The 71,019-nt window shown below is 46.3% G+C and overlaps 1 protein-coding gene and 1 long non-coding RNA gene across 4 annotated transcripts in view; one reads left to right on the top strand and one right to left on the bottom strand.

Moving 5' to 3' along the window:
* The first annotated feature begins 10,652 nt into the window (after positions 1 to 10,652).
* TMEM275 (transmembrane protein 275) lies at positions 10,653 to 40,307 on the top strand. 3 transcript variants are annotated; one of them, XR_015773397.1, is made up of 3 exons: positions 36,223 to 36,309; positions 37,043 to 37,176; positions 37,264 to 40,307. XR_015773397.1 is itself a non-coding variant. In XM_088060730.1 (2 exons), exon 2 carries the CDS (start codon positions 14,793 to 14,795, stop codon positions 15,339 to 15,341), a length of 549 nt encoding a protein of 182 aa, XP_087916856.1. In that variant the 5' UTR covers positions 10,653 to 10,954; positions 14,703 to 14,792; the 3' UTR covers positions 15,342 to 16,635. The 3 variants fall into 3 exon arrangements, 1 of the variants encoding a protein (XP_087916856.1); XR_015773398.1 differs by lacking the exon at positions 36,223 to 36,309 and adding an exon at positions 36,374 to 36,386; XM_088060730.1 differs by lacking the exons at positions 36,223 to 36,309; positions 37,043 to 37,176; positions 37,264 to 40,307 and adding exons at positions 10,653 to 10,954; positions 14,703 to 16,635.
* A 28,543-nt stretch (positions 40,308 to 68,850) lies between these two features.
* The window catches only part of LOC148183710 (uncharacterized), a 9,597-nt gene continuing 7,428 nt past the window's right edge, over positions 68,851 to 71,019 (bottom strand). Inside the window, exons 2-3 of the long non-coding RNA XR_015773401.1 lie at positions 70,218 to 70,403; positions 68,851 to 69,072 (exon numbers count right to left, since the gene is read on the bottom strand). This is a non-coding gene — a long non-coding RNA (uncharacterized LOC148183710). The remainder of the gene's footprint in view (positions 69,073 to 70,217; positions 70,404 to 71,019) is intronic.

Below are 71,019 nucleotides of genomic sequence, written 5' to 3'. Positions count from 1 at the left end.
GCCTGTTGTGGGGTCCAGCTGGCAAGGGTATGAACAGGTCTTAATTCGTTTTTTGGCCAGGTTTCCCTCAGAACTGAGTGCTGCTCGTGTGTCTTTGTGTGTCTCCCTGCTTTGCTTTTGTTTCTCTCTCTGTTCATCTCTGCTCTGTGCTGAGGGTGCCCTGCTCTTGCCTTTCCTGCCTCCTGCTCTCACAGGCACTGGGGGTACTGTTGGGAGGGGTCAACTAAAACACTCATTTGACTTCTGCTCTGGCAGGGAAAAAAGCCACATCAAAAGCTGATTCAACGTGTGGGGCAATTCTGCCTGCCCTGCAGGGACCAGCAATCAATCCAAATGCTCTGGTACCTAACTGGCATAATGCTAAATCCCACAGAAATTCCTGCCACCCCAAGAGGGGCTTCTCTCCCTTTATTTTTCTCCTCCTGCCTGGAGAGCTGAGAGAGCTTCAAGCCCACCCAAGAGCATTTCTCTCTTCTGGAAATGAGCCTCAGTACTGAGAATATAAAACTTTGCAGCAAGCCTATAAATTCCCATGTAATGTTTCCTATGAATCCTCCTGGATTATACTGCAAGTTTTATTAATGCTTGCTTACAAACCCTCCATTTGTGGTACAAGAAGTCAGCCATACGCTGTCTGGGAAAGTGCATTGCATCAATTTTTAAAATTTCTTTATTTCTCCTGCAGTCAATCTTTCTGCTCCTCCCTCCCCTCACAGACACTTCTGCCACTAAAGGGTATCAGAATCAGCTTTATGTTGTCTATAAAACCAGGTCATTGTCAGTTCAGTCCCTCTGCAGCTGTTTCTCTTCCTCTGGTCATGCTGCAGACTTGGAGCAAGATGCAGAGCAGCAGAGTTTACTGCTGGACAGATGAGCCAGGGAGGTTGAGAGGCTCAAAATATAATTATCCATGTGTTGCAGAAGGGGTGAGCAAGGTGCAGAGAGATCATGCCATTCCAAAGGTGTGGGATTCAGGGCAGAGGCAGGAAGAAAAGGTCACATCCCCTCACTCCCTAAGTCCCAACAACCTTTTCTCAGTCCCTGTCTGGTGCAGGAATTGCTGCTCTGTGCTGCGGGTGGTGTGGAAATCAACAGGAGCTGAGGAAAATCTCCTGACCAGGAAAAACAACCAGAACTCTGTTGTATGATGAGCACAGGGAGGGCTGAGGTTTGCAAATGCCTGTTGGTCCCTGGGCTGCTCCAGAGCCCCTTGAGAGTTTTCCTGCTGGGAGCTGTGGTCATCAGGAGCCCTGGTCCTTGGCTCCCTGTCAGGAGTGGGCTGAGGCTGTACAGGAGCAGATTTGGAGGAAGCACAGCAGTGAGTTAGGTGAGAAAAGCAGCTCTGTGTGTGCTACACCCCTTGGATGACCTGCTGGATGATAACTGGAGGGAGCAAATGAGTGAACTGAACCCAAAATGCCAGAAAACAGCACTCTGGCTGAGTCAAGGGCTGAACTGTTTCCTTAGCAGCGAGGATGTTGCTGTGTTATGGGGGATAAATAGTTACACCTGAAATAATGCTCATAGATTTCCAGGCATTGATCTAGCTTGGCCTGCAGGTCTCAGGCCTGGAAAAAATAGGCTTGAATGATTATAAAAGGTATAAATTTCTTTAAATTAATCATTGATTTAATCTGCCTCTCCAGAACCTGGGATCACCATGCTGTTGAATCAGGAATAAGCTGCAGTTGCATAAAGAACTATTTGAAAAATGCACACACTCAGTACTCTGGCTTTCTGCTCTTTCTGTGAAGCACACACCAGTTCCCACTGAGATGAGCAGGTGCTGTACAAGCCCCAGCAGCAAGCAGAAAATCTCACAGGGCAGTGCTGGTGCACTTTCAATCCACCCAGCACCAAATTGCACCCGTTTGAACAGGCAGGGGAGCCAGCAGAAGATTCCTCCCAGGTGAGTTAGGGATGGGGAGAGAATTTGCCTCTAATTTTACAAAGTGGGGTTAAATGTGACAAACACCCAGGTGAGCCAGTGATCCTTCTGTGCCTGGGGATGCCCTGACCATCCTCGTGGGTGATATGGTGGTAAAAGCCTGGAGACAGAGAAGATGGGGGGGCCCTTGTTAAGGTGGTAAGGTGGTATTGTCAGGATGCTGGAGGCCTTGGAGAAGATGCTGGAGACCATCTGATGAGCTTCTTCCCTGCCAAAGCAGTGCTGACTGCTCTTGTGGGCAGCCTGGGAGCTGAGGGAGCAGAGGGGGAAGGCTGGGGACACACAATGAGTCTCCCTGAATAATTCCACTGGGGGAAAGATGACAGCAAGGTGGTGGCTAGGCTAGAACACTTGCTAAAGGAGCAGAAAGAAGCAATAAGGGAAATGCTAAATAATTTACAGATTTTTGTAAAGATGTGGCAGGTCACTGAGCTACTGCACTTAATGAGGTAGCAGTCATGAGCAGGCTCCTTTCAGCACTCCCTGAGAATGCTCCAGGCCTCTGCCTTGGGTGCAAAGGGAAATACATCAGCTGAAAGCTCTCCCTGAGGCACCTAATGAGGTGCCCCCTTGTTAGCTGAGTCTCCAGAGCTGCCTCTGTGTGTGCTCCCAGCCTCTGCCATGCACAGTGGAACTGACGGATGGTGCTGCTAACACAGCTCAGCCCCTAATTGGGAAGGGATGGGAGTGTGCAGAGTCAGATCCTGAGAAGGGATGAGAAGCAAGTCTGCAGGGAAACCAACAGCAGTCATTAAGAAGGGGGTTTCTTCAGTGGAGAAAAACTCAGCACTGGCTGGGCAGGGGCCACAGGTCAGAACTGCAAATGAACTCTAAGGAAAAAATCAGATCCCCATCCCTGTTTCTGTGGAGGCAGGGAACATTCTGTCCTCATCTTACCACAAAGCCAGAGGAATGCTTCCATACCCCCTGTACTCTTTTAGAGCAGTGCATCAACTAAAGAGCACAGGTGAAAGATGGAAGGGGAACCTCATGTTCAGAGGAGACCTTTTCACTCTTTCTATATAGTCACAGAAACGGTCTTCCAGTGTCTTTTCATCTGTTTGGTTTATTCATTTTTCTTTCTCTTCTTTAATCATGTTTGCAGCATCTCAGGTTTTTCAGAAAATGGCTGGCAAGTTCATCCTGTGTCCAAACACGTTGCAGTATTTTTAGGGCAATCTCTCACTTGCTGTGTGTGAGAAATGGTTGCAGTTCCACCCTGGCTTCATTAGGTCCTGCAGATCTTTCCCCAGCAGTTTGCTTTAGCACCTCCCTCAGTCAAACCAGTGCCAGCCAGGCTTTCTCTCCCAGCCCCAGTTTCTTACCCTCAGCTTGAGCTGCTGTTTTTTTTCTTTTATGTTGCACAGTTTGATCTTCCAGATGTTGGATACACGGACTGCTCTTTTCCAATTTGCTTAAAATGGTGGTGAATAAATTCTAGGCTGCTTCTACTGCCCAAGGAATAGATGAACAGTGACTCCTCACACAGACGTGTCCTTACTTTCTTTTTACAAATGATTTAGTGTGAAAAAGTGTGCAACCCTTTATCTTCTGCCAACCTTAGAGAGTGCTCAGCTGGTGGCTGCCAGTCCCCCTGGCAGTGGGATGGGGTGGGGTGTTCACAGTATCTTTGCAGTTCTGCTGTGTTTCTGGATGATGCACAAACTCTGGGAAGCCTCTGGCCCTCTCTTTCCTCCTGTGCCAGATGTGTGTATCACCATTCCCCTGTGCTCTTCGAGACAGAAATCCCTTACATCCATGTGTTTATGTAGCACTTGGCACACAAACACACATTTGGTCCCTGAGGTGGACCAAAGGTGCTGAGGGAAGGGCAGTGTGGCTGTGATCACATCTGTGCTGCTGGAAAAGTGCTCCTGGTAAACCAACATCTGCTTTCAGTAGCACTTTATGATTTCTCAGCTCTACACATCTTGCTAAAGTGTATGCCAGATTTAATCAGAATTTCACATTATGCTGGAAGTGATGATAGCTGAGCACCCTGTGTTTGATTCTCACCTGGTTTGAATCGGTCTGCAGGGTGAGGAGTTAGCAGAGTCTCACTGATGCTCAAGGCAGCTTTCCCCTGCCTGCACTGTCTGTGTGTGGGATGGGAGAGGAAAATAGTGCAATTTACAAAATTAGATAGCACTAAACAGTGTCTGCAGAAAGGTGTCTCTGTTCTGCCCCATCAGTATTCTCTCAGCACTTCCTTGTATCAGCTGGCAGAGTTACAGGCTGGTGGTGCTCATCCAGATCCCTCTGCTCCAAACCCACCTCCTGACATGTCTCTGAAATGGTGTCACGGGAGAGAGCTGCATTTCCTACCTCACTGCTTTATGGACCCCATCACTCTGTAAGTGGTGTGGTGAAACAGGAACCTCTGCTGTGTTGTTTAAAAGAAGAGGTGACTGCTCTTTCCAGGATCTGGGACTTGTTTGACTTGGGGTACCTCACCTGTCTCTTCAGCTACTGTAGATAAAACTCTGCAAGAGTTATCGGATCACAGTGCTGCTTTCTGCCGAGGATCTGATGCCAAAGCCTGCTGAGTTAATCATGTATGAGCTGCCATCATCTTCATAGCACATAATTATTATGGGATTTCTTTTCCTTCTCTGGATCCTGCCCTTGAAGGCTCCAGCTGCACGTCTACCACACACAGCAAATCCCAAACCTGTGGGAAGCAGTTGTTCCCTAAGGACCAGTGGGTGGTTATTGGGTGGTTATGGGGACTTGAGGGGGCTGCTCTTCTCTGTGTCTGCTACAGACAAAAACAGGACTTCTGGCCCGTGGTGTCTGAGGCCTGAATCCCCCCTGACAGCAGGTGCTTGAAGAGAGAGGAGAAGCTGCTCACTGTGTCCGCTGATGACGCTGGGAGGGCGATGTAGGAACTGAGAGGCAGAAAAATTAAGTGTATTAGGGGAGAGGCTTTGTGGCAGAGCTAATGAGTTGGAGTCAAGTGCTTTAAATAGATGCTTCCCTGGGCTCTGTGTAAAATAAAACTTGTGCAGGCACAATGGTGCTAGGCAGGGTTTGACGTGATGACCTTATAACCACTTCACTGAAGGATGTGATTAATGACCTGTGCTTTGTCACGGTATAACTTGATAGCCCATATTGAGGTGGCAGACATCTGCTCTCTACCAGAGGGTAAATATTCACAGGACAGCATCCTACAGACCTTGCTCACAGCCTGCTGAAATCACTGCAACCACCTCCATGAAGTTCTGTGGGATCTGGATAAGCCCCAGAAGGATGTGAACAGTCTGGTTCTTTATGCACCCCGCAGCTGAGGAGATAAGATACTCACTGAAAAGCTTTTCAGTCGTTCACATAAGGACTTCTAATTCTGATCTTTAATTTTTGCATAATTCTTGCCTATTTTTCTGCGTTGAAGAGTCAAGGACTCACCTTGGGAAGTGTTCTCCTGTTGTACTGCAGATCAAGCCATGGGGGCCCGAGAGTTTTTGCAAGCCAAACTTAAAAGAGACCACACCTGTGTCCAAGCTGTTAGATATTTTGAAGAGACACAGACTCTATCACCCTGACATTGCTTTTCTGCCTGTATTTCCAGGTCCTGTTCATCCTTGCAGACTGTGGGCTGCCTTGTAAAGCCTCAGCCCTCTGGTGAAGACTGTTGGGTGAGAAACAAAAACGTCAGTGCCCTAAGCAGTGACAGACTGATCAAGGACATGTCTCTTCTTCAGACAGAAACACCATCTGTTCATGATGTTGAGTCTGACATCCCTCAAAGCGAGATTTTCCAGGAATCCAAACTGGAGAGAGTAATGTGATTTGTGCTGCTGGTAATTAGGATCTCTTGTGGTCTGGCATGCTACAAGTTGACCATCAGGTGGATATAACAGGCAGAAATTCAGGGATTTTTTTTTGTTGGCTCACAAAGCAGCAGCAGATCTGTTCCAAATGGGGTTTGGTCTCCAGGGACAGGTTGAATGTGGAAAGTGATAATCCCTCATTTTACTCATAGTATCTTAGCCTGCTTCCACTGGGAAATCAAGTCTGTTGGTCTAAATCACCGTGTGGCTGCTTTTCCCCACGGGGATGAGGAATGAATGTGTTTTCATCTAAGGTACCTGAGAGCACGTTTGCAGTCAGGCTCTGATGTTGTCCATGGCTCAACTGGGCAGCAGTGCCTTGCTCAAAGGAGTGCTGGAGTGCCTGGATGGACAGGAAATCTCTGTGGGCAGGACCATGGATCCCTGGGTGGATTTGGTTCCCATGTGGATGATGGACTCAGGTGGTCCATCATCCACAGGCAGAAAGTGGCACAGCTGGCTGGCTCTCCCTGTGTGTAGGGCTCAGCCCCGAGAATGGTTATTGCTTTCCCTCAGATTCCATCATCTTTGTTTTTCTTCATCATCAAAATTCCAGCGCTGGTTTGTGATGCCGCCTGAATCCCATCCTCAGGAATATCTTCAGACTCACCTAAGGCATACTCCCAATAGCAGAGCATAAATCCTCTTGGAAGAGCAGGTCCTTGCTCACGTGATGCCTCATGTTTGGGGCCTGACTCTGCTCCCACATACAGCAGTGGTTCTTGTGGTGATACCCAAATGCAGATCAGATGTGTTGGTGTATTCTTCCTGGAGAAGCAGGGGAAAATAAGGAAAACTGTTCTAATATGTAACGTGTAACATCCAATGTGTAATCTCTAAGATGGGAAGCACATTCTGATTTCAGTTTACGAGGAACGAACTGTCCTTCAACTAAAATCTCTACCAGCACTTCTTTTAAAGAAGATGTAACACTGAAGTGCCTGATGAACAGCATTTGAAATGATGAAGTAGAGCTACTGGTGGGCACAGTGTGTGGTTTTGTCTCTTCCAGATCAACTGCACTTCGGTGTGATCTGCCTGGCAGAGATGATGTGACAGAGGAGGATGAATTGGGTGTTTGCCTCCTGGGTGAATAAAACCACGTAACTTCAGGCCTTCTCTTCCAGTGATGCTGCTTGCTAATTACTGTCAGTGGGAACCTTTGAGAACTAAACAGAATAGACCCAATCCTCCCTGCAAGGTAATTAAAAATATTTGCCCCTGGCTGATAACTGACCCACTGATTTCCTCCTGTTTGAGAAAGCTTTATGAAAAATTACTAAGCTGTTTGTGTAACAGGACAGCCACTTGCACAGATGTTTCCTGTCCACTAACCTTTCAGTGTCATGAGAAGATGTTATAGGAAGGAGAAACTTGTTTGAAATTCTGGAAGCTTGTTTAGTTAGTTAGTTTGTTTGTCTGACAGGGGAAAAAAACGATCTCCAGATTATTTAAAAACCCGTAACAAACCACAGAAGTGTTGTGGTAGACCAGCAGATCATAGGGTAGAGACAAAGCTTTAGTGATGCTGAGTGTCAGACTGGTGGTACCTATTATTCTGCCTCAATAGCTGTCAGTATCACAGATTAGGAGGACAGTGGCAAACCTAGAGCAGGCTCTTTTCCCCAGGTCATTCCCAGTGATAACATTGTGTGCCTGGAGCTGCAGCTGCAGGTCCAGCTGTGTCTGTGTTCTGGGTCTGAGCACATTAATCCTGATGTTGTCCACAGTAGAGTTCTGTGATTTTAATTACACAATGTACAAGGAGGTGTGTCCTTCATGGGTTTAGATCTTCTGCATAGTAATTTCACAGCTGCCTCTAGGAATGACAAATACTAATTTTTTTGCCTCCTTTTTGAGGCTATAGACACACAAACATTGCAGAAATTGGCCTTTGCCTCTTCTGAATTCCCAGAGGCAGCACAGAGCACAGAACCACGAGCCAGTGAGGATCCTGACGCAGTGCAAACTTTCACACAGGCATGGTGGCATTTAGAGCTGGCTTGGAGCAACAGCAGGTTCAGCCTGGCATTTCCTCCCCTTAAGAGGCAATTAAACTGTAAACTCACAGAGAGGTGCCAGATCTGGAGACCTCATGGAAATCTGCAGGGGGAGGTTGCAACAGTGACCTTTGTCTAATGATCTTGTTAAGGGACACAAACTCCCTGATGCTGTGTGTCTGTGATGGGCATGGTTCAGCAGGCAGCAGCATGGGCTGTGCATCCTCTTGTGATGAGGGATTGGGCTGCTGGCCTGCTGCTGTTCTCATGGATGCTGCTTGCGTGCTTTCCCTCAGGCATCAAGGCCCAACCAAAATCCTTTGAAACCTCTGTGGAACACTCTCACTCTTCCCACCTTTTTTCAGTCACTCTCACGTGGAGAAAAACCCCTCATAAGCGGTGTAATGTCTAAAGGCTTCATGCTGTGGCACTCACCATGCTGACCTGGTGGCACCACTCAGGTGGGTGCCTGAGACAGATCTCTTAGGGCTGAAACCAGGGTCAGGGACTGACAGTGGGAAAGATCAAGAAGGCAAGGTTCCCTCACATTCAGGAATTTCTGACTTCAGCTAGTTCCTGAATCCAGCAAAAGCTGGGAACAGTTTCTCCCAGAGGAATATTATTTCTAGTCCGCACAGGGTTGGGATCTTTCCTCTAAAGAAGGCAGGGCTTCCCAGTTCCTGGCAAGTTTGAAGCTAGAAACCATCAGTCTGGCAGAAACCCCCTGGCAAATCATGAATGCTCATGAGCTATCAAAGCTCTGGAAGGAAATGAATCTGCTCTGATTTATACCGGTGGGAAATCTAGCCTTTAATTTTAGTTCTTGAATTAGCAGTTGTTTTAATCACATGGATGCAGTCTGCCAGTTGTCAGGGCCACATATGCCAAGCACAGAATTACTGCTTCAGTGGAGCCCGAAATATGTAACGTTTCAGTAAAGCCTTTTTTTGGGGTTTATGGACCATTAAGAAGAAAAGTGTGATGGAGAGTCATGCCACAGCCAAAAGGAAGCAGGAGCAGCCTTCTTCATGGCTGCTTTGTGCAATTAGGGAACAACTGACAGGTCATTCAGTATTAATTGGCCCCCTTGGAGCCTGAGCTTTGTGAATGCTATTACACAGTGTGAGAGCAGAGGGCTCAAATCAATGACCCTGATGGTCTCTTCCCCTCTGACAGACACTGTTCCAACATAAACATGGCTTATTGGACTGTTCCTGCCGGACTCTGGGGTGTTACACCGGGAATGAGTTCAGCCGCTCTGGTTTTCTACCCAGCAACAGTCAGCAAACACTGAATACCAGTTCTGCCACACGTGGAACTGTCTCACTCAGAGGTGCCAGGGGGGGATTTTCTCCACAAAATCTTTCATTGTACACTCTCTCATCACTTTTCTGGTAGGGCTGAATACACTGAGCCATTTTGGACTTCATGTTACAGGTCCAGGGAATCCCTAGAAGAAATGCTGTATCCCTGGAAATTGAGATTTCCCAATCATTTCTTTCTATAAGCACAGGCAGTCAACACATCTGATCAGTGCTGCTTTTCTGATATTCTCCTGCCCTCTTGCTTAAGCCATTCAGTGTGCTCTTGGCAGTGTTCAAGCTAAGGAGAAAACAGAGTTGTCTTCCTCAGCAGTGATTGAACTCCTTTCTGTGAAGTTTGTTTTTACCTGAATTTCTAGGATGACCTGTAAGGTGAAATGCAATATGGTGCAGTAGACGATGCTGCTGTTTTAAGAATCCTCAGGCTGAAATGGTGCCTGGAGAACCGAGAGAAGTGTTCATTCCTCCTCAGTGATTTCTCTTTTTGACCTTTGTTTTTCACTGCCTCTGTTACCTTTCTCCTCTCTCTCTCATGAAAGCAACAATCTGAAAGAGAGGGGAGCATGATTGATGTTCAATGAGCTCCAGCCTAGTTTGAAGAGGATTCTTCAGCAATAAACTGGAGAAGAGCCTGTGCCCAGCTGTCACTGGCAGCAGCCAGGCTGGTTACAGCGGTGTGGCCATGGAGAGCAGACGAGGACAGCCGAGTGTCAGCATGTCCTGAGCTCTGGGAGAATGATCTATACTCCATCCAGTGCACAGCTCACAGTTTGCCATGTTTCCTGTGCTCACCAGCTCTGCAAACAGACAGAGCTTGGCCTCTTAATATGGGAGTTAAGATTTGGCCGTGCTTGCAACAGGGTCTAGCATGAGGCGTGGCTTTAGACCAACTACCTCTAAGTGTGCCATAGATCTGATTGCTTCTTTGAAACATTAGTTTTATATCTGGGAACGTTTTTGGGGTTTTTTAAATTTATTTTTTAGCACCTCCCCGCACTCTGGACGTTGCACCTCCGGAGGTCCTGTCTCAGCACCTCTCACTGCCGGCCGCCCAGCAAAGCCACCCCGCACGCATCCCTCCGGCATCCCCCCACCATCCACAGCACCGCACACCGCTTGGATTTGTGGCATTTTTTATTCATTACGGGCGTTTCAAACCTCTGAGAGATCCGTGCCTGGCTGCAGCATCGGCGAGCATCGCTGCATCCCATTCCTCGGCGTTTGGCGCTGTGTCCGTGTCTGCCCCGCTCCCTTCCCCGCCCCGGGGCCGCCGGAGCGCGGCTGGCGCTCACCCTCGGCCGAGATGCGCTCCCGGGATTTTCCTCTCCCTGGGGGAAAAAGGGGCTGTTCTGCTCCGGGCACCTCTGTCAGCTGAAGGGGGCGGGAGCTGCAGCCTTGAAGTAGAAAAGGAAGAAGGAAAAGCAGCGGGTGAGCGGTGCCGGACAGCGGTGGGCGGTGGGCTGAGCCTCCCGGGCACCGCGGGCTCGGGGGGCAGAGCGGGAGGCAGGAGAGGATGCGGCGGGGCAGGGATGCTGCGGCTGAGCACCCATCTGCCTGAGGAGAGCAGCATCGTCCTCCGAGGGGAGGGAAGAAAGTGGGGGGAAAGCGGCGGAGCTCGCACAGAGCCCGCTGAGCTCTGCCGAGGACTGCCCGCCTGACACCCCAGCAAAGTTTCCTGAGCTCGGTGGCAAGAGGGGAGGAGGGATGTGAGATCCTTCTCCCCGCAGAGCACTGCTGGGCTTCCAGCCCCCGTTCTAGACGTGGCTTTGTCATCCCCGACTGAGGGGTGAAGGTGAGACCTGGGTCAGCCACTCTCTCCATCGCCTTCCCTGGCTCCACGCTCCAGCCCAGGTAAGCATCCTCCCCTTCCAGACACCGAGGCTTTCTCTGGCCCTGCCAGAGAGTTTCCCAGCAGTTTGCCCAGGAAAAAAAAAAAGTCTTGTGCTTCTCCTGGTAGCTAGGTGTTACGTGTCTGTGTGTTTGTGAGCCTGCCTGTGTGTGGGGTGGTTGTAGCTGTCTGACTGCAATTTCAGTTTGCTGATCACTGTCATTATTTTTCTGTGCCATCACACCTCTGGAAAGGAGACTCATCTGTGGTCTGTCAAATATTTTCATTGTGCTGCTTCACTGAGACGGTGTGGAAGGATGACAGCTCAATTTCTCTCCACTACAACTAAGAGGGAAGCGTGCTTAGCTGTACATGCTGCCGGTGCTGCTGCTGTGGCTTTAAACAATGCTCCTAAAACGCTGGCTGAATATGTCAGTATGCCCTTTGAGCTGTAGGAACTCTCAGAGATATGTATGAAAGTCTGTCTCCCTGAGATTATAAGGGGGGCTGGCTATTCCCCTGGAAGGAATCATTATAGTCACTGGATTTCCATCATGCCAGCTTGAGTGTGCAGCTTTTATTTTCACGTAGCAGTGCTTGCAGTAGTGCATTTCAAGCTGAAATATTGTTTGGAGAAGAAACCTACACTCTAACTGGTAAGAAAAGAACCTGTTTCAAACAAAGAGCCCAAAGAGAACTTTTTCCACTCCTGATGGAACAGAAGTTGGTAATTTTGAACAGAATCATTTGGTTGAAAAGTTGATAAATTTTTTAGCCATTGATTTCACTGTAGTGAAGAGTAAAAACTGCCAGATATCCTCAGGCAGGTCAGCAGTGGGAGCTGACCCACATCAGCCCACCCTTGTGGCTAAGAAGAGGATGGAGAAGCATCAGCCTGTGCTTTAGGAGATGACAGAAGAGCAAAGATGCTTCTGTTGTACATATCAGAATAAACATGGACTTTATGTTGTCACGGGGCCTTGTTAGGTAGAGGATAGCGTAAGGCATTCTGTGGCTTTGGTTTGTTTCTTGCTTTATCCTCCACTGCTCTGCTGGCTTTCTCATCCCCATGTCATCTCATCCCTGTCTAACAGGGATCTCTTGTGTATAATCCCTGATGTTTCATATGGAGATCAAGACAAAAGCAAGCACTGATCTACTTTCTAAGTGTTCCCAGTCCAAACATTCCTGTGTGCTGTGAGCTACCCTGTGGTGCTGTGGTGTGTGTGCAGATCACATTCTAGCCCTGCAATCTTGACTTCCAAGACTTTCTGCTCCCAGGCTGATGGGAGAGGTTCCGGGCAGGAATCTCCAGTGAGCCCATTGCTTTTTGCAGGGAAAGGGCCATTACCCCCTGTAGGTGCTCCAAGCCAAGAGGATTGGAAAGTTTTGCCATGGCCAGAACACTCCTGGTGCAGCTGTAGAGAGAGGGTGTGACAAGCTTAAGCCCCTGTGCTCAGGGATCTGTAATGATGAACAAAGATTGCCAGGCAGAGAAAATGAGCTGTGAGGGATCATGTTGGGTGATATCACTGCAGCCTTGAAAGCAGCCAGAAACCAGCAGGCTCTCCTTGGAGAGCCTACAGGTGCCCACTGACAGATGGGATGGGCAACGTTGCAGTTCCTCTTGAAAACCTCAGTGGCAGCCAGACCTCTGGTGATGCCTTGCCTAAGAGCAGAAGCAGCTGGAATGTTTAGTGTCCTGCTGGAGCCCAGCTGCCTGACTCTACCAGGAGGGAGAATTCCTTCAGACTGTAAGCAGATGAGTGCTGGGAAGCCAGGAGGAAGAAAGCTGATGGAGTGAATCTGTGATGTTTTTAACCACGAGAAGCCACACAGTTCCCTGGTGGGCACTTTGCAGTGGGAGAATGTGGGGCAAACCAAGGCAAAGAGCCACACTGGGGTGTCTGCAGCCTCTGTGTGCTAAAGGTTTGGACTGGCATCTGCAGGAGCTGGTCTGCAGACACTGATGCATGTGTGTCTTTATCCTTTAATCTTGCTGCTGGTCCAGGGCTGGTGAAGGAGGCAGAATGAGGGCTCCAGCTCCCATCAGCATGCCGGGGTTCCCAGGCAGAATAAAAGGACACTGCCAGGGAAACATGCATATGTGTCAGCCTGGCTAATGGAGGAAATGCCCTTTCTCTCTCACAGGCTCTCAGTATCCTGAAAAATCTTTGCCTGCTGAGAGACCCCTCCCCAGCCAGGCATCCCCAGATGAGGAAGGATTTAATCCTTTGATGCACCTGTTCCTGTTGGCTCCAGCTGATGTCTCACTGATCAGAAACTCTGCTGAAAGTTGACTGCTGCACACATTCAGGTCAGCCTAAGCTAAGGAAATGAGATATGACACCCAACAGAGCAGCAGAGAGCTTTGCCTTAGCTGGAGGTGCCAGAAAATTTTATAACCTAGGAAACATGGTGAAAATACCCAGCTGATCCCACTGGCGTGTTTCAGTGTGATGGGTGATGGCTTATTATTTGTTGCTTGGGTTTATTTGGTTTTGTTGTTTTTTTTTTTAATTTAGTGGCTACAGAGTGTTGATAGCACAACAGATTCTTGGCTCTTGCCATAGAAACTGAGTGGTGTCAGTTTTTTGCTGACAACACTTTTGAAAGGGATTTTACAGGAGAGGAGGGAAGAAGCTACAGAGCTAGGCAGGGGAGGGAAGGAAGAGCAGACTGCTATTGTTTGCAATCAGGCTGGGAAGAGAAATGCTCTCCTGCCTGTAAAATCAAAGACATCACCAGCAAACTGCTGACAAATTGGCTTCTGGCAATTTGACTTCCCGGCAAGTATGGCAAACACAAACCCGGCTCTCATCACATCCAATAATCTCCTCCATGGAGAAGCTGCTACTGTCAGTCAGGGCTGAGTGTTACTGCCTTGGGTCCTAGACAGATCCCCACACAGGCTGTTTTTCAACTTCAGTGTCTCAGTTTCCATGAGCCTCCATCCTGGAGCTGACACTGCTCATGCTCCAACCTTGCAGAAGTTTGTCTTCATGGTTGCCAAGATTCCCAGTCCCCTTCTGTGGGGTCTCCTGTGATCACACCAAAGATGGTGACAAAGCATGGTCTAGCTGACAAAACAGACACATTTGCTCTATTTTATTGTAGACTTGTGTGACTGACAGGGTGTCATTCAGTGTCTGTGGATGGCATTTGTATCACTGAGCATCCAAGTGTTCCCTTCTCAATTGATCTCCAGGGTTACCTCTGTAGTCAGCTCCCAGTGTAGACACCTTTTGGGGATGTTCTGGGTCATCTTCTGGGACCTTTTATTCTTTACTGGCTGTAAAGGCAACCTGGATGGCTCATTTCAATTATTGGGAAACCGAGACATGGTGGAGCAAAGCATCCCCCCATCTGTCAAAAGTGTGGGCCACTACCTATTCAAAAATACATCATCCTCAGATTGCAGCAAGGGATGTTCAGGGCAGCAGTGGACTCTGTTACTTTGGGCAGGTGGTGTGTGGGTGGTGACAAACACTGTGACACCAGCTCAGGCACGGGCTCTGGCTATTGCACGCTCGGATTCACTTGGGCATCATCCACATGGATAGCAAAGGACACGGAGCACAGGGCTCCACCCTGAGGGTGACCACATGTGACCACCACAGTCAGGGGGAGTTCAGCCTTGAAAGCAGCTTTGGATTTGTGCTTGGCAATCAGCAAACCCCTGGTGCTGAAAAAGATGCTGGTCACCAGGAATGGTGGGGGAAAGGTGCTTTGGTTCATTACTCTAACAGCTGCTTCTTCATTCCTCTCCAGGATTTCAAGGCAACAGGAGACTGGATACAGCCTTCTCGACACAGCATTCACCCTGTGAGCACTGAGGTGAACTCCAAGACTCTTCCCAGCATGTTCAGTGAAAAGAGCAGCGCCTCTTTGTCCCAAAAACCCACCCAGAAAAAGACCCGACCCCAGGGCCTCCCCTCCCCTGCTCTCTGCTGCGCCTGTGGACTCTGCATCATGCTTGCAGGGATCAACATCACCTTAGTGGGAGCATTTGCCTTTGGGACCTTCCTCCCTGTGAACAACCCTCCCATCATCATCGGACCCATCTTGTTGGTGGTGGCCTTCACATTCTTCGGTGCCTGCTGCATCTGCAGCCGGAGGCCCCCAGCCCACGGGGCCCGGAAATCCAAACCAGGTTCTAACATTGGGCTCATCAAACCTGGCAACACAGCCTTTGAAATCGAAACCAGCGAGCACACGGTGCAGGACACCACTGCTGTCCAGCTGAGCCCCACAAATTCCCCCATCTCCTCCAAAAAGTCCACACCGGTTCACGAGAACGCCAAGGCGTGCAAACTCTTCACCATGGAAGGCAACGGGCCAGTGGCCAAATACACCACAGGAGGAGAGGCCATACAGCTCAACCTGCCCAGGGACATGGCCACATCCTAAACCCGGGCAAAGCTTTTGTCAGCAGCCAGCCAAACGCTGCAGTGGGTGGGCTGGAAATGTACCATCAGTCAGAGGTGTGGGGAAGGTGCTTGTGAAAAGCCAGCAGACAGTCAGGTCTCTCTGAACCGCTCTAAGGGAGATGGATGCAACAGCAGAACAAAAAATAATCCAGATTTTTGCTGAGACATGCCTATTATACAGTTTTAAAAAGAAAACTGGTAATGATGCTGCTGTGAAAAGATGATCTCAGTTCCTAGAAACACGCTGCCATTTTTGGGGAGCAGATAGGAAGAGGGGAATGAATTAATTTGTCTGCTATAATGTGGAAATGTGTCAGTTGGAAGGAGAAGCTACATGGGACTGACAAATGACAGCTCTTTCTTCTCACAAGTGAAGCAATTCTTGGACATAAAAGAAGCAGGAATGCAGTAAATTACAGCTTGCTGCCACTCGGTCACAAGAAGATTTCAGCATTTTCAGTGCCAGACTTTTTGGCAGTAGGGACAAAGCCGTGTCTTTGCTATTGAAAAAGCAGTAAAGGATTGCAAAGGATTTGTGTGCTTCTCTGGGTGACTCTGGCTGGGAACACGGTGCTGTGTTGATGGGCTTTGCTCTGACTCCTGTTCACATGTGGGACCTGGGACCAGTGTGGGGAAGGACAGCACTGCTAGGCAGGACATGTGTGTGGGGAGGCAGCAGCAAGAGAGTGGATTTTGAGTAGGAATGGCTGCAAAAGTCCTCAGTTTATGGTTACTCTGTATTTGAAAATGAGGTTTTTGGGACTTTGAATGACAAGGAAATCATCTGGACCATACCACATCACTACAATGGCCCAGCTAGCCCAGAATCCAGTTTCTGACAAGGCTGAGAGCAAGGTCTGGAGAGGAACATAAAGACAGGATGCTGCTTGCCCAAAGTGCTTTCCCAGCTTCCAATGTGCTATTGCTTAGGAGCTTCCCGAGCTGGAAGTGGTGCCTGTATGTAGTAGCCCTGGATGGATTTCTTCTCCATGAAACAATCCATTTGCTCCTTGACTGTCTGTCAGTTCTCATCATTTGTGATCCTGCAGCAGGGTGTTGCACACTTTGGCTCATTTTCATCCTGCATCCTACTACCTCCCTTTGATGGCCCAAATTTCCCAGGTTAGAAGGGTCAGCAAGCAGTCCATGCCCTCACCACCACTTGGGCTTTCTGAGCTGTTTTCCATGTCATGTTCCCCCCGGTCACCTCTTTCTTACACTACTTTACATCACTTGTTGCCAGAGGGAGGTAACACTTCCCACCTAGCCCAGCATCAGCTGCTTGCTTGACTGAGGACAACACAGCCCTGAGGCTTTATCCATCAGAAATCTGTGTAGAGAGAGGTGGGAGGGCTGAAGGGGAAGTGCTGGAGGAGAGGGGGGGGTTGTGGCATGGCCAAGGCTCCCCTGGGCCACCAGGTACCTCTGTGTGGCCAGGCTGTGAGAGCCGCATGGATGCTGTGCTGTGAGCCACGTGTGGCCATGTGGCAGCTGGAGAGAAAAGCCATGGTGCTGTACAGGAGGTGTCCTGGTTGCTCTGGGGGGACACTGGGCAGCTGATGGTCCCTGATAAGCTTAGGGTGAGGTTGAATTGAAATAATTCCTTGACAAGAGGTTAACCAAAGAGTGAGTTCTTGGGTCCTCCTGCAGTTTGCTGTCTTCAACAGCTCCTTCTCCACCGAGGAATTGCATCTTGATTTTAGCAGGGCTGGTCTATACTGGTTAGGAGGAGAAGAGGCAGGTTTGGGAGAAGGGTGTTTGTGGAGGGCTGGGTAGATGGGGGTTCAAGTCTTTGGTGCAGCCTGCAGGTCCTGGGCAGTCATTGACTTGTGCTGTGAGAGGGCAAACAGCTGCTCCCAGCTCCACAGAAAGCTGCTTTAGGGATGAGCATGGCCAGGGAGCAGGGCTGGTGTTGGCACAGCTGAGAGATTGCTCCGAGGTGGATGGGTCTGTACATCCTGATCCCTCTGTGATTTCCCTTGGAGCTCATTTTCTTGGGGAGCTCTGCCCCCAGCACTGCCTGCCCTTTGGAATGCAGGAACTGCTGTGCTGAGAAAAAGGCTCCCACAAGTCTTGCCTGCCCATGAGTGCAGTAGCAATTAAGCAGAACAGCTTGCTGATGTAGGTTTGATTCCCAGCTTGCTGGCCTCACTAGCATACAACAGTTTGGAAGTCTTTTAGAGGCATTTCCCATGTGAATATGATTACTGCAAGACTTTTCTTTGAGCACTTGGAGCCAAAAAATTAGTAAATTCAAGTGGTAACCATACAATTCCTTTCTTTGTTCACTGAAGTCTTGAAAGCCAAGTCTGGAGAGCATCCTGGAATCACTCCTTATCACAGCTGCCCTGTGAAATGCTACCAGAGATGGATAATACAATGCCTGACCAAGAGATGACAACAGAGATGGCATCAGGGCAGGCAGAGAGGTAGGACCAGTGAGATGCTGATCCCCTGGTGTGGTGGGTGTGCCACCAAGCTGTGACCCCAGCTGCCTGCCCAGCAAGGTGACCATGAGAACTTCCACTGCCCTCCTGCTCTTGCCTTTTTCTGTCTTTTGTAATTTCCATGTCTGTCTGTCTGTCTGTTCACCCCCATGACCAGCTGTGCCTGATGTTGTTGTGAATCTTGTGCCTCCTTGTGTAGTGGGAGATAAAGAGTTCCTGGTACTCCAAGTCAGCATTTCTGGTGTGAGTCTTTTTGTTTTTTTAAATTGCTATTTCCGTGTGTGCAATGTGGAATTTGGAAAAGACAGACATATTAAAATAATTGCACTCAGAAAGCATTTGGCCTGCCTGTTTCTTCCTTCTAACAACTACCTTTTCCTTTATCCCAGACTGTGTGTGCCCCAATCCTGTCTGTGTTCATTTTGACTTGTGCTCCTCACTCTCCTGCTTGTTTTCCCAGGCACTGCAAGCAGTTGTAAGGAAAAGGTGTCCTTAAGAATTCACACTGCCTCTCAAATGCCACTTTTCCTTGAAGTCCTGGTTGCCTAAATCCTCCTCCCACTGTATACTCCCACTGTGATTGCTTTGACTAACGCAGGAATAACCAAATTCAGCCTCTTCTGCCTGCATGTGTGTGTTTAACCCCCAGCTGGGTGCCTGAACAGGCCAGATGTGAATTGTGGGTTCTCAGGGACATGGGAGGAGCAGGGCTGTGGGCTGGGGTGGGTGAGGACTGTGGGCCTGATTCAGTGTCTGTGGTGATGGAGGACTGGAGTGGATTATTTCAGCTGATCCTCCCCAGTCCTGGGTGGAAATGATAATTAATTTGTGGTGCAGGGGAGGGCTGGGAGCTGTATCTGTGTGTCTGGGATTGGTGCTGTCACCTTTCCGTGCTCGTTCTGGGCTTAGCCCAACATGGTCTCTTGGAGATGAGTCAAGGAGGGATAGCACAGCGAGAATAAAGAGGATTTAAGAGCCTTGCAAATTCACCTCGTCAAAGGGCTTCTCTCCCATGTGCAGCCAAGTGATTTGAGATGAGAGGAAATCTCTCCATTCCAGGCAGCCTGGCTGGTTAAAGACCTGAGAAATGAGCTGGCTAAGAAGGCTCCAGTGACAATGTGTGTAAAATGAAAACCTTTTCCCTCCTGAAAGGATTTTTTTTGGCCATTAGGAAAAACTCCCAGGAAAGGTTTCTCTTTTTTAAAAGTGAGACCAGAGAGAAAAGCACAGAGGAGGTTTTGCTGAGCATCCACTGCCACCCTCCCAGACTTGCAGCCTGTAGCATTCCTGCCACAGCAGCTGCTCTGCACTAACCTGGGCTCCTCTTTCCATCTAGAAGAATAAACCAGAAACATTATATGAAATGTAATTAGCTTTTTCTAATTTCCAGCCCAAATTTATCTGTGGCTGGTTTATTTCCTTTTATCCTTGTACCAACAATGTTTTTTAACCAAGGTACCTTTTAACTTCCTGGAAATTTTTATCCCTGAAACATTTCAGGTTTACTGCAGATCTCCTAGAGCTTTTCTTTTGTTAGGCTGAGTTGGCTGACTCCTTCCATTCTTCCCTCCCATGAAATGCTCACCTTTGCCCAGGAGCCCTACTCTGCTTTATTCCTCTGATTTTGGCTCAGCAGCTCCAGGAATGCTCCTGAACACCCATTCTTTTGCAGGACTCTCAGATCCACAGCAAAGCACAAACCTCCCAGGTCTGTCTTGTGCAAGAAATTGGGCATTTTCCTTGGATAAGGAAACGAAGAGGAAAAAATATCCCTGAAAGAGCAAAAATACCCATGAAAATGTGAAATTTCCATTTGCAGAGTCCCTCTGCTAAAAAAAAAAAAGAAAAAAAAAGAAAAAAAAAAGAGAGCTTTTATGTCATTAGTCTCCATTGAATCCATGGCAAATGTGCTCAATTTAAAGGCTGAAAGGCTGTTTTGCTCCAGCTGTCAGATGCTGTCAGCTCAGCTGAGCCTCCAGCAGCCGTGGGAGAGACCCTCAGACTCCGCCAGCAGCCCCACTACAACATGCTCTAGGAGAGGTTTGAATATTTGTTTAAAACTCCTGGGTTTCAGCCTGATGAGCTCCTCGTTTGGGGTGGCCTCAGAGCGATGTGCAGCCACAGCAGATGTCCATCCTCTCCAGCAGCACAGCCCTCTGAATGCATCAAGGACATGGGGCATCTCCCTGCTGTTGTCTTGCACAGTTTGCTCTCACACTCTTCCTAAGGAAGCCAGGAGCTTGGCTTCTTTAATTTTAAATCACATTTGAAGGTCTAGGTAATTGATCCCATGCAGTGGAGGCCAGTCTAGAGGTTGGTGCTGTCCCAGCTGCCCCCAGTGCTGCCCCAGAGAGCTCCAGCAAGGAGGAGCGCCCAGCTGACCCAGTGAACAGAAGGCAGCTGAGCCATCAGGGCTGGGCAGCAAGGATTGCTCCGTACAGGCTCCTTCCCACAGCTCTGTTCCATCTCATTTACAATGCCTGGGCAGAGGAGATCGTGCTGTTTCCACCAGCAGATCTCCTGCTACTCCTCATCACCCTCAGCCTGTCTCTGCAGGACCTGCACACACGGACAGCGTCAGGCCTGGGAGGACAGATGATGTTTGTCAAGGCATCCATGAGCACAGAGTCCCCAGGAGTTTTTCCAGGGAGCCCAAAGTCATCTGGAAATTTTAATTTCTTGAAATTGGCCTGTCCTGAGAATACCCTGGTTCTCATGATGCTTTTGCCAGGAAATAAACTTCCCAGGTTCCCAATGAAATTTCCGATCCAAACACGTGAGTGTTGCTCTATTACTCAATCCTCCAGGCACCCCTAAAAAAAGATCTTGCTGAACTCTGTCTCCACATAGGGACCAAGCTTCAAAGGCAGCTTTGGGACTGCAGCTCCTTATCAATCAAATCAAAAAAAACAGGTTTCTCCACAACAGTGATTTTAATGAGCCATGCCTCTGAAGATCTGTGTACCCTCCCCAAACTATCACAGTAGGTCCTTCCTGCTGAAATCTTCGCTGGAGTTTCCTCACATCCATCTGCTGTGACAGTGAATACAACTCCATACATAGTGCTCTGGCCTGGTGCCAGATGGATATTTGATGAAGTTATAAAGTCAGACAGAAAAATGATTTCTTTTGCTGGCACGCAGGCAGAAAAGATGCTTCTTTTGGAGACAAATCCCTCTCTGTTGTTACCTCGGCATGAGAAATCAGTATGATCTGTAGTTCATCTTTTTATCTCCAGCTGAGCCAGGCAAACATGATGCTATCATTAGGAGCTGATCTGCCTTCTCCCATGGCAAGCAGCTGGTGCTTTATCCCATTTGCTTTCTTTTTTTCCACGTGGGAATGACGTGCTGCTGGCAAACCCAGGGGTTCTGGCTTCTGCAGCTCGCTTAGGGGTGGGCACCTCACTGCTGTCTGCACCCCACGGCTGTTTGTGAAAATCAGTAGCCAAATTTGTTTTCTGGGAACCTTTCACAGGGCCATGGAGTTCACTGGATAAAAAGAACCTTTACCTGGCAGCTACAGCTGCACCTGGGAGTGGCAGAGCTGTTTGCTCCAGAGAGGTAAACCCAGAAAGCTCCCTGGGGCTTCCTTTCCAGATTCATCCCTCATGGTGGTCTACAAATGGCTTTGCCTTCTTATCCTTTGTCTGAAAACACCAACCTGCCCCCAAACTTTTTCTGCATCCTTGCTGGATAAATGGATTTTCATGGCCATAAATCTCTGGCAGTCTCTGAGTGTGGTCTGACACCACAGTCTGGTAGATGACCAGCAGCCCTCTCCATGCCCCTGGTGTTTCGTTGTGTGGGTGCAAGTAGAGCAGTCCCTGCTCTGGGTAAAGAGAAAGACAACAGGCAAGAAAGGAAATTGAGACACAGAGCTGAAAATGGGGAGCTCAGCTTTTCCCAGGGAAAGAATAAAGCAACAATTCTCGACATCTGTAACATTCCAGGGCAAGCACTTCCATGCCTTAATCCTGTGTTGGGTGGGGATCCACCTGCTCATGTGTGCTGGCTTCCTCTGAAGGAGAGGGAGGAAACACCATCTCTTTTCCTGATTAAACCCCAAAATACACCTTTTGGGTGGGCCAGATTCAGACACTCAATAAATGCAGATTCTCTTGTTCAGGGCAGCAGTTTCTGAGGGTCAGAAACACAGAAGTGGGTTTTCTCTGCAGGGAAATGAGGGATGAAGTGACTGAATGATCCTACTGGATGTTGTTTTCCTGACTTGATGCATTTCTCTGGCATAAGGCTGAATTTCCCAGCAGCTCTGGGCTACATATGTTTTCATAGAGCCTCATTAAATACATAGCTTCAGTTCTGAAAATCACATTTGTTCTAAATAAGAGCTGTCTGCTGGGAGAATTAATTCCTCTGACTTAAGTCACCTCCCTGGAAGTGATGCTGTTGTCTTCGATTTCATGGCTTGGATGATTACACTTTTCCAACATGCAAGAATAACGAGATTAGGGAATTTGTGGCAATGAAGGCAAAGAGGAGGGACTGGCTAAGGGAAAGGGAAGAGAAATTGAATTTTCCTGTTAAAAGAAAAGGAAATGCCTACTTCACAGAAACTGTTTTACTTTGGGGCATAACAGTGGGGAAAACTCCTTTTGAACCAAAGTCTCCTATTGAACCTATCAGGTTTGTTGCTACATTCAAAAAGCTTTGTGATAATTACCAGCTACCCATCAGCAAGGCTGTGGGTAACCCTCTGTCCCTGTGAAACAGGGAGGAAAATCCAGGAGTGTGTTTTCCCTGAGGATTTAGGCAGGCTAGCAGTGAGCCTGTGGGCTTCTGGCAGGGTGTGGTTGGTGGAGAGGCATTCCAGGATGTAGGGGCACTAGGGGGCTGCCAGACCACACTTAAACTGAACTTGTCAGAGTTTGCTGGTTGGGAGCAAAGGTGTTTGTCAGAGTCACTTTTTACACAGGCAGATAGCGATAGAACAGGGTGGAAGTGGTTTTAAAAGTCCTTTTAAAACTGAAAGAGGAGAGATTTACATATTATTTATTTCTTCTTCTTCTTCTTCTTCTTCTTCTTCTTCTTCTTCTTCTTCTTCTTCTTCTTCTTCTTCTTCTTCTTCTTCTTCTTCTTCTTCTTCTTCTTCTTCTTCTTCTTCTTCTTCTTCTTCTTCTTCTTCTTCTTCTTCTTCTTCTTCTTCTTCTTCTTCTTCTTCTTCTTCTTCTTCTTCTTCTTCTTCTTCTTCTTCTTCTTCTTCTTCTTCTTCTTCTTCTTCTTCTTCTTCTTCTTCTTCTTCCTCCTATTATTATTATTACTATTACTGGTACTGTTACTGTTGCTGTTGCTGTTGCTGTTATTAATTCTACATTATTATTAAGAAATTCCTGACTCAGAGGGTGATGAGGAACAAGTTGCTGAGGGAAGCTGTAGATGCCCCATCCCTGGAAGTGCTTGAGGCCAGGTTGGATGGAAGATGGAACCCTGAGCAACCCTGAGTTTTTCAGGTGGCATCCCTGCCCATGGCAGCAAGGTTGGACCTGGATGGTGTTTAATGTCCCCTCCAGCCCTGGAATTCCAGCCCCACAGATTCTATGACTCTATTCTGAAATGGGGATGATCTCTGCCTGTGCACACGTGGGCACCCCACACTCCTATTGCCAAAACTCAAAGGACCAGCCAGCTGACGTTCCTCTGTGACGCCAGCAACGGGAAGAAAACAGCCCCTTGGGAGGGACAACTGCTAAAGGGAAAGGCTCTTCTTTGGTGACACTGGGAACACTTTAACACTCGCAAAATCATTAGGTTTAATGTTTCTGTTATTTTGCTGTCAATTCTCCTAATGGCGCTCCAGCAGCATGGAGTTGAGTGAGTCATAGAAGTAATTATTAACTAGGCAATGGCACTGAAAAGGCATTCAAAGTTCAATTCAGCACCAGCCCCAGTCGATGTGCAGGGTGTACATTCATTAATGAGCAGGTGCTAAGTGCGTTTGCTGAAGAGAGAAAAGGAGAGAGCCCATTCCATGTGAAATATTTTACCTCATTATTCCCCACAGGGAGGAAAAGGTAGCAGCAGGTGGAGGGAGTCAATAGGAGTAAGGGCATACATCTTGTTCCTCACATTTTTAAGGGCATTTGAAAGACAAGCACTCTGGGTTTTACTACATCAGTGCTCAGATTGATGCAGGGACCCAGAGGTGTTAGGATCCGTAGGAGCAAAGCACGGCAGGAAGCTGTTCCAACAAAACTTGTGAGTCTGAGTGGAAGTAAACAGGCAAAAGGGATGTTTTGGAGCTTGGGAACTGGATGTACCAGGAGATGAAATGATGTGACTAAGGTCACATAAGGATTTGGAGGCAGAGGAGAAAACACTGCTTAGAGTTAGTGCATCTTGTGACTCACCCACCAGACTTCCCCTTTTCCTAGATGTGCTTTCTGCTGCAGGCACACGGCCACCCTTCCAGACAGACTTGTAGCTGGGGTGACAGAGGTACATCAGCTCCCTCCCAGTCATCTGTCCTTCCTCTGCCCAAGGCTCAGTACCAGCGGGAAAAAGGCAGAGCAAAAGTTCACAGCAACAGTGCCACAGTCTAGCCTGGGAGGCTGGGCTTGTGTAGGACTTCTTCATTCTGGTTTTTTTTTCCGAGTTCTGGGGAAAAGGTTTTGTTTCAGTTTGGAGAGCAGGAGTGATAAAACACATTTCTAAAGGCAGGAAGATGATATCTGCTGAGATGAGCAGCAGCTGCCTGGAACAGCAATTACAGACCCTGCAGGTGTGTCATGGGTCTGGGCAGGGCAGGCTCCAGGTTTGCATTTCATGAGCGTGGATCTGCGTGAACAAGAGTGGAGTCACCCAGAGGAGGTGATGGGCTGTCTAGAGTGAGATCAGCAGTGATCTGTGTTCTTTCATGAAGTGTGAAGCAGGGTGATGGTGATGGGATGGATCTTATCTGTATCAAGCCACCAGCAGTTGGACTGAGTCCATCCCCACGCCACAGCAGGGAGGTGACCAGCTCATGTGTCCACGGGAGCAGAGCTGTGGCAGACAGCTGTGGCTAGGGCTGGACAGCCTTCTCCAGGGCCTTGGGGATGCTGTGCATTCTACCACAGGGCTCTTGCACATCACCTGGCAGCCAGAGAGGACCTAAGAGCCTTCTTGCTCTGCCCCTGCAGCAGGTCAGCTTTTGCACTGGAGGTGTCATAACACAGGTGGGCTCATGGTGAACCCAGCTCACATTCACAGATCCCTGATGCTCTCTGGTGCTGTCATGGGGTGAGGGAGCCCTGGGGGAAGGGGATTCACCAAAAGGATGGATTGAAGGGTTGAACTGACTTTTTTTTGTTTTTGTTTTTCACATGAGTGAGCCACAAAATACCTCAAGCTCAATTGACTGTCACAGTTTCTTCATAATCTTCTAACCTTGCCTTTCCCCTCTGTGTCCAATATCCCAGACCAATGATAGTCTTGAAGAAAAAATGTAGTGGAAACCAAGGAGTCTCACCAAATATGTAAGTCTCAGAGAGTCAACATATTCTAATGAAACCTGCCTTGGTGATGGGCTCTAGACAAGCTCTGAGCAAGGTTTCACATTTTAGCTTCATGGGTTATTTGGACTGCTGTGATAACTCTGCTTTTAATTGAAAGCAAGCCTGTGTGGGCTCCTCAGATTGTTTCCATTCAGACTGACACCTCCAGTCACCCCTAAAAGCCGAGTTCCAAGGCAGCAAAAAGAGCTTTATAGCCTTGGCTTTAATTAACTCCCTACAGCAAGAGACACTTCGGCTGTAACGCGCCAGTGGCTTTCAGATACGCCATTTATCAGCTCCCTAAATGCAATCAGAGCCAGTTTGATCCAATTAGGCAGTGGCAGTACAGGATAGCACCCTGCAGCCTGTGTGCAGCGGCACTCAGCACAAGGAAATGCAATGCACTGCAACCTCCCCATCTAGGACACAGTGTCATCATCCTTCCATGTGATCCCATCAATCCCTTTCTATGATTAAGGTCAAAGGCCTCAAAAAGCACTTCAGTGTCTGCAAAAGGCTGAGCATGTAACTCTTGCATGTCATGTAGACAAGCCCATTTGTCTCTTCCAACCTGCAAGGAGGGTTATGGTGCCAAGAAATTTCAAGGATCATCCAGATTCAACCCCTTGCCATGAGCAGGGACATTTTCCACTACACCAGGTTGCTCAAAGCCCAATCCAACCTGGTCTTGAGCATTTTCAGGGATGGGGCAGCCACAGCTTCTCTGAGCAACCAGTGCCAGTGCAACCAGTAGCCTTTTCCCATCACTGTCTGCCCATGTTAAGGTCTCTCTTGCTCTGTTTTATAAGCTCTCTTCAAATACTGGAAGGCTGCAGTGAGGTCTCCCCAGAGCCTTCCCTTCTCCAGGCTGAGCCACCCCAACCCTCAGTCTCTCTTCCTACTCTGAGCATCTCCATGGCCTCCTCCAGATTCACTCCAGCAGGTCCCTACACCTGCCCCTTCTGACCTTGAGGACTTACCTGGGGGACATTCTGCGAGCTGGGGAGGGTTTTCTCCTCATCAGCTGAGGCTGCAGTGGGCACACAAGAGGTGTTGGAAAGGTCTCGTTGGTGCATGGATTCTCCCTGTTGTGTTTTTAATGGTGCTCATGGAGGGACCAGTGAAGCTGCTGTTCCCCCATTTTCTGTGTGCTTTTGTCTGCACAGCTCTTTGCTGGTCTCAGTCTGGGTTCTGTCCTTTTGCCAGAGTCCAATCTCTACCATCTTAGGCCAAACTTATAGGGCCAAATTGCACCCAGAAACACCCAGCACCACCTCAAATGATGGTGTCACCTCTGAGCATCTGTGGTCACCAAAACTGTCAAACCAAAATTTCCTGCAGCTATTCAAATATAGAAAGCCTTGCACTACCTTAGATAAAGTTGTGCAATTTCCCCTCTTCTTACAAGAAGGAAATCAGCCACCACAGATCAGATATCTTGCTTCTCTTTTTGGTTTTGGCCCTGGGGAGCTGACTCCATCCTACATCATTCTGATGGGCCACTTGCAAGTCCATCCTCTTTAATGCTGAATTAATTTGCATTTCTTTTAAGTGCTTGTGTTTGCTTCAGCAGACAGGCTGTGAGTTATTGCCTGATCTGCTTTTCTGTTCAGGAGGTTACAAGGGCCTCATTAAACAGGACAGGATATGCAAAATGAAAGGTGACTTACCCACTGAGTAATGCTGAAGTTTAGAAGCACCAGGCACCAAGACAAGAGCTCTTGCATCACTGCCTGCAAAGCTTTTTGCCCTGAGTTCAGGGTTTAGATAAAATTATCATTAAGCCATGAATTTACCTGGAAACTGACAGCCTGAATGACTGACACCCCAGCAGTCAGCACATGAAATAGATCCCACTCAGGTGAGCACCAGCTGTGCAGAAAGTGGGTTTTATCCAGACTGATTGATGAGGAGGTACCAATACCAGGAGCTGTCTTTGATTTGATTGAGGGATGAGGCTCCTTAAAGCAGTGGCTTGGTTTTGATGGATGCCAGAGATCAGATTGTGAGGAGCAGAGCAGATCAGGTGGGATCTGGGCAAGGAGAACCTCGATGCTGCAGGAGATGCACTGGCAGAAGAGCTGAGAGCCAGCAGGCACAGCCGAGGGGCTGGAATTGGGGCTGGGGATTAGACCAGAAGGGTTTTCTGCTGCCTCTGATACTTCAGGTGGGGAGTGTATCCAAGAGGACCATTTAGGCTGGGTGGTGCCAAGGTCTGCTCTGAGCAGCTTCACCAGAGGTTAAAATCAGATGCACTGAGCACCAGGGGGGCTGGAGTCATTTTGGAACTGGGTGCAGTGGTTCTTGCAGCAGCAAGTGCAGCTACCAGTGCCTGAGAGATGCTGTGAAGGCCCTGGGGCAGTGAAGGCAAACCAGCACAGTGCTGGCATTTGGCAGGAAGAGACAACATTGATTATGAGTCTCTTTTCCCACTGAGTCGCTGCTTCCCACCAGATGAAACCAGATTTAGCACCCTTGGAACTCCTGGGCTATTGGTCTGCTGTCCTGTCAGCCTGGCGAAGCCTGTGCCAGGTCTGTCCCTTCTCTGATGCCCAGAACAAATCCCCAAGTGTCACCTCCTTCTCCTCTGTCCCTGCTTTGTTCCCCTCTGCCCACAGCTCAGGGGACAGGGCAATGAGCTTGTGAACCAGGGAGCTGCTCTCCCACCCCCCCCACACACACCTTTTTTTTCTTTTCTTTCTCTTTTATATTCCTCTTTTAGCTTTATCAGGCAGTCTAATAAAATATATTGTCTCTCCCTATAAACCTTGCCTCCAGAGACTTAGCCGCGCTGAGGTTGCTATAACAACAACCGAGCTCTCTGCCAGCAAGAATTGAAGGGAAAAGGTACTGGGAAAACCAAGGGGGAGTTCAGCAGAGAGACCCCCCTGCATGTGTCACTTTACCCCTGCGAGGGGCAGGATGAAGCAGAGGAGCAGGAAGGAGAAGCAGCACCTCTAGGGGAAGGAGGGATTAGAGCCCCAAATCTGCTGGGGATGTGCTGCAGGAGCCTCCCCACCGAGCGCACAGAGCAGATCTCCCGAGTGAATGTTTGCCCTGCTCAGGTGGAAATCCAGGCTCAGGAACACCCTGACATTGGCAGTGCAGGTCCCCGGCCACTGGGCTGCTCCCAGCATCATTCCCAGAGCAAAATCCCCATTCCAGCCAGGAAGGAGGTGGGTGTCAAGGACTCTGATGGGCAAACCAGGCACTCTCAGAGGATAAACGGATGCCACATCCTCCTGCGACTGCAGCTGGCCAGGAAAGGTTTCCCCTGTCCCTGAGCAGGGATGCTGAAGCAGCAGGAGAGGGGCTGCCGTGGTTCCTTGGGCTGAGAAGAGCCAGGGAGGGCTCAGGTGAGGGAGAGGGCGTGGAAGTGGCTGGCAAGGGCATGCAAATGTTTGTGGAGGATGCTTGTCCTAGAAAGTAGTAACTTAAAAGAATGAAAAAAATTGTAGGAAAGCTTATCTGGAGTAGCTACAGATGCCTAAAGGCAGGGACACTCTTCTCCATCATTCTCTGTTATTTTTAGCTGATTGCAAATGCCACAGTGAAGCTCCTCTAACTCCATCAGCCAGGGATTTATTCTAACCAAATCTTAATTTTTCCCTCCCAAGTTATGGATTAGGGGCTCTGAATTGTTAAACATCTGAGGATTGCCAAGAATAGTGAGTTTGTTAAGCGCCCTGAGAGCTGGGCATTAAAGAAAGTTAAGTTATTGTTCTCGGATCCACTGCAGAGATGAATATTTATGGATCAATCTAGTTTCCCAGAGTCTCATCATTTCTTATGTCAACTGTATTTTATAGAGATGTCCACAGGGAAGGAATTGACTTTTGTCCTGGGCCCAAACCAAACAAGCTAAAGCAGCGATTATTTGGGTTTTGAAACAGTGGGATAATTTAATCTCAACATCTATCGATCTCCTTCTGCACTGGAATCCTATGGTTAAACATCTGCAAGGCAATTAATAGCCTAGAGCACAAATTCATTACAGAGTTATCAATAGATACTGAGTTTTAGACTGAGAAAAAAAAATCAATCTGCTTACTTTGGAGTAAAAGAAAATAAAATGCAACTTCACTCAGCTAAAGATACATCTAAGGCCATGAGGGAGCTGCTCCCTGTTGTTAGCAAGGTTTGAAAAGCAGATCCATTTCAAGCCACATGGTTCCCAGCTTGGGACAGACATGGGTAAATCTTTCAGGAAAATAGCTGGTGTTTCCCCCAAAAATCAGATCTTGAAATAATAAATTTAAAAAAATAGTTAAAACTTGGGGGAAACAGTGGCAAAGCCTGGTGTGGCTGACCCTGATCCCTTTAGCTGGGGATGAGTTTTGTGAGTCCTTCCCTGGCTGAGCTCCCTCCTGGAGGCAGCTGCCTTGGGTGGTGAGCAAAGTGATTCCCATATTAGTTAATTAATTGGTGCAATCTGTTAATGAGCTTTATAATGTACTTTGTGGGCCATCTGGACAAAAGATGATTTTGAGGATGGCTGCAGCATGTCCCTGCCTTTTATTAGCTGTAATGGTTAAATATGGACTAATTAGGGGGGACACAAAAACCAGCTGGAAAGGGCTGGGGCTCTCACTGGTGGATCAATCATTGATGAGTGGGAACTGCAGCTAACAGGGAAATCTGTGCCTTTCTGAGCAGGATGGGGGAATTAATCCATGCTGAGCAGCGTGGCAGAACAGACCATGCAGTGGACCAAGGGCAAAGCCCAGGGTGCAGGAGATGCAGGGCAGCAGCAGGACTGCTCCTCCTGGATTCAGGCACAGTGGATGCTTCACAATCCTGCCCCTCAGCAGCTTCTTGGGATCCTCCTGCCAAAATCTGGCCCATACTTCACTGTTGTGGTTGGAAATCTAAAGGCAGAGGGCTGTCAGTTGTTTAGAGCATTACAGTGCAGTAATACAATAATCACCAGGTGCCTGGAATATTATTTAAATGTACAAAACAAATATTACAGAGTGGGGATGTGAAAAAAAACAAGTGAGAAGAGATAGACCCAGGCAAACCCAGAGAAATTTCTTCTCTCTGGCCCCTGCCCTTGTCTCAGCCCCGAATAAAGTGATGTTCATCTCATCCCTGTTTGTCAGAGCTCATTTCCATTGCAAGGAAATAAAAAGTGCTCAGCTCTAACAAGTAGCAGGGAGATATGTGAGCATCTGGAGGGGAATCTTCTCAGTCAATCATGTGCAATGTAAACCCTCGGTGAAAACACCCAGGATCCACTTTGCAAAATGACTCCAATAAATGACAAAACAATATGCATGCACTCTTAAGGAAGTAAGAGATTAAACAAAGACCTAGAGCTTATAATCATTAGTGCTTTGGGGCAGGAATTATTCACAGTAAAAGACACCTGCCTGATGTGTTGTTTAGCAGTTTTGCAAGTTTTCTCATTTCCATTTCCTAGACAATGCTTCAAATTTGTTTGTAACCAGAATAATTTGAAAAAAACTGGGTCCCTTCTATGTGCATCCTCTTCCACTTAGCAATGCATAGATCTGCATCCATAGCCCATTTGAGCAGAAATGGCTGCAGAATGGTGGCCACCCAAATTAACAACTATTTCTTGCAGTTGTAACCCAAAACCCTCTGAGCTGAGCAACTGGCATCCTCCAGAAGACAGCCCTTTTTAGGACTTGGATTTAAAAGCAGTTTGGTTTGGATTTTTAGTGTCAATATACTCCCCTGAGGAGGAAAAAGCTCAGTAGCCTATTGTCAGATTGGGTGTGGGAAGTGGTATTTGTCAGCAGTGAGAATGCTGACCGACCTGAGTCATGGTCCTGAAACCTTGGGATTGGTGAGATTCCTGCTTCTGGGGGCTCATTCCCTCCAGGAACATCATCTGTAAGAGAAACCAGCACCTGCAAGAACTCCACAAATACGAGAGTTCCTGCACCCCTCAGGCTCAGTCTTTGCCTGCCCTCATTCACCAGTTGTTCCCAGTCTCCACCACACAGACTTTCATTCAGCCTGTGAATGATGAGCTGCAAATACAAATTGCCTTACACCACAACTCTAATGCCTGTTTTTCACACCTCAGATTTTCACCAGGCTTCCTCTTAAAGCAATAAGGATGCTTAATAGGCAGCTTGATAATTCTGTGAGGGGTCGAGTGATTGGAAATGAGCACCCCTCCCTGTGAAAGCAGCACTTCCAGCTGGTCACTGCCTCTTCCCACTGCCCTGAGAATGAATGGTGCTTTATTTATAGGCAAGGCACAGAGCTGAAGGCCCAGGATGAGAGCTTCCAGCTCCAGAGAATAGAAATAATATCTGTGATTGACCTAAATGTCCAAGGCAACCGCTGACAGCCTAAACACAGCACAGGAGCAGAGCCTTTAATGAATAAACGGAAAGAAATTTATACCCAAGGCTGCAAGAGAAGTCCTTGGGAAATAAATCCCCTCAGCCTTTCAGCAGCAATTGCTGGAGGTAGATGACCAGATCTCATCCTGCAAACATTCACAAAAAATTACACAAACCTCCCTGAGCATGGCAGAGCTTCTAGACCAAAGCCTCTGACGTGACAATATGCAAACACCAGAAGAGATCCTGAACTGGCATTTCAGTTCCCAAATTTTGCCTGGGCCAGGTCAGAAATATCTGGGACACGGCACTGGGAGGCTGTGAGCCTGCAGGGTGGCCCCAGCAGCTGGGCACAGCACAGGGGGGAGCTGCCATCAGCCAGGGGAGTCCTAAGCTCAGCCTCTGGTGAGTGATGGGTGATGCCCAAGCATTTGATGCCTCAACAACCTCATGCATCAAGGTGAGAGCCAAACACTGCTGGAAGAATTTTCCTGGAAGCAATTTAGAGCACAGCAGTGCAGATCTGGGATGTCGGGGAGTTTCTAGACTCACAGAACAACCCTGGAGGTCATTTATTTTATGGAGGTCATTTATTTCCCATATCCCACCCTCACCCCTAAAATCCTTCCCCAGACTTGACAAAAAGCAGCACACCCCTGACACCCCCAAGCCAGAGAGCTTTGCTGCAGTTGCGAGGTGGAAAAGCCTCTGGGGCTGAACTGGGACCCTCAGACTCAAATATAACCTTGGCTAAGACCTTATGCTGCATCCTGGGCATGGAGAGCTGTAGGAAATGTAAATCCTCCTCAGAGCAGAGGGAAAGGAGGCAGTTCTCACTGCCTGTGCTACCAGAGGGAGCTGGTAGGTGTCACTAGCCAAAAGCACAACAGAAAAAAGAAGAGCAGGAATGTCCAGTTCAGATTTCCCATTCAAGCCTTCACTGCAGGGTCGGGGTGTGCATTTTTGGCACAGCACAATACTGGGGGAAGCACAGATATTGCACCAGGCAGATTGGGCTCATGATTCAGAGGTGGCCAGAGCACTGTGGTGTCTTTTGTCTGCAGCTCAAGTTATTGTCCACAATTGGTATTTGCTGGTTGCTGAGAGCACAGCTAAAAGCAGAGGGCAGTGGGATGGGTTCTGGTGGCCAGCATTAGGACAAGCAGATGTAACAGCTGTCTTTCAAACTTTGCAGCAAAATGTGAGTGGCTGCTGACAGAGCATCTGCGACAGACACACTCTAATCCAGCCCAGCCTGAGCTGACAGGAGCTGGGCCACAGCCTGACAGTCACTTCCAGCTGGTCTTAGTCCGCCCCACTGCCATGAAGAGGGTCCTGCCTCCACTGTCATAGCTGACCCCTTCCTCCTATCAATACCAGAAACCTCATTCTGGCTGAAAAGTCCCATCTGATCTCCTTTTCTCCCCCAAAAAATGTTAATTTCCTGCTGGATCCTTTAATAGCATCCCAGAACCACAGATTACTCTGACTTGGAAGGGACTCAGAAGGATAATCGAGTTCAACACTTGAATGAAGGCAGCTCCCTGCTCTGTCCCTGCCATGTACATCCACTGAGGAAAACTCCAGCCCTGGCTACCACAGAATCCATCAGGTCTTTTTTATTCCCATTTTTTTCCCCCTGTGCCATCTCACAAGCTTGGACTTCTGCAGCCTGTGCTCTGAGCCGTGGTTATTGCACACAACTTCCCCCTCAAACACTCTGACAAGTAATAGAAATATCCTCCTTCCCCAGCTCGTCAGCCAGGAGCTCTCCAGCTTTAATGCAGCGCTCAATTTTTGCTTCCTGGAAGAAGAAGGGCAAGAGAGGGGGAGACAGAGCAGTGCAGCCACGAAGAGGGAGCTGATAAAGGCTAATGAATTTATAGGGATTATAGCAATCCTTCAGCCAAAGCCAGGGACCCACATAGCTACACAGGCCCATGTGATCTGCCTGCAAGAAATCACTCAAAACACAGGCTCTTTTTGCTCTAATTATTAAAATACACACTTTCGCTCTAATTAATTATGGCTGGCAGCAACAACAAGAAGACAGGGTAAATATTTCACTTGGCTGCAGGTGGACAGATGTGCTGTGACCCCAATATGCTGTGACCCCAATATTCTATGACCCCAATATGCTGTGACCCCAATATGCTGTGACCCCAATATTCTATGACCCCAATATGCTGTGACCCCAATATTCTATGACCCCAATATTCTATGACCCCAATATGCTGTGACCCCAATATTCTGTGATCCCCCCACAACTTGAAACCAGAGGAGCATTTTGCCCAGGCCAGGCTGAGCCCTGCACCCCCAGCTCCCCAGGGGTGATGCTGGGGGCCAGCAGGGGCTGGGAGGGGCCGTGCTGGTGGCAGTAGGATCCCAGTTAAGATGATAAAGCTTATGGGATGCAGCGGGTCCTGCTCGGATTTTGGTCTCGAGAGCAAAGGGCTGGGGCTGTGCCTGCTGCTCTCATGGATTTGGGCAGCAGATGGAGCTCGCTCCGCTGCTATGAGCAATTCCTGGCATTTCCTCACCCTGGGCTGGGATTTGGCTGCTCTGAGGCTGTGTGTGCCCTGCCCCTGGCCAGCCGAGGGCTGCCAGCTCGCCCACAGCTGGGACAGGGGTGCCACCCCTGCTGCATCTTCTCAATTTGGGTAAATCCCGGCCATCTCCGTTTTTACCATGTTTTTTCGTGGTGTGGTTGCGCTGCCCACCAAGATTGGAGCCCCTGCCCCACTAGGCAAGACCTCAAGGAGATTTGGCTACCAAAATACCTGGCCCAAATGGCAAGCTTGAGGTCAACAGGTTAAAAGCTGAGCTCCAAGTGTTCCCACTGAGGTGTCCCACCTGACAGAGGCACTCTGGTCTCCGGCCACCTCTCGAGGACAGGAAAGCTGTGGCCATGGGTGATGGATGTGGCAGTGCTGGAGAAACCCTGGCCTCCTCCTCTGGCCATGAACTCACCTCACCACCACTGGGGTTTTGAATCTAAGAACTTTTTTTGTGTGTCAGGTCATCATAAAATGCCTTGAGCTTAAAGGGCAAGTTAATCTGTTATTTAGTCTTTTAGTCCAGTGAAATGCTTTTTTTTAAAATTTATTTTTATTTTCACACATTTGCATGAACTTCAAGGCACAAAAAAGCACAAACCTTTTTTTTACTTTTTTGTTTGTTTGTTTGTTTTTTCTTCTTTTTCCTTCTTTTTTCTCCTCATCTCTGCTGGTTTTGTGTGGGATAGAATGAATTTTCTTCCGAGTAGTTTGGCTGGTGCTGTGCTGTTGGATTTGTGACCAGAGCTGTGGCGATAGGGGGGTGTTGTAGCTATTGCTGGACAGGGCTTACACAGGCACAAGGGCTTTCCTGCTTCTGCCACCTCCTTCTGAGGAGCATGGGGGTGCACAAGGGGTTGGGAGGGGACCCAGCCAGGACAGCTGACCACAGTGACCACAGGGGTGACCCTGACCATCTGATGTTGTGCTCAGCAATAAAAGCAGTGTGAAGAAGGAGGAAAGAGGGATGTTTGGAGGGATGGTGCTTGTCTTCCCAAATCACTTTTACACCTGATGGAGCCCAGCTGTCCTGGAGATGCCTCAGCACCTGCCTGCCGATGTGAAGCAGCAAATTAATTCCTTATTTTGCTTTACCTGCACACACAGGTGTTAAACTGTCTTTATCTCAGCCCATGAGCTTCCTCACTTTTACCCTTCCAGTTCTCTCTCCCCCATCCCACTGGGAGGTGGTGAGCAAGCGGCTGTGTGGTGCTGAGCTGCCCACTGGGGTTAACCCACATGACCTCACATTCTCTGGGAAAAAACAGCCTCCCTTCACACCGTTTTCGGTGTTCCTGAGCAGACAGTTTTCTCCCATCACCACCTGCCCACAAACACCTGTATCCAGAATTCCAGGCCAGCTGCTCCTGGGGGCTGAGCTCCTCCAGGCTTCGTGGCAGTCCCTGGAAGACGCGGTAGATGGCACTCCGGATATGACATTCCGGGCTTAAAACTTCACTCCTGAAGTTAAACTGAAATTAAAAACCCGGAAAAGTTCAGGAGAGCTTTAAGCCTCTTAATTTAAATACAGATGCTGAACGTCTGGAAGAAATTCCTGACACTGGAAGCTGCTTTTCCCACCTTGCTCAATAAGAAAGGTGCCATGCCCGAGTTATCAGCACAGGTTGGGTGTGGGATCCCTGAAGCAGCAGGTAACCAAACAGAGATTTGGGGGGAGGCAGGTGGAGAAAAGGGCATGGCTGATTTCATTATCACTAATAATAATGAGCCCTTCTCTCTAAAAAAAAAATCTCATTGCAGAAAATGCCTGATATAAAGCTGGGTGGAGAAATGGCATGGGATGTGGATGCTTTTCTGGGGCTGGCTTCAGAGAGGTGCCACATCCCTGACCCATTTTCTTGGCTGGATGGAGGAGTCTTCTGAACACCTCAGCCCCACACAGCCACTGGGACTCTGCATTTCCCTCTGTTGAAATGCAGTAGGAGGCACTGCTGGTGAAAGAGGTTTGACAAAAAGTAGGCAAATTATGTCTAATTGATTCTTAAATCCTGCTGAGCAGGACCATGAGGGTACAGAGCCATTTCAGGTACTGAAACAGCAGGACAGAGACTTGAGTCAGGGTGCAGCTGTTGACTCCAGAAAGAAGCTGCTCCCATTGCAAGTGCTTCTCCAGGTATCCTAACTTTTACTGAATTTCCACTTTTTTTTTTTTTTCAGGAGGTGCAGTGATCTTCATGTGTGTCCGACAGTGTAGGTCAACAGACTCTGCTCCATACTTTTGGGATACAAGAGTTAAAACTAGTTGTAGATATTCCTTGGAATGTGACACTTGAGGATTTTTTTAAAGCAAATAATCTGTTTTTAAATGAAACAAAAGACAACTATATTTTTTAATCTGTTACTAAACTCTTTCATCTCAGGGGAAAAAAAATGAGAAAAATACTATTATCCTTGTAGTATTTTGACTTTTTTCTCTACATTTATTTAGCCAAATATCAGGCAAAAGGCATAAAATCATCTGATATTAAGCTTAGGTTCTCTGAAGGTGAATTTTTCCCAGGTAAAATCCTCCAGGAAGCAAGGCAGGGAAAAGTCTCTTTGACTTTGAAGGCTCTCACTTGTTCTTCACTCAGGCTGCATTTGGGGAATGTTTTCAGCAATGTCTGGTCCAAGATGGCTTTGAGGTTATAGGCACCCAAATCCCACTGAAAGGCTTTAAAAAAAAGAAACATGGGAATAGCTTCTTCATGGATAAGCAATATCCTGGTTTGGACAGCTTTCCTTGGATTCCAGCAGAAGAGGAAAGATGCTAAATAACCATAGGATTGGCATGCTCACACCTTTCCTAGCACTGGTGTCTTCGGTGCTCCAGCCACCTGAGACCTTTGTGCACATGTTTTCCACAGAGCTGTCCAGCAGAACATTCATTGGTGCCTTTCTGTGGGATCCACCAAGAAAAAAAATCCACATTTCTGCATCTCCATCCGAAACACGAGCGGCTAAGCCACGGGGAGAACAGAGCAGCAGCCCTGCTGCAAAGGTGATGTACAACCTTCAGGTCTGTGCGTGCCTTAGCAGGTCTGAGGGAGGCTGGGTTATAAATTTCTGCTCCTCTCTGTTCTTGCAGGACATTTTATATTCTGCAGGTTGCGCCCTACTTCAGCGAGCCAGGTGCGAGAAACCTGATATTAAGTAAGCTGGGGAACTTGTGTTTCTTTCCTAATGGGATTCCAGCTGTCATTAATCCTTTCCTGAGATGTGTGTTTCCAGAAGAAGGCGTGGGCAATCAGCAAGACTGATGTGCTGCTTCTTGGATGAACTATGCTCAGTTGCCATGGTGTGGAAGGCCCTGCTGGGTTAATTCGCTCTGCAGAGCCAGATCAAGGAGCCATCCCCAGCCCAGAGGTTGTGTGGGGAAGGCAGCATTCCCTCATCCCTTGTCTGGGGGATGGAGGCTCAGGAAGAGAAGGTGACTGGCCAAAAATACTGTGCTGAAGAGGGCTCTTCAGTGGCACTACATGGACATGTCCCACTGTCTGATTCATTTCTGATACGCAGGTTTTAGAAAATTAAGATGCCCAGAACAAAGAAGTGAGTATTATTGGGTATTTTTCCCTCTACTGGGCAAAACCCACAGTGAAATTCTTCCTGTGCTGCAGGCCAGGAGTGGTCAGGACAAGAAGAGCCAGTCAGTGTATGAAGGGAGACAGGACTGTGCCTCGTTGCTGACCTCATGCTGTATCCCATTGTCCCAGGAGGACCCAAGCAGGATTTGGCACCTGTGCATGGCCTGGCACAAATCCACCAGCTTCCTCTGTGTACCCTACACCTTTGTCCCTCCCCTGCAGTGTGGCTCAGCCTCACCTCTGTATAGCAGTTCAGCTCTTCAAGCGGGAGTGAAGGATGCTGGTGGAAACCCAGAGGTAAAAGCTGTGTTCTGCCTCTCCCAGCTGCCACTCAGGTGGTCCCTGCAGGTTGCATCCATGTAGGATCCCAAATCTCACATCTGGCCGTGGTGGTGGGCCGTCTGCCGTAGGCAAGGTCAGAGGGGAGGCAGGTGGCTTTTGATCTTCCCTCCTATTTTCTTTCTGAGCCTCGATTTACTGACAAATACTCTGTGGTTGTTTTTGGCAGGAAAGGGGTCATTTCACTGAAGACAAACCTGCCCACAGGGGATGCAAGTCTCCAAGACCAGCCTAGCTGGAGAAGAGAGCTCCTAGCTGAGTGGGAGGAGGGGAGTAACTGGGTTGGGATCTCCCTGGAAGCACAGGGCACTTGTCAGGTGGCAGCAAGAGCTGGAGATGTTCCTGGGTGCTGCTCAGTGGGTGTCTCTGCTTTTTTTCCCTGTATAAACCTGCAGAGTCTTGGGGAGCACAGGTACCTTTCAAAGAGCAGAAAGATTTGCAGTGGCAGAAATCTACTTCACATCCCTTTTATACACATCAGCCTTCTCACAGGGGTTGTTAAGATCTCCCAAAAGCTTCTGTACAGCAGAGTAGCTGCTGAAAAAGCGCTGATATCCAGGAGGGTGACATTTGCACTGAGATGTGCTTACCTCTTCATTGTGTACCAGAGCAGAGAGTAACTAAATCAAACCCTCAGCAAAATTCCCAGTGCCACGTACACCATGATCAAGGGGAATTTAGGGGCTTGCTGCACTTCAAATAACACAACAAACCTGCATGCCCCACATAAAGATCCTGAATAGAAACACAATAATTTGCTGAAATTCTTCTCCAGCACTCTCATGTTTCATCCACCACATCAGCAAATATTTAACAAGTCTGGGGAAAAAAAAAAAAAAAAAGACAAGAAAAATTAATAGGATTTAAAAAACATCTTTAAGTACTTAAAGAGCAGCTTACAATCAATTAAAGACCTCATAAACACGAGAATATAAACAATATCAAAAATTTTCTGCACATTATAAAATGATTTGCCATAGAGTGGCTTGCGTGAAGAGATTAGATATGCTTTGCAGCATAAAACATTATTCTGTAAAGGCATTATGTTTCAGCAAATACACCACGCTAATTGTATTAGAGGAAGCTCAGGTGAAGCATAATTCCTGGATTAAAAAATTTGAGACACAGGTTAAACAATATGTGTTGGTCAGGCTGCTTGAAATTTGCTGGCCTGGCAAGTCTGAAATGGGGTTGTTTTTTTTTTTTTTTACATTGATTGAATTACTGATATTTTTTTGGTAGTCTCCAGGGTTTGTTTTTTAAGGGTACTAAAATTTTGAGCCAATATAATGGAATATATTATGTATATGAAAGCAGGAAAAAAAAAATTGTTCTTATTTCAGTATTTAAACAATCTTACTAATGATAGAGTTGGAAACAAGTCTTAACATTGCTGTTATTCTAAAAACATATTCCCACTGGCAAACTCTTTTAATTTACTTAATTATTTCTCAGACCTGAAAATAATTAACACTTTCTACAGTGGACTTAGGAGGAATACAAACCCTACAACCATCCAGAAGATGTTTTTGGCCAGCAATGGATATGATCCACAGCTCAGGGCCGGGGCTGGGCGATGCATGGTCGGTGTCAGTGAATTTTTCAAGCATTGGTGTGTGGCAGTTCACTCATGTGTGCAGAGCAGGTGTTTGCATGTGCTGGCACTCACTCTTAGTGCTTTTAGATGAGCCAGCCTTAGCAAACCACTTTTTAGGTAAAACCTCTGCTTCACCCACCCACCTATACTCTAACTTCATCTCAAACTTTCTCAGATGGAACAGGGAAAAAAATCTACAGAGTGAAATAATTTCTTTTTGTTAAGTGATGTGCACTGACTGTAGAAGCTGTGGGATGCAAAGAAGAAATTCATTAGGGTTCCTTCACCCCTATTTTTTGACAGGGAGCACAAGCACAAAGAAAACTCCTCACTGAAAAAAATTTCCAGACTTTGTCTTATCAAAACGATCCTGAGCTGGTTTTGTATGACAGGAACCCACAATAAATAAAAAAAAAAAGACAAAACACAAGAAAGAGAAGAAAAATGGCAGTCACCCTGGGAGGAAGCTTCCCAGCATATGATAAATTGGAAAATGGACATACAGAACATGCTGACATACATTTTTAATGGCCCAATTGCTCAATTAATTCTTTCCCTTTTCCCTTTTTAATGTGAAAATCGTCATAATTCCTCCCAGATTAGTATAGATACAGGCCGACAGTCTCTCCTGCTCAAGGTATTTGCAGGACATAATTCATTCATAAAGCCATAATGCACTCATCTATCATCTGAAATATTTCTTTTTTTTTTTTTCCTTTCCTTTTTTTTTTTTTTTTTTCCCTTTTCCTTTCCCTCTCTCCCATTTGTGCTTGGGGCTCTCGCTGAGTCTCTGGGCACTGATGTATTAGCTGGCATATGCAAGCTATGAATTATCAACTGAAAGGAGTCAATTATCCACTCTAAAAATGAGTGTCTGGGCACCAATAGCCTGAGGGGCCTTTTTTGTATTTACGAAATGATTTCATGGCAAGTAGAGGTGTGTGTGTGTGGAAGGGGGATTGAGGGAGGGGGGGGAGAAAGGAAAAGCTTTTTTTTTTTTGCTTTCCTTTCCTTTCCTTTTTTTCCCTTGTGTCCACCCCCCCCAAAAAGAAAAAAATTAAAATGAAACAAAAAGAACATTTTGAACTTTTAACGCAGTAATCCATTTTTCTACACGGCGACTTTTAGGAGCGGTTTCAGCTGGCTGGAAAGGAGCCTCGCCTGGTGGCCATGTTTCCCGGGCTTCTCCTCCTCTATCTGGTCTCAGCTAAGCCTTCAATCAAACCCAGAGCCCTGGCTGACTTCAGCTGCTAATAGACTGGATAGGAAATGGGATATTGGATAGTTTCTTGGTCCCCAGTCTCCGGCCGTGTGCCTTGTCATCTCCGCAGACATTGATTTCTCCCTCTCTCCCCTCCCGCCCCCTGCTCTGCTCAGGGGCTGCGGCCCACCAAGAGGTAACTCCGCATCAGCAAACCTCGTGCCGAGTTATGCTTAGGGAAATGAGGTCATTAGATGGAATTACAGCGGGTTTTGATAGCTCAGTAATAGGTTTTAATGATGGAATTTAACACAGGACCCCCACTAGGGACAAGGCTGATATACATCCAGACAGGTCACTTAATAAACCTCCACTCAGCACTTGAGTTGAGGAATTTAGGAGGCTCTGAAAACACAGCCCTTCTTAACCAAGCCAATACATCACTGGCAAGTAGTCTCTTTGGAAGGCTTTTTATTATTATTTTTGAGAGGTTTGATTGACTTAAAGCATGATGTTCCTCTAAATATGCACATTCATTTCGCCAGACACATTTTTTGAGGAGGGTTCTTTTAGGCAGCAGATGTTTTCCTTAGATGTGAACAGACTGTTGTGCTCTTGGATGCTAAAGAGCACATCTGATGGTGTGGTAAATTGTTTGGAAGTTTGAAGAGCTTAGCCTGCCTTTTATGTATTTGTTACTGACAGGTAAATTGCAGGTTAAGTGCAAAAGCAGCATTAGCTGAGGAGTCCTGGCTTCCACAAATCTACCTTGGCCTCTAATCTGAATACAAAAGGAAGGAAGGAATTAAATTTGACCCCTCGAACATGCTGTTTGCTCAATCCTAGACTTACTTAGTAAGCTCCTTTAAGGTGCTTTCTGTTTGTTCTGGCCTCATCTCAAGCAGGTACAAGAATGCCCACAAAGGAGGACACTTTACAGGTAGCAGAGTGGATCAAAGGCAGAGCCACTGCTTTGTGTGTCCCAACAATGCCAAAGGGGCAGGCCTGAGGCTCTCCTGGAGGAGGATTCATTCAATTTGTTCTCCAAAGGCTGTGACACCACGGTGGCTGCTGCAGGTCTCCCCAAGCACAGGAGTCCCATGAGAGCCACCAAACCTCATGGAATCACAGAACAGTTTGTGTTGGGAGGGACATTAAACATCACCCTGTTCCAACCCCCCCTCCATGGGCAGGGACACCTTCCACCAGTCCAGGCTGCTCAGGGCTCCGTCCAACCTGGCCTCGAACAGTTCCAGGGATGAGCATCCAGAGCTTCCCTGGGCAGCCTGTGCCAGGGCCTCCCCACCCTCACAGCCAAGATTTTCTTCCTAACCAAGGGGAGCAGAGGGTGCAGCTGTTTAGCCGTGGTGATGACAGACTTAGGGATCAGTCCTTAATTGTTTGTCTTTGAAGCTGAGCTGCAAACCCCCGGTCAGCAGCAGAGTCCTCCATACACTGCAAAGGGAGTGGAGCACTCCCTAAACAGGAGAGTTAAGAAGAAAGGGTCTGGTGACTGGGGACAGTCTGCTGGGACAACAAAGATGGAGGTTTTATTGACTGCTTCACAGGCAACTCTGTCTGTTATGGATTGCTGTCCTGAGAAATACATTTGGAAAGCAACAAGGTGATCTCCCTACATGGTCTTTGTATTTTATGGAAAATCAGAGAGGCTATTCCAGAAGGTACTCTAGAGCCAAAGTAAATATCTATGCATCAATGTCAATGAGAAATGCGTCCTTCATGGCGTTTGATGTCCAATTTAAACTCATTCCAAGGCTTCCTTGACAATCAAGAAGGATGGCTTGATGAAAACTGTGGTGAACTGATCCAAACCCACCTTGAAGAGTGTCCACACTTGACTAATAATGGAAAACTGGTTTATGGTCAGCTGCTAAAGGGTCTCAGCACTCAGTATCTCTTCTAGATTTTTTGCCTAGCAGTGCTACCAGCTCCCAAAGGCAGATCAAGAGTCTTATTTAATGTCTGTGTTACAAGCAAGTCAAAGACTCAAATATTTTCTGGGACACCAGCCTGGGGAGCCCAGGCCAAGAAGCCGTGGTGCTTCCCCTCAGTATGTTGGGGTTGGTGTAGTGGAGATGCACATCCCGAAACAATTCCTCAGAAGAGAGGCTGACAAGCTCTGCTCTTGGGAAGTCAGTGGATCCAGCAGCAGAAGACCAGGATTGTCCTCACTGCTCTTCTTCAGCCTTCAGTAATCCCAACCACAAGAGGATGACGAGTGCTTTTATGGGTGTTTTGAATTAACTAAATTTGGTTTTGTCTCTCTTGTTGTTACCACCTGCTAGCAACTCCCCCCCCCCTCCCCCAGCCACAGAGACTCTGATCTTCTCTGTAGTCTAACCTTTTTCTTCTTTCTTCCCGCTTTGCTCGAACAAAGGTGTCATAAGTGATTTGCCAGCTCAGATGATATTTGCTCCAAGTGTGAACTATGTGGGCTGTGGAAAGCTGTCTGTTTAATTTTGAAATCCCTGATGAAGCTAAGAAACAAGGCCTGGAACAAAGAAGGAACTGCCACTTTTTGGCAAGAGTGTGCTGATTTACAAAGGGCATCCTTCAATTATTTAAGGAGCAGTCAGCAGTGCCATAACTTTAAGTATGAATCAAGTGGCATGACTGAAAAATTTGTCACAGTGTGTTAGATCAATGGTAATTACCTTACTGACATGAGTACTGTTATTATTTTACAGGGCTGCAAACAGGATCATGGACGTGAGGAAACACAAACTGCACTGTGATCAATACTCTCTGAAATATGACTCTCCGCGGCCCAAAATGGAGTTTTCAAGCCAGGCAAACCATTATAGCCTGATTCTCTCTCCCTGCCTTTAGATGGATACCCTGAAGTAAAACACAGCAGCAATTGGTCAACTTGTTTCTGGCTTTGAACAGGCAAATAGTCACTTATTATTTTTAAGGACAACTGTGTGCAAATAAAAAGTCTGTGCAACCAAACTGTGGGTGAGAAGAGAGCTATGGAGGGGGCGTGGGGAAGGAGGGCTCTGGCTCATGCTGTGCCTGTTGTTTAAAACCTAGGACTAATCTGCTGCAGCACACATTTGGCATCAAAGGTTTTCAGGTTCTCCCCTACCTATGATTCCAAAGGGTTGTGGGACTCTGATCACTTGGCATCACAGTTGGGATTTGCACATGTACGTGGCACAGCCATCCGCCACACAAAGTGTGTACAGCACCTCTTGTACGATCCCTGGAACATGTTTGGACTCTGGAGCTTATTGGGGATGTTCTCTCCAGGCAAATTCTAGTAGTAGGGATGGACTTGCCAAGTCTGTGTGAGAATTTGCCCCTCAGATGTGAAGGAGATGAAGAGGGATTGACAAGAGACAAAATGGACACGCATCAAGGCAAGGGGATGGCTGGGCAAACACAGCTCCAGGGAGGAGAAGGGGTTAAGTGAAAGGAAGGAAGGGTTTTGCTTGGCCTCTGAAGAATGAGTCATTGTCAGTAACTGAGAAAGGAGCTCACTGAGAGCTCAGCTCTGGAGGTGTGATGGGGAAAACAGCTTTGGCCACAGCTTGAAAATATCCCAAATGCTGTGACGAGGCACTCCCAGAGAGAGGAGAGAACCAAGACCAATGGCAGACCAGAGCTGAGTAGGTAATGTGGGAGTCAAACAGCTGGAGATAGCCAAGTGAAGCGCTCCTTATGAAGAACTGGAGGAAGGGAAGGCCAGTGGTGAAGGTCACCAACAGAACAGGGGAATTTTGCATCTGATCCAGGGCTTTGAAGAGCAATCCTCACACTAAAACGTGAACACAGGGGAGTCTGATAACAAATAAAGATGCAATACTCCCAGTTTCAGTGTTTTTAACAAGTCAAAGAGTAAACTGATGAAGGACACAAGAGAAACTTGGTCTCATGCTGCCCAACATCCTAAACATCACCTATAGTACAACAAAAAAAAAGAGAAAATAGAGAAGGTTGCTTGGGACTATCTGAATTCTGGAATTCCTGTTGTTCTGTGGATGCTATTAGGAAATCTTGGTCTTCATAGCAGGAAGACTAGAGCATGTCTTTGGGTTATTTAGTGTCACTTTGTCATGTTATGTTCTTGTTAAATTCCAGAGTTCCATAAGGAATGAACTGGATACAGGAAAGTTTCATGTCATTAATGGTTTATCCACTTCTCTGTGTATGTGTTGAGAGGATGAAACAGTTGGATGGCACATGAGATTAGGACACTGTCTGATGAGAATCAAATATTGAGGGCAGTAGGAAGCAGCAAAAATGAGCAGTGCCTCTTGTGAGGTGAATAGTTCAGAAGTGGCTATGTATTATTTTGGAAAGGGTCACAAATTAAGGTGTAAATTCATGTACACCTTAAGTTGTGACCCCATAAAAATGATCAATGGTTAATGGTGCAGATAACAGGATTCATAAGAGAAATTTATTGGCCACTTTTGTGAAATAAATATATTTATACCATACCAGTGGGAAATAAAAACACATCAATAAATCACATGATATCTACAACTATACTAATAGCATGAGTAGCTGTTATAACCAACATTTTTAGACCTGCAGACACCCCCTCTGGCATGGTACATATATAATACATGTTAGCAGCAAAATGTGGTTCAGTAAGAGACGGGCATGTATATCCCACTTGTGAGTTATCTAGGCAAGCACCCCTCATGAATTATGGTCCCTCCTCAAAATATGAGCCACAGAACAGCAAAATAGATACTCCACAACCACATAAAATGGGTCAGAAAGCACAGTGGCAGAACAGGCTTGTAATCATAGAATCATTGAACATCTTGAGTTGGAAGGCACCCGTAAGGATCATCGATTCCAGCTCCCATCAAGACCAACAGTTGCACTTATCTGTTCAAAGCAAGGAGCTTTGAAACAAAGCTCCCCCTGCTTGCTCTAAGCAGGAGGAGATCTGGGCAACAATACCCATTTCACTGCTGGATTTGTATTCTTTTGTTTTTCCAGCCCGCTACCAACTAGGACAGAGCCCAAGGTAAAATCTTGCAGAGCTGTCCAACAAAAACATGCCCTGGCTGTGTAGGACTCTCCTGTGGTGTCAGGCAGTAGAAGTTCCTATTTCCTGGGAGTTCTCAAGCAATTTTGCTGAGGTTTGCCTGACCTTGCCTTCAGCTTTGACAAGGTCTCCCAAAAGAGATGTTCCCATTCCAGGAGCAAACCTGAGCCTGCCCTGCTGGCTGCACCCACAAGCCCCATTTGTGCTGAAGTCCAGCAAGGACAGGTTGCACAGTCGAGCCTCCCACATAAACCCCATTCTCTGGTTTCAGGCTGCAATTTCAGCTTCTTCATGGCTTGTCTACAGGGCCTTCATGAGGTTCCCACCTCGCCTTAAAGCTCCTGAAGTTCAGCTCAGCCTTGTTTCATGGCTTGGACCACTCAGCCAAGAGGTAAAAATGTGCAGTTCCACGTGGCTCCCCCGAGGCACCTCCTAAGCAAAACTGCTGAAATCCATGCCAAAAAATGAAGAAAAAATCTTGGCTTCAGCAGACTCTGGAACTGACACATCTGGAGAGCTCAGGTGTCTGATGCCACATTGTTGTATCTCTCCCTGGCACCAATTCACTTGGAGTCAGATCAAATCAAATACTTCTTAGGGCTATCTGCATTTTCCAGTGAGCATCAGCTTCTGCCATGGTGGCAATAAATTCATGCTGTAATGTGATGTGTAGCAATATGCTGCATTGGCAGGGTGGAGACAGGCAGAATTTAAAAAAAAAAGAAAACCACAACTCCAAATATAGCCAAAAATTGTTGGTTTGCATGAATTTGGGAGGCAATTATTCAAACACCAACATGACTGAGTTTATGAAGGGGAAAAAAAAGTCTGTTTTCCACTAGCAGAGAATAATAAATTGTCCTTGTGGCTTTTTGTGTATTTCCAGCTAAGCTGCCTCCTTTAAAAAAAAGTAGTTATGAATTTGCTTTCCAAATGTATTTTTCATTGTGTATTTTATCATCTCTAGTCCAATAAAATTTTCTTTAGAAACAACACATTATTGTGTCAGAAGGGGAGGAGGATAAGAATACACCAGGGAACCTTTCAAAAATGTTTAAGTATTAATTTATTTCATGATGAATTTTCCACTGTCATTTTCTTAATAGCATGCACATGAAATAATCATGTCTTAAAATGCTCCATAATTGAAGGACATTTTCATTTCCTGATTACTGAGGGAATCCTTCTTTGAACCTTTATGACTAAATGATGTAAGCATCAAGCTTTCTTTCTATTTTTTTTTCTCATCTTTTAATTTATGTATTTATTACCTCTGCCAGTCGGTTGAGACAGTTCCATTCAGTGATAATTTTCACAAGCATGGACCTCTCCTTTCAGCTGAGAACAGATCCTGGTAAGTCCCTCACTAGTACAGAGTGAGGGCTCAGTGGGAGCTGCCTCTCTTACTGATTGTATATTGGTTTACAGGCAATTTTGAGGTCACTTACAGGTAGGTTGGTTACAGGGGCAGCTTCAACCGCTGGATTTTGGATGGTGTAGGCAAAGTTTGCCTGATGGGATCTTCATGGAGTTGTGTATGTCAAGGTCTGGTTCAGGAGTCAGAGCTGGGCCAGAGCCACTTTTCCCAGATGATCTCATTTCTCTGTTGCCCCAAACACCGGCCCAAGTGGCTCTCTGCTAGCCCTGGCACACTCATGGAACCAAAGACGGGGCCACAGTGAAGCTCTGAGATGAACATGCTGAACACACCCCTCTGTACCACATCCCCCCTCCCTCCCCAGAGGTTAAGGGCCAACCCCAAAACCCTGGAAGCCCTTTTGCACTCCCGGGCTTTGGGAAGTGGATGACCATCACCACTTGAGAGAGGTGAAACTGAGTCCCCACTCAGCCAGCAGCAGAACTGGGGGTGGCAGGGCCGGTGGGAGGCTTTGTAAGCCCCTAGCTCAGAGGTTTTCCCCTGCCAGACCCCTGCCCATCTCAAGGCTTGGCTCCCATCTCCATCCATCTCCCTGCACCCTGAATCCTCCTTTCCTCCCTCTCCCCTCACACCAGCGTGAGAGGAGGAAAGACGGGGGGCTGGGGAGGCAGAGGAAGCACCACTTGCCATGACGAAAAGGAAGATTTATTAGTGTTTATCCAGAAATACCAGCTAGCCTGCTGCTGATCTAACCGAGCCCAGCAGGCTGCCGATTGGGGATTTGCACCGCGCCCGTTCCGTGCCAGCCCATCCATCACGGCCGGGCCAAGGGGCCGGGAGGAGCTGGGTGGGAGCCCCGGGGGCTGCCGGGGAGCGGGGGTGGCGGAGGTGGGGGCTGTCCCCACGCCTTGTGCCCCGCCAGCATCCCCGGCCCCCTCCTCTCACCCCCCTTCCCCTCGCCCCCCATCCCCAGCTGGCTCCGGCCCGCACCACACAATCATTTTTCTCTCCCGGACTCGCTGAAGCAAGCGAGACGTGTCAGTGCCTGATGAAACCCCATTTTCACTGATTAGCTCCCTTAAAAATATTTCATTTATCAGTGCCAAGATTTAAGTACTTCCCACTTGCAGGCAGCCAAGTGTGTCTTGTTGACTATGTAGCATTGCCATTTACATAGGCAGTGACAACGCCAGAGCAGCGCTAATGTCCCCTCTCCCCCCGCTCCCCCTCCGCCTCCCCCCGCAGCATCTCCGGGCCGGCACAGCTTAGACCTGTTTTATTGCAGACCTGTCCTCCTCATCTGTGGGAAGAAGAGAAAAAAGGGGGAGGGAGGGGGGGGGATAAAAAGACATCTCTGATGTGTGTCTCTCTTTGCTACAGGAGTCATTTGCAAAGTCATAAATTTCAATTTTCTCCCCTGTTCTATTATTACCTGGGTCTCAAACAAGTTTTACATTCATTTATTCCCAAACAGAAACGCAATTTCCCCAGCAAATGATACCTAGCTAGAATTCCATTTGTGCTCCACCAGGAAGACTTATTTTCTTCTTTATATTTCTCCCTTTCTTTTTTTTTTTTTTTTTTTTTCCTTTTTACACCTTTATTTGCACGTCACCCTTTGGGATGGTCCTTCCCAATCCCATCCCCTCCCTTGAGGGCACATAAAGGAGACATTTTACTTTCTGTCCCAAGCATCTCACCCAAGGTTTCCGCTGTTCGGGACCTGAGAGATGGGATTTGGGAGGTACATTTTTGTTTGTGAATGACAAAAAATGGTGGAATTTGGGAGAAATAAACAGAATTAAGGACAGCTGTGTGCCTCAGGGTTTCTGGCAGAGCATGTTAAATATTTTTTGAAGCCTCATCTTAGGGGAGAGGCAGCACTTACATCAGGACATCACCTAAACGTTTGTACCTAGTCCCTAAATCCAGTGAGAACAATAAAATGGAAAAAAACTTTTCACACTGTGGAAAGGACAAAATCTAGTGTGTTGGGAAAATTTAGCAAGAAGGGGACAAGGTGGATAATCCAAAATTTCCATGGTTCCTGGGAACTGATCCTCCCACTGGAAGAGAATGAATTTCACACTGGTTTTTGATCCAGCTACAGTTGTTTAAGTACAGGTCAGCAGAAATAAAAAATGAAATTAAAAAAAGACAAAAAGCAATACCATGGTTGCAAGGGGATAAAAGGTCTGATAGATAAGGCCCCTTCTTTTGTTTTCTTTGGGCCATGTTCTCATAGCAACAATCGTGGCCCAGAGCAGAAGTCACAGAGCCCTGGGAGCTGGTGGCTGAAATGTCTGGGGGAATTGGGTGATCCCAGAGGTACAAGTGGGAGATGAGGGAGATGATGAGGGAGATGATGAGGGAGATGAGGGAGATGATGAGGGAGATGAGGGAGATGAGGGTCCCGTGGCAGATGACAATTGCTGCACGTATTTGGTGTGTGCAGACCTTAGCCAGCTCCCGTGGGCTGGACTGTTAAAGTCAGCTCTGGAAGGGAGAGTTACGTGTTGCAACTTCAGGAGAACAAACTCAGGCCTGTAAAAGAGTTTAAAGTGGGTTTAAAGAAAGTATTACCTGTGGGACTGATTAGCTGGACATGAATGGTAGGAACCAGAGAGGTGGAAAACCTGCTGGGAACACGGTAACTGGGTTGGCATACACTGTTGTGTACGCCAAGCTTCTGGACAGGAACTTACGGTCTCTGCCTGTCTTGTTGGAAGAAGGAAGATTTCTGTCTCCACAAAATAATCCCCACAACTCCTTTGAGACTTTGGAGGGTGGTGTCTGGAGGGATTATTCAAGATGTTTTTAGAGTCCACATCCCAGCCTTGAGCTGTCTTTTGCTCCCCTTGGACAGACCAGGAGGCTCAGCTGTGTGCCCTGGACAGCCACATCAACTGTGTGAGGGCTCTTACAGCTGCAGCATCCAGCTCAGGTGATGCTCCAGACCTTCATGCAACAAATCCCAGTGTGGCAGTTCCTAACTTCACCCTGAGGTAATCAGTTCCTAGGCTTGATTGAGATGCCGCTTGTGTGACTTTGAGGTCGCTCCACTGATGTCAGGACATTACCCTGGAGTTACTTCAGCACAAACAAGGGCCACATCTGGCTTATTCAGAATATTCCCTGTGGATGAGTGACTTGCTGAGGAAGTCTGACTTTCCTGCTAGTGCCAAGGTAGTGGTTTGGCCGTGAATTTGCCTTTGGTTCTGGCTCTGGCTCTGCTTCCTGCTACCCACCAGCTCAGCAAACTTACACAAGTGCAAAACTTGTTTACTGAAGATTTTCTGAAGTAAGGCTTATTCAGCTTTTATTTTTTCCCTATTCATCCCACATTTCACACGCTGCTGAAAGTAAGCACTGAAGAAATACCCAAGCTGAGATCCCATCACATTGACATTTTGACTGATTGTGCAAGACCGAAGTCGCACTCAGTGCCACTGCCCATAAAAACACTACATACATATTCTTAGGAAGAGAATAAAAAAAATCAGCCATCCTTTTAACTTCCATCTTCCAGCACTAGATTTCCCATCCCAAGATTAAGAGCCTAGAAATACTAAAGGATAAATGCCAAGGAGATTCCTTTCATTGGCTCATTGGCGTCCTGACATCTCTGCCGAAAACAGAGTGCTCTGATAGAAGAGAACACAAAATGCCCAAGCCAACACAGCAGGGGTGTGAAAACCAATATAGTCTTATGGCTTTTGGCATGTTGCAAGTGACATAGTCAGGCACTTCCCTAATACAGGATAATATTGCTCTATCTGCAAGAACATACGGGGGAAACATTGCATTTAGCACTGAATTGGCTCCATGCTGGCTCAGCATGGAGAGGTAAATCTGGACGGGGAGATCTCCACCTCAGGTGCTGTAAAAGGGCTCAGGTTACGTGAGGATTTAACTGTGCAGAAGATCTTTGGCTTTTGAGAGATGAAGCTGCCCTGGCTGCATTCATGTGGAATGTTGGTGAAGAAGGCAGAAAGAGGAGGTGAGCCTTGCAGGTGACAGTAACACCTTTTATGACACAAATTTTAACTTTATCTGCCTGCTAAGGTGTAATTTTCTTCAGCAATATCAACTCAGCACACAAACAAGCTACACTCATTCTGCAAGCCAGTCTCATTTGACATTTCTGTGATTTGTTTGAATTTTCTGAGCACAGTTGTGTGTGAAGGATTAAACAGCCTCAAAACAAGGCTGGAACAGGGAATAAACAGGACTAAAGTATACTGCATTTGCTTCTCTGTCTCTGCCTGCAGGACACCAGTCCAAAAAGTCCTTCTGGAAAGTTCTGGAGCCAATCTTCAGCAGTGAGATTTCCATGCATAGAGCATATGGTCTGACCTCATTCCCATCATCCCAAAAATGGAGCAGGAGGATGGGGCCAGACTTCATCTTCTCCCCAGGTACCAGTGACCAGCCACAGACAGTGCTTCAGGCAGCATGAGGAATATTTGTTTTGTGCAACAGCCCATGCTTCTCCTCTGCTGTAACTGCTTCCATCCTTTCTTTGAAGATCTCCATACAGGAGATGTTCATTAATAAATTCCTCTTCAACAAAGCCTTGAGTGTCCTGAGCTCCTGTTCTGACTCCTGTATCTACTCCTTGGTGACTCTATTGCATACAGCACAAGGAGCCTGGCAGACATTGTACAAATAAATACAAAGGGTGAGGATATCAATACAAATAAATACAATGGGTGTGGATACTGGACTAGACCAAGTTGGCCACGCTGCATGGGCAGGCTAGATATCTCTGCCATGAGATTGATTCATTCATCTGGCAAAAAAATACCAAAAAATCCGCAGCAAACCCCAAACCCATCAGTCCCATCTTCAGCACTGGCCCTACCTTGGATCTGAAATATTTCAGACAGCCCAGAGCAATGACTCTTTTTCCACTTATCTCCTAACCTTGCCCCAGCCTCTCCTGGATGAGCACAGTGTTGGTCCATCCCTCACCTCCCCTCTTCAACACCCCTGGCCATTTTGATGGTGTAACCACCACACCTCTCTGCAGAGATCACTGGTAGAGCAAAGGCTGCAGTGCTGCTGAGAGAAAGTCAGATCGAGTTCAGCTCTCAGCTGCTGTGCTCAGCATCCCCTTCAGCAGCCAGGATGCAGCATCCTGCAGGCAAAGCCACACACACCTCCCAAAAAACCTGTTAGCAACACACAGATGAGTGCTGGGCCAGCACACAGAGGATTTGGGGCTACCTCAGAGACCTAGGGGCTAAATTCAAGGTGGGGGAACCACAAGATTTGGATAGGAATGGGCTCCATCCCTTCTGTCACTCACAGAACAGGGAGCTTTGCAGTCTGTGTGGGAGGAGGGAGGTAGCTTTAATGTACTTTTGCACCTATTTGCTTGTACGTTTGTTTTCAAACTCCCTTAGAAGTCATGATGTTTAGTGTGACACATTTATTTACTAAGCTAGTAACCACAAAAATGAGCTGTGTGGCAGCTCCATTGAGCACAATGCTAATAATTGACAGGGCAGTCCAGATGGTGAAATAGAGGTGAACAGAATGGATTTTGCCAGATATTAAACTTGACCACAGATGTAGGTGGCTACTTTTATTAGTAAGCTCTGAAGGGGAAAAGCCATGCACCCACATTTACACTGCTATAACACTTCTGCTTTTAGCTTCTATGAATCTTATTTTCCACAGATCTGAAAGGGCTTTATAAAGAAATTGCACCGAGGAACAGAAACCATGTTGCTTAACTCCTAGATCGATGTGCAATCTGTTGAACAACATTTCTCAAACACTTCAGCCTTGTTATCTTTCTTGGATCTTGTTGACTTTCTTTCAGTGATGCCTTGGAGTGGCTACCTGGAACGGGCTAGACAAGATTAAGAGAATAAAAGCAGGTATTTATTAAAGGCCTTCAATAGGTGCACCCTGGGCAGTCAGAAACCTCTGAGAGGCTGCACCCGAGATGGAGTCATGAGATTTTTAGACAGAAATAAGTTTGGTCCATTTACATATCAGGGGTTAATCCTCCAATTACAGCTTCAGGTAATGAAGTCATATACCCCCAGTTTGCTCCCCACCCAACTAACTTTTGTTTATACTTTTCAGGGCCTGAGACAGTAAGGTCCTTAAGTTTCAGGCCTACAGAAGAATTGTTTTGTCTGAATAAAGCAGGAAAACAGTAGCTGACAGGCTATGGAGTTTTAGAGTTACACACTAAAGCAGTACAGGACCTGAAAAATATAAAAGCTAAATCCTAAGGCATCAACAGGACAATCTGGATCACAGGTAAATGTTAAGATTTTGCACTGAGGGATGATCCAGGTCCTGAAAGCTTTGATGAAACATTTAGATAGGCATATGGAGGGAAAGTTTGAGAAAACTATGTTAGGCTGCATTTGTTATACTCAGGGTTTTCATGAGTTCATACACTAGGCCTGTATCACTTTAATCTCATGTCTCTAAGAATTTTGAATTTCACCTTGGCACAGTCACAAACAAAACCAGAAATCAGGTGAACATCCATCCACTTGACAAAGAGGAGAAGTGAACCTGTAGCAGTGCCACCCTCAAGTGGGCAGAGGCTTGCCTGGGGAAGAGGCAGAGCTGCTGTCCCTGCCAGCATCATCTCAGGGACTCTTTATCTGAGCCAGCTCCATGCTGTTGGCTGCTGCTGGTTTGACCTCTCTCAAAGCCATGACTTGCTCCATGGCTGGGAAAGTGGAAGCTTCTTGTGAGACATTCCTGTTAGCACAGCCTTGGCTATGACTTCATGCTCATCCTTCTCACAAATATCCGTGAATGTGACATTGCTGGGATGTTCAGGGAACAGCAAAGAAACATCTTCTGGTGTCCCCACAAGGCTAGAGGGTCATACTCCTTCCTTTTCCTCCTCCATTCCATGTTCTCCATTCCTAATCCCTCCTGAAATACCACTTTTTATTCCAATGTCTAAGTAGACCTATTGCCAATGGGTGCTCCAACCTCAGCAAGACACGATGCAACCACCAAAGTCCCTCTGCCACACACAGGCACGGCTTCACCAGCAGCACTGCTGGCACAGAAGTCATTAGTGTGGCCAGTGACAGCACTGAGAGATCTCAACACATCCCATGTGAAAATTACTAAGTAGCTGCCCATGGCAAGGAAGTTAAAATAAGGTTGGATGGAGCCCTTGAAAACGATAAGAACTGAGATTTAGCTGATCTCCACTAAATCCCTCTGGGATCTGGGGAGATGTTATTTCCTTCCTCATTTTTTTTTTTTTCTTCCTTTAAGCTTAAAACCAAAGGTAAATGCTTTCTCTTCTTTTGTTCCCCCTCCTCCTGAAATCCATAATGTTATAATTAAAATGTCATAGTGAGACCACTCAATATTTATCAAGAGTCGGATGCTGGCAGGTACAGTTTGGGATCCAGATCCAAAGCTAGCATAAACTGGTAGAGCTAATTTACCCTAGAAAGCAATCTGGCCTGAGGTTTCACATTTTCTTGTCCATCCCTGAATATATAAATGCCAGATCAAAACTGTGTTTTCAAGAAGTTTCCTGTGAGTATTAATTTGAACAAGAGCAATCAAAAATCCCTGGTATTTCATGGAGGCTGCATAGCTGCAGTTTCCCACTGCAGGAGGGCAGTACGGTTTCATTTGCAGCATCTGTCCTTTTAAATGGAAGAATAATACTTGTCTTCATCTGTTTTTATTTATCTTACTGCTGTTGTCATCCAGTACTTGCAGATTGTGGCTCACCATTTATTGTTCACCCAACCATTCCACTTAGGCAAAATGCCTCTTAATATGCTCCATAAAGAAACTTTACCCATTTGGCTCATGGTGCTGTTAATTTGCATATCATTACAATCTCATTAGATTTATGGTTCTGATCGAATACTTCCACCACCCTGTTACTCTGTGCTGGGAATCTACAGGCTTTTGTTAATGCTCTGTATCTCTGAAATGCCTCTTTTCTCTCTGTTTGGCTTTTTTTTTTTTTTAATTTTTTTTTTTTTTGCTTTTGTTATCAGAAGGATTTGTGCAGAAATGCATATTCAAGGCTGGGGAAGGCAGCGCTGTATGCTTATGGGGATAGGAAGAAGATAAAAGAGTCAGGAAAGACAGAAAAAAAATGTGTCCAATGATGGTGTGTGGCCCCTTTGAGTTGCAATTTAATAAAGCACCAGCCACATGTAAATTTAATCTCCAGGCCCTCATTTGTCTTTAGGCTTGATCCTTCTTCCAGAGATGAACCACACCAAAGGTAATATTTTTGGCTCAGGTATCCTTGAAAAAAAATAACACTACAGAAGGGCAGTGACTGGCACCTCAATGCAAACATGTTCATGCCAGTCAAGCCTGGCAGCCAATATTCCCACTAGTGAACATGTGCTCTTATTTAAAATATTTGCACTCATTTAATTCTTCATGTCTCTGGTGATCACATACAAGTGATTCACACTGCACACTCAGTCCCTGAAGAGCCTGTGATGATCATAATTCAAACAGATCTATTACCTTTTAGCTTTCCAAATGTAATTATAATCCAATTAATTAGGTACTCTCAGTTGATTCTGGGTTTCTTCCTCCAGTCTCAGCCTATTGCTGTATGAAACTGATGGCTGTGAGTGCTTAAGATCATTCTCCATTAGTGCTCATTCTGCAGGAGAGGTTAATGATAAAGTCAGGCAGGTATTTGGCAGTCAGTAGCAGGAAGCATTTTTTTAACACGATACTCAAACAAATTTTGCATCCCATTCCAACTTTCTGTTATTTGATTCAGTTCCCTTTTCTGTGTGAAACGCTTTCTCCAGGAGTTGCAATGGGTTAAGAAGAGGGAAAGAAAGGAAAAAAAGGCTGTTCCATTATGCAGCATCTGTTGCTTAACAAAACTCTGTCCCCATTAACCGTGCCTCAAAGACAGAAAGCTGCAAGCCACGGGAAGAGCAGCATGTGGAATATCAGGTGAGGGCACAGCAAGGCAGGAGATGGTTTCCACTGTAGCGAGAAGGAAGGAATAAGCCCTCATCCCACCTGGGAAGGTGACCCAATTAAAGTAACCAGGAGGTAAAAAAAAAAAAAAAAAAAATTCAAGGAAAAAGTACAGGAAAAAAGGCATAAAAAAAATTATTTCCTTCCTTTGCCTTCTATATCAAAGGTTCAAGGCATCCTTGTCAAAACCCAGGATAAGCCCAGAAGGAAGATCCAGGACTGGTGTGGCCATAGCCATGAGGATGTAACCTTTCTCCTCAAAACCAGGCTGGTCACAAGCACCAACCATCAGTCACAGAGGGTGAATTGTCCCTGGATAAGCTCCCTCCATCTCACCAGGTCCTCGACAAATCTTGCAAACACCTCACTCAGCAACTCCGGGTGCTGCAACAGGGCCTTGCAGCTCACAGAACCAGCATCAGCCAGAGACTAGGACAAGGGAATGTCCTCATGGAACCATCTATCCACGAGTGACAGGGTCTAACCCTGCAGCTACAGAAATGCACATCTGTAACCTTCTTGAGCCTCAGCAATGTGCCTGCAGTCTTTGAGCCCCTGGGAATGGGTCATCCAGCAGCATTTATTCAGAAATAGTGTGTGAAAATGAAAGGAGGAGCCATGCATCAGCTCAGCTCTGCCTGTGACATTGGACAGCTCACTTTATCCCTACTGCTGTACCCATCGTCTCAGTTACCAGTTCTTGTTAGATGTGGAAAATTGCCAGTGCTCTGGGACTCTGATTTTCACCTGAAATTTCTGAAGGCTTCAAAACAGAAATTATGAGCATTAGAATGCTCTGGATTTCACTGAGAATGCTCAGTAAGATCACTTGCTAATTATAACACATGACACACAGACCTCAACCCAGCCACAGCCTTCTGGCAATATCAAGTTTTTAATTGATGGTCCTGGGCTAAAATCATGGACATATTCCAGGCTGTATCTGCATGTGAGAGAATACCTGAATATGGGAAATCTTACTCATAAATCAAACCATGAGGAGCAGAGGAAGAAATTTCCAAGTAGAGCACTCTTTATAAAAAGTCTTCTTCTCTTCTCTTCTCTTCTCTTCTCTTCTCTTCTCTTCTCTTCTCTTCTCTTCTCTTCTCTTCTCTTCTCTTCTCTTCTCTTCTCTTCTCTTCTCTTCTCTTCTCTTCTCTTCTCTTCTCTTCTCTTCTCTTCTCTTCTCTTCTCTTCTCTTCTCTTCTCTTCTCTTCTCTTCTCTTCTCTTCTCTTCTCTTCTCTTCTCTTCTCTTCTCTTCTCCTCGAGTCTCCTCTCCTCACTTTTCTTCTTTCTCTTTTCATCTCTTGTCTTTTTGAAGCTTGTATTTTAATCTCTTGTCTTTTTTTCTCTCATCTTTCCTTTCCAACTCTTGCCTTCTTTCCTCTTCTTTTTTACTTTATGTTTTCCTTTTTCCTTTCATCTTCAAAATGCTGCACAAAAGACCTTTAAAAAGTGGGCGGCAGCGGAGGGCAGCAAGAGATAGCTCTGAGGTACATTTCAATCTGCATGGTTCAGGAAGGAAGGAATTTTCAATCTCCTCTCTATCATTTTCGATATCATTAATCCCAAACACTCCATTTTCCATGCTCGCCCGCCCAGGCCCGGAGAGTGAGCGACACATAAAGTGACACATATTCATCACTTGGCATTCAGCGCCGTGAAGGCTGTAATATAATATTAGTGTTGTGTTATCACTGTGTCTCTCTCGCCAGCCTTGGCTGCGGCGACGGTAGATGACATGAATCGATCACCTGTGACATTTTTGATTTGGTGTCACTTTCCCCATTTCTGCCATTTGTTTTGGCAGTTAAGAAGTAATTGTGTGACATTAGCATGGAAAGACTCACTTTCCCAACCCCTCTTCTCAAGCAGGAAGAGGGGGATGAATCTCTTTTGTCTTGTTCCATGGGTTCAGAGAGGCTTGCAAGAGATATGGTATTTGCTGCAATCTCATTCCCAGGTGGCCCCTTGAAGCCAGCAGGGGATGCAGTGTGTGAGCTAGGGATGTCTCCTGCAGAATGCAGGCAAGCTGCTCTCCTGAGCTGGGGAGCACAGTGGGACAAGGTGGCATTATAGGACACAAACAAGCCATGGGTTCCTGCTCTGCCAGAGGTTTCCCTGGGTGATTTTGGGTATGTCACTTAGTCCTCAGTGAGGCTGACACCAGCTCCCCAGGGGCTGCTGCTCACTGAAGGGCACTAAGAGGATCCTCACTCAGGTCAGGCCTGGGGGCTTTGCTCCACTGGAGTCAGAGTACCTCATCCCTCCAGCTGCAGATGTGCTCCATGTGAGTGAACAACATTAGTAATCAGGGGAGGTATCAATCAATTTGCACTGCAACCCTGGAATCTCCAGCACAATCACACCTTGGTCATTGCAGCATTAGCCTCCCCTTCATACGTACTCAGCTGTGGGAAGTCAGTCACTGCTCTCTCAGATGTCATGAGGGTGTCATGCAAAGGCAAAAGAGGAAGGCCTAAACCATCAAAGTGCTGGGAAAGGGCTCCTGAAAACAGGAATATGCTGTGGTTGTCCCTTGAGATTTTAACCAACCAGATATTAGATGGGACCAGTACTACGGGATGAAAAGTGCAATGGGGTGGCAATGGGAGGCCTTGCTGTGACATCTGGGCATTCCCAGCGTAGGGAAGAACCATACTTTGGTGCTGAATCACGTGAGCTGGGCTCACAGCAGCACCTTTACAATGATGGCTTTTAGAAGTTAATGTTTTGCACCAAATCCTTATTTTTTTGTCAGGCAAACTGACGTGCAGAGAAGCCACAGTGTCAGCCAGTAAAGCATTAAGAATCTCAGCCTTTTAATGCATTTTGTCACAGCAGGTATGGTGGATGTTAATACCCCCACACCAGGGACCAGAGACATCTGGTTAATTTAGGAAATGCCCTCCCTGAAGGGAGAATCTTTTGTAATTGTCCACTGGGAGCTTTCTTACAAGTTCTGCTAAAGCAGCTTGCACTCAGTCAGAGACAAAAACCTGCTCAGAGCCAGCTGATGTGGTCCCAGGTGACGCCTTCACGCCACACGTGTGACACACGGTGTGCTCCCTGTGCCGCGTCTCTCAGGGCAAGCTGGGGCTGCACCCCGGCAATTCCACACTTCCAGCTGCTGGGGCAGAAGCTGAGGGTGGAGGCCAGAGGACATCAAATGTTGGGGAAACCCCCGGCTGGTCCCCCCGACACGGCTGTGGTGAAAACCCCCTCCCCGCAGGAGCCTCCTGCCAGCAGGACGCGTTAACCCAGTCACGAGACAAATTGTTCCACGTGTCAATTTTCCATTTAAAATGCAAACTAGATTTGACAGAGTAAACTGAATAAAGATTTGGATCGGATAATCCAGTAAAAGCTAATTACTAAAACAAAATGAGACACTGAGACGAAATCTCCCCCCTCCCCTCTCTAACGAGGTTCATTTGATGAGTTCTCTGCCTCGAGTATTAGCACTTTCTACCAAGAAACACAAGCTATTAACTCCTTTTAACAATTTATGATGTTCAATAAACTGATTAGGAGCCCATGGTACATAATTTAAAACCATTTGGATGTCCTATGGCCATTAAAGAGAAAGCAATGAGTCTGAACAACCCTGCTAATTATAGGTCTTGATGACTCCTGATTAGAAATCCTAATTAGGTGTCCTAACTAAATCTTTTCTTGTTTTTAAATTTATTGTCTTCATCTCCTCACCTTGTTTACCAGATGATTTAGGAAAGTTAAAAACAGATCTTCCCTAAACTAAAAATTCATTAGCCAAACAGAAAAAGGTTGACAGCATCACCAATAAAAATACCTTAACACAAGCTCCTAAATATTCTGAGTTTGGTTTTATTCTGAAGTGTAAAGCTGGTTACAGAATTTGTGGGCTGGTTTGCTTTCTGTCTTTTATTCTTCAATTTATTGCATATTACTGAAAAGCCCCAATAAGTGAAACATTAAAAATTGCTTTTCAGTCCTCCTTTTGCTCATCCAATGTGAAGCTTCCCTAGAAGACAAAAAAAAAAAAAAAATTCTTATTTTTACTCTAGGTTCAAACTACAAACATTTTTTTTCCCTTGGATTTATGGTTCTGTTTTAGAGGTTATGTTTACTGCTGACTCAAAAATCTACCATTTCCTTCATATTAATTAATCTTCAGAATCAGTTCCACTGTGATAAAATTATTTGAAAACCTATAATCAAGAGTGTATTTCTGATGCAAAGCTTAGAAATTACTGTAATATGAATTTGGCAGCTCGGTTTTTGTGTCCAGCCTCTCCAAGCCTAATTTTGTGCACTGGGATGATCTGCAGGGAAGGAAGCACCAGTGGAAAGAGGAGCTTGTGCAAACAGGGGTACAATGTGGAAAGAAACAAAAAAAATTTCATCTTTCCACAAAGTCCTGTTGCAACCTGTTTTTCCAGGATTCAGGGGAAACAGAAAGTTGGTGCCACCAAGAAGGGAAAATCAGAGAACCCAATACCTTTGGAATGGTTCATTAATGGATAATCCTCCTCCCTCCCAAAAATCTGTCCTTCATTTCTGCTCTAAATTCATCTGCTTTATCTTCTAACCACTGGGCTTTGTTCAGCTTTTGTCTGCTGGATTAAAAAGCTCTCTGCTACCAGAACTTTGCTTCCTGGGAAAGTATTTATAGATGAAAATCAAGTCACCATTTAACCTTCTCTTTGTTAACTCAAACAGATGAGCTTAATCTAGCTGGAATACTTTTATGCAATAGCAGAATGATGAGTGTGGGTGATGATATCCTCCTTGGCATTCAAGAACAGATCTGTGTAGAAGCCTTTCCTAAAATTTCAACCAATAGAGTACCAAAGTTAAAACAACAGGAACACCAATGGTTTTCCAATGACTAGAAAATAGCAAGGGTACGTCAACATTTTCAGCAAACCTGGGAAATGGATCCATGTCCTATCTCCATCCACCCTGTGCAAACACAGTGTGGGACCAGGGATGGGTCTAGCCCATCCTTCTGGGGTGGAGAAGCCCAAATTTAGCACAGGTGAGATGCTCTTGCTTAGGTGATCTGGAGGGACTACGACAAGACAGGGCTTGGCATGTGGTACCTCAGTGCCTTAGGAGATACCCTGTGCTCAGATACTAAATAAAAACCACTGAAGCTTTAAATGATTTGATAAACACTGGACAATAGGACAGCAAACACAAGATAGCAATTTAACTGGACTGGTCATTTTCTTTAATTCCTGGCAAGGAATCTGTTGATTATAGGTACAGACAGATACAAGTGTTTATGGACATACCATACAGAACCCTTGTCAGTATAAATTTGACAGCCTGATGGAAAAGCGTAGATCCACCCTCTGGGAAAACTGTTGATCAATCAAAAATTTTTGCAGTTACTGAAAATTTTCTGCTTACACTTGCATTTTTTTACAGCAATTGACAGCTGACAAAGAAGCAAAGCATTTACTGCAAGAATAGCAAGTTTAAAACTGGGAGGAAATATTTCAAATTTGAAAAGGAAAAAAGAAGGCAAGTAAGGAGGGATCGAGAAGAGCTATTTTGGGAGAGAAGTAGCTGTGAAAAAGGTTATTTGACATTTACAGAAATTTCACATCAAACATGCACTGCCTGCACACTTAGGCCTGCTGTGAGCCACCCCACACCTCCTTTCCAAATGACAACGGTCCTCCTCATGGATCCACATCTCTTGGCAAGAAGCAGTGGCCTGTACCTGGTGACAACCAGCAGAATGGCCCCTCCAAATGCAGCCCAGGAGAAGGCTGGTCAGAGCCAAAGGCCTGTTGTTTGTGTTGGTTTGACGCGTCAGCCAAGAGCATCTCCATCCCTGCCTTGTAAATGCCATCACAGCACGATTGGGAAGGCAAAATCCTCTTTTAGGATATGATGTTCCATCCTGTACAAAGCCATCACGTGAGCTTTAATCTGAAACTTTGCCCTTTAGTTGTGTTTGACATGAATTTCACTTTCAGTAATACTGACTTAGCACGCAAAAGCAGTAGGTGTTATCGGCATGATCTTTTTTTTGGGGTGATCCACATGTGGAATATGTGACCTTTAACTCTTTTTAATACCCAGCAGAAAGAGGCTGCCTTTCTCCCAGTGATCTGAGCTCTTCATTTGTTATCTCAATCTGGGATTTAGCAGGATTCAAAGCTGATTAATTTAGAAAGCATATGGGCGATGAAAGACATTTTATGTAATGGGTTTACACATCCCATTTGGTAAACAAGCAACCACATTGTTCACTCTGAAAAGTTAATATATTCATGCTTTTTGTTTTTAGAGTAGAGTTTTTCCACTGTGGGGTATTTTCTCATCCAAGGTGCTGTGGGACTCCAACCAATCCACCTCTCCAGGCAAAGCAGCATTAAAGAGGTTTTCCATTATTTGGTAGCAAGAAACAAAAGAGTTTAATTGGGAACAATGGCCAGTTGTGAATCACTGAAGTGAAATGTTTCTGTCTTCCCTTTTTATCAATTTATTAAGCAGTTTGACAAAACTGATACAATTTCCTTCTCTAATGTTCCTCCAAATCTATACTTTCTTAGAAAAAAACAAACAACAAAAATCATCTTCCTTTATTTACATTCTAGACTTGATGATTACAATAGAAATAATTCAGTATTGATGGGAAATTGATAAATTCAGTCCTCTTAATCATCTACAGGATGAAGTCACAACCACTAAGGCTTGTTTCAGTAATATGCCACAGGACATATCGCTAAAGCAATCCTATTCCTTATTTCCTAGCCTTGTCCTTTAACAGGTGTGGGTGTGATTTTTGTTCTCTGTAAAACACCAGGGTCAAGGTGACGAGAGCAGGATCACTGAGACGTGTGTGGAACAATTGCTCTTTCAGACACATGATTTATGGAGCATCTGACTCATGTGGTCATGGGAGCCTGAGAGGAAGGCAAGGAAGCTGGTTAAGAAGCACTTAGCTCCCCTCTCCAGACCCACATTTGCATCCCATACCCACAGTGGCATTCATCTCACTTGATGGTAGCTGTTTCAAATTTAGGCATTTCATTTAAGCCAGTAGTCAAAGTTCCTTCTCAATCCATGGAGGGATCAGCAGCTGCAGATGACGATTCATCCCTTCTCTGTCAGACACCATCACCTGCCCACAGATAGCCTATCCCACACTCCTAGCAAATGCCTAGAGACAAAACCCCAAGTACCCATTTAACTTTGGGCCCACACAGGTCTGCCATTCACATTTCCCTGCAGCTCAGCTCACCGTGGTATATCTGAGATGGGACAGGAGGAGGGCTGACCTCACACCAGGAATGTTTTCACCTCTCACCCAGCCTTCTAACACATCCCTGAGAGCAGAGCAGCCCCTCCTGAGACATCACTAAGGACAATGGCTCCATGTCCAGCTGGAGGCTGGTGACCAGTGCTGTCCCTCAGAGCTGTGTCACAGGACTGGCACTCTTTAATATGACACAGACACGGTGACATCGTATGCACCCTAGCAAGTTTGCAGGTGACACCAAGCTGAGTGGGTGTGTTGACACTCCTGAAGGATGGGATGTCACCCAGGGGGACTTGGACAAACTTCAGAAGTGGGCCCAGGGGAAACTGACGAAGTTCAACAAGTCCAGGGGCTGAACCTGAGTCGGGGCCATCCCAGACATGGGAGAGGATGTCATTGAGAGCAGCCCTGGGCAAAAGGACTTGGGGGTTCTCATGGATGAAAAGCTGAACATGATCCAGTGATGCATTCTTGCAGCCCAAAACAACAGGACTGTCCTAGGCTTTCTACCTGTCACTGGGATGATGCTGGCATGGAGATATTGACTGTAACTGGCAGGTACTGAAATCACCAGCCTACACCCTTCACCTCTGATTTAGGGGAAAATTGTCCTTGCTATAGCTACTACAAAATAGGAATAATGGCCTTTAATTAGCAACCAGAGCTGAACTCTTTCTGTCTGAAAAATGGCCATTGTATTTAATTAGACTCCCAGGGCACTATCCTGCCATCCTGGTCCTCAACTCTACTGCTGTCACAAATCAAATACAACAGAAGATATAAGCAGGTCCTATTCTCTGCATGCAGCTCAACAGCTCTCCCTGTCGTATTCTTCATCTCCAGCAAGTTCTGGGCTCTTTGTGGGTTTTTGTTTTTTGCTGACTTTTTTTTTTTTTTTTTTACATACCTAAGATGAATATTCAAGGTTTTAGCCCAATTTACACATCTGTAATCTGACAGTGAGAATAAAAGGTTGTCAGACAAAATAAATGTGTGTCTCAAGGTCAGACCAGGTTGAAACCGATAATGGTGCTTAACAGCCACTGCCATGCTTCTGCAATGATCAGCATTGCTCTAATTGACAAATTAGCTGTCCATATGGGCTCAGAGGCAATCATACATCCATAAATCCCAATAAATACAAACATAATCTGATCTAAGTTGGATCAGCCAAATAAGTTAAAGCAAGATTTAACACCTTAAAGGATTGCATTTAAGGAAAATCACTGTTAGACAAGATTCATGTAGCCATATGGTCAGAACAGAGGCCACCAGGGCTCATCCCTACTCTGGCTGTCCTTGTCTCCTGCCAGACTGTGCGGAACCAGACATGGACCAAACAGCCTGTGCTTGCCAGGGGCCAATGGGATGGGGGTCCCTCCCCCAGAAATTTGCATGGGAGGTTGCTCTGGGACAGGAGAAGAGCCAGCTCTGGATTGGCTGCTGCTTCCCCAGTGGGCTGGCAGTGTCCAGGGGTGGCTGGAGCCTTGTGGTTCCATGGGCAGTGCTGTTGGTGGGGGATTAACTGAGGGGAGCAGGAAAGCTGGATGAACCTTGAGATAATCTATGTTTGTTTCCTCTCATCTGCAAGCAGATGGGGCTGTTCTGCTCGCTGCAGTGGGCTCTGTGGGATGCCCATGGAAGCTCGTGTGTTGCTGTAGTCACAACTTCCCATGATTTCCTGAAAAAGAGATCAATGCAATCAGCCAATGTGTGGGTGTGTGTATCCATCTGTGTTCTTCTCAGCTCCTTCCCCATTTTCCCTCCCCAAAACCCCTCCTGAATCCCTTGGCAATGTCAACCACTGAGGTCTCCAAGAGGTGCTTTTCCTAAACAGCCGGGAAGTTTCTGCAAATTTCTGGAAAACAGGCAGCCTGGTAGAGAAAAAGGACTTTGGAAGTTCTTTCAGGAGAGAGAGGCTGGGACTGTATTCAACATCCCAGACCCCACACAGGTGAGTGGGAGTGTGGCAGTGATCTCACCTGCTAAACAGGCTTCAGAGTTCATGGTGTAACAGGGGTTCCCAGCACCCGGGACCTAGTAGGTCCAGGCAGATTCCTAAAGCCCCATCCAAGTCTCTGTCCTGGAAGAAGCAAGGCTGCTGGCTATCCTTTGGTAGGACCAAAATGTGTGGTTCCCCTGAAAGCTGAGGATGTTGCTGAAGGCATTGAGAAGAACATCTAACCCTTTATGGTTAAAAAAAAACCTTTCTGCATACTTATCCTGGCTGTTCTTTGAAAAACAGCTTGACTTTTTCTGGGGACATCATCGAAGTGTCCCAGTTTTTGTCACTTTGTCTCTCCCACTCAGGATAACCTCCTGGTGCTGTCTGGGGCCCTGAAGTGCTGGGAGTTTATTTATAACCCCAGAGGCTTGGAGGGTCTCACCTCAGGGACAAGATGGAAAAATGGACCTTGAATTATCCCAGCAGCTGGGGAAGGGTGTAGTAGACTGAGACTGGGTGATGTGATCTTCGACTCCTCTCACTGGGGAGAGGATGAATATTAAAGACAACAGCTGTAATGAGTTCCCCCACTTGGGCAGGAAATGTAGATGTCAAGTACACAAGTTGAAACCTTGGATCTTCCTCAGGCCAGATTCAGCTCAAGTCAGCTTCAGCAGAAGGAGAATATCCCCTATCCACCTCACCCCTTCCTGTGGGAATTTCCTGCAGGTCTGTCCCCTCTCTCATGGGACAACAAAAACTTTGACACTGACAGCTTTGCAGACTTTGGAGTCACTGAGGACATGAGAAATCCAGGAGTGGGATGGGAGAGAGAAACATAGAGACATAGATCAAAATAAAAAATAGTGGAAAAGGGCAACAGGCGGTTCATGTCTATAAGTCCCTCCTTCAATAAGTCCTGCCTAAACAGCCTTAGGAGCTGAACTTCTTGATGTCAACCTCCCGACTTCAATTGACTTTGGATGGAGTTCTGAATTAAGCAGTAAATCACAATGCTCATCCTAGGCACTGGATGGGTGATGCAAGAGTTAGACAGTGATTTATGAGGGATTTGACCCAGGGCCAGTATGCTCACCTTGAAACAGAGCCTTCACCTTTCTGGACTGTCTTATGAAAAGAAACTGAAGTCTCTGGCTTTGCTGCCAGAACGGTTCTTCAGAAGACTTTATCAGCAAAAAGGTTATCAGAAACACTTGTGGACTGGTGCAGACAGTTTTGGAAGTCCTTTTTTGCTATGCTGTACTTGTTCAAAAAAGACTGCCAACCGTCCAATGGGTTAAGTGGAAATTTACAGCACTCTGCCCCTTTCCCTTTGGCATGCACACAAACACCCCTGTGTGTTATCCACTCATCAAAATTCACCAAGGTTTACACTATTTCAAATGTGAATTCAAATGATTGCACCATTTTTACACCATTCTTTGCTTAGGTGTCTCAATTGCCAGCTCACTATTTAGACCTTTCACAGAGATGGAAACAAAATTATGTAAGATTCAGGGAATTCCTTGTGCTCATATGTTCCTGGGAAGGCATCTGAAATTGCACTTGTATATCTACAAAGTGGCAGGAAGCTCAGAGACAGCAAATAAAGGATGTTTGTTCACTGTCTCTTCCAGTACAAGAAGTAGACATAATCTAATGACACTAACAAACAGGGATCCAAAGTAAACACAGTCAGAGCTTGTAAATACATTAAGGAACTTCACAATAAGTGATGGTTTGGATGTTAAGATTTTATTTTACTTCAAAATGCAACTGAACAAATTTATGAAAAAAAAGAGATGTTCCATTCCAAAATACCACTGCTGGCTCTCTGTCTGAATGACAAAGTGACAGAGAGTATTCTGGAAAAGTGCCACATACCCTCCTTTTGGGTGGTTTTAGAAATAGGGTCAATACTGTTTCCAGAAGGTGTTTGGCCTGATACTGCACATCCATTCCAGTGCATTTAGATCCTTTTGTTCCTGGGGAAATCCCACTGCATGGTTGGTTGTTCTGCTGAGGCACATTTGGTGACAATAAGTCTCCTCATACGCTTCCAAGGTGCCTGCACACACGGCCTTCTCCTGGATACAGCCACAGCTCAACAGCTGCTATTGGGTAACCCTGCAGCTCTCTTCTGTTGCTTACTGCTCACATCCAATAGGGTCATTCCAGTGCAGCAGCTTCCTATATTTTGCTATTAGATTAAGGGATTATTGATGATGATTCCTTAAGTAAACACAGACCGCAGCTCTCCTAGCAACAGGCTGATAAACCTCGGTTCCATGTTTTAATTCCTCAAATTCCATTAGAAGACATTCTTACAGTTTAAGGCATAATATGTTTGTTTTTCCAGCTCTAATGAGGATTATTAAGTCCAGGGGCTGCAGTAAATATGCTCATCATTAGCAGCCTTTATATATCTACTTTCCTAGGCTCACTATAACAAATTTACTACCCTTTAGATCTTTCAGCTTAAAGAGAAACACTAAGATAAGAAATGAAAAAATAAATCTGTGTATGTATGTCCAGACATATATAAATAATAATTCTCTTTCCTGGACTTATCTTTTTTCTCTGTTTCCATGTGGGGCAGATTCATTGTCAGATGGAGTTTGAAGGCCTAGTTTATTACTCCCATTGACAAAAATGGGCTTTAGCTGAGACTGCCTGAGAATACAAAGAAAGAGAGCTCTGCAATTGATGGGGTGGAAGATGAGAACAGAAAAAGTAGCAAAGAGACATATGGCAAGGGCACAAAGAGCCACACAGAGACAAGACAAAGCTGCAGGGTTGAAGCAAGGCTTCAAGCTCGCCTATCATACACATTTCCTATTAAATGACCCATTTAAATTACCCATTAGCTAATCCTCCCAGCCACTTTCAGGCTTTCAATGAGCATTAGGGCAGAGCATTGTATGGAGAGATGTGAAGCCTGGACCTCAGCCCAGGTAGAGATCCCCCTTAAATCAGATCAATCTCAGGTTTAACTGAGCGTCTTTGGAGCATGGTGGATATTTCTGTTGTTGCAAGAAGGCTTTAGGAAATAACACTGGAAACATCCCCCTGGCAGAAGGGCTCCAAGTCCTTTAATACCATGTGGGAACCCACTAGAATCAGCAGGCAAACACGGGTTAGAAGCCAGAGCCAGGAATATTGGCCTTCTGCTGGTCTGGATGCTTTGAAGAACTTCCAGCTGCAGCAAAAGACCATGGCAGGTGCTGTGGTGGCAGAGCTGTGGTTGGGGAAACACCCTCCAAAAACAGCTGGAGGCACCTTTCCACAACAAATGGCCTTGCTATGGGAGCAGACTTCATTTGGTAGCCGTCACACACCTTCACTTGAGCTCTGTCAGCCCCACCCCTGAGCTCACCTGGGATACAAATCCAGGTCCCCACGTGCAGGTCAGGGTGGGCAGAAGCCAGATCTACACTGACCACAGCTGCAGGCACAACAAATCCTGAAGGATCTCCTGCAAAGAGGGAGAGTGAGACTCTCCCACATCTTCTTGGTCAGGGTCAGCCTTCTGCACACTGAGGGGAGCATGGTCAGCAGCCTGGGGTGCTCACTGCAAACATGCCTGCTAAAACAAAGGTTTCATTGTAGGCCATCTATATTTTCATGTCATGGCTTCTGTGTTTCTCTTCAGACCTCAGAGTGCATGGGGAAGGGGCAAGGGACAAGAAGAAATATAAAGCCCATAGGGACTGTAAGTAATAAAAGGCTGCAGCAGATTTGTTACACTATTTCACTTCTTATTAAATTGAATGGTCTCAGTAGAGAGAGACATAAAAGAAACACAAATTCAAATACCTCTGAAGTCTGGAAATACTTGGAGATAGCTCTAATTCTTCATTTATCATTATTATATCTATGAGGGAAGAGATGTATTTTTTAATTCACATCCCAAATTATTTTTGAAATACTTATGTTAAACAAACAGAACTGCTGCAAAACAGTTTTTATTTTCTACAACAGTCTTTTCATATTGTCCCTATTAATCCTATTTAAAAAAATAAAATGTTCCAGAATAAATATTTTATTATAATTTTTTTGAACTGTGAGCATTGAAACCTATAGGTGCTGGAGCTCCCCATGCAGCACAGCTGTACTGATTCTCAAGGTTATATGCATTTTTTGTGATAGAAGACCAGAGTTTAACTGAGTAAGAATTAGAAATAGAGGAAATTCAGAGGCTTTTTTTTTATATTAAACTCAAAGCTTTCCCAGAGCTGAGTGTTTCACTTCAGCTGGAATTTGCCTGAACTCATTTCTGGATTTGAAAGTGATTTTAGAAACCAAAGCCTAAGTGGGGAGTGATTTACCAAAGAAATACTCACTTCTGTGCAATATTCTTAGCAATAGAAAGGACTATTTTCTTTTCTTTTTAAAATGCCATTAGAAGTCAGATTCCTTATTACTCATAGTTCCTCCCTGTCCCAAGATCAACCCCATGCAACCAGCTGTACTTACAGCCAGCAGGATATTTCTGCATGAGAACCCAGAGAGTGGTATATTGCAAAAAAAAAAAAAAAAAAATAAAGATGATGTTCCCCAAAATCAAAACTGATAGTCCTGTGTAAGGTAGCTGAACTTGGGCAAGTAAAATGCAACGTATAAAAACGCCACTAAACCTGAAAAGCAAAAGAGGTAAAGAAAGATCTACAAAATAAACATGAAAAACTGTATGGGATTCTCAAAAATGGTCTCTTTCAACATACCCACCTTGGTATTAGCTGTAACTTGCCAAAACCTTTTCCACCTGAGTCTTGTGATTACAGAGAGGAGTTGTCACTTCACAAGGTGTTGGGCAAACAAATAATCCTGATCCTGACTCCAGGGGAGTCACTGGGACTGGGAGTGGGTGGATCAGCAGGCAGATGCTGGGCGGATGTGACCGGTCGCCCTTCTCTGGAGAAGCAAATAAACAAAGTTTCCTTTATTTACCAAAGGTCTTAAATAAAAGCTTGGTTTTCGTGGCACCACAGCTGAAAAGAAAATCTTCTGAGATATTTTATTTTTCTACAGGAAAGCACAAGGAATGTGCTTATTTAGCTGAGATAAAATGATTATTCCTAAGAAATCATTGTGGATTAGGGAGCGAAGCGATTAGAGAGAGATGGTATATTTATGAATGTGTGCATAGCCCTGCTGGTTAAAGGGGTATTAATCCCTCTTAGTCTGCAAAAGGACCTTCAGACTGCTCAAGCAAGCAGGGCTTAGGCACTGCAAGCTTCCTAGAAAGTCCTAAATCTTCACATTAGCTCCCTGCGTTTCCTCATCTTAAAGTCTAAGCCGTTTTCTAAAGGATACTTCCATAAACAAGCCCCCTCAGAATCTGCAAGGATTTGGAAATCCGGATTGGTGAAATTTTTTAAATCCAAGGTCCAAGTGGATAGAAGAAGATTAGGTTGCAGTTAAAAAGGCCACCTTTAAAGAGACAGTGCTGTCCTAGATCATTATTTAGGCTGAACTGAAAAAGAAAAAGAAAGAGAAGGGGAAGAAAAGAAGACACAAAGGAAAGAAA

This window comes from Pseudopodoces humilis, chromosome 10, assembly GCF_049639895.1.
Source record: "Pseudopodoces humilis isolate 2021_Gansu_Grassland_sample_001 chromosome 10, ASM4963989v1, whole genome shotgun sequence".
In the NCBI taxonomy this organism is placed as follows: domain Eukaryota; kingdom Metazoa; phylum Chordata; class Aves; order Passeriformes; family Paridae; genus Pseudopodoces; species Pseudopodoces humilis.
Note: the sequence above shows the minus strand (reverse complement) of the source record. Positions and strands in the feature narration are given on the sequence as shown.

Bases quoted from the DNA above. Each gene is read 5' to 3' on its own strand.
- TMEM275 (XM_088060730.1), top strand. From the start codon at position 14,793: ATGTTCAGTGAAAAGAGCAGCGCCTCTTTGTCCCAAAAACCCACCCAG.